The sequence below is a fragment of the Phoenix dactylifera genome, chromosome 2 (assembly GCF_009389715.1).
Source record: "Phoenix dactylifera cultivar Barhee BC4 chromosome 2, palm_55x_up_171113_PBpolish2nd_filt_p, whole genome shotgun sequence".
Classification (NCBI taxonomy): domain Eukaryota; kingdom Viridiplantae; phylum Streptophyta; class Magnoliopsida; order Arecales; family Arecaceae; genus Phoenix; species Phoenix dactylifera.
Window position 1 is genome coordinate 3,183,154 of NC_052393.1, and position 58,328 is coordinate 3,241,481.

Here is a 58,328-nt window from a genome sequence, read left to right on the forward strand (position 1 = left end):
AAGTTGCATGCAATAAAAAATGCAATCACAATTTTGGAAGGGATCCTTTTCCCCTAACCCAACAAAAAAAAAAAAAAGAATTATCTACTCCACATGACCCGTTCTCAAGCAACCCATAAAGAAAAAAGAACAAATTTTATTTCTTTATTCACTTTATTTACAAATTATTTAGGAGGATTTAGGCATGAAGATACATACCCATTAAGCATGTTGTACTATTAAATAACAAACCTTCTATCATCAATCTCAATTCTAGTTAATATGCGGACTTCAATAATTTTAGATATGCAAAAGTGCGAACCCACTTCTGCACCTGGACAGTCAGCACTAGAAACAGACTATACATTGAATCAGCCGATGTTTTGATGATCCCTACCTTAAAGTCCACAACTTCTACATTCATTATCATCTTCATGAATCAGTTTCGGGCTCCCTACCTTATGAAAAGTATATTATCCGTCGTGCCATTATTCATGGGACAGCTATCAATGGTTGGATTATAGAGAAAAGCGTATTCACCGAGATACCTTTTTCCATGAGAAATAAAAGAACCCCGTCGCATTTTCTGGCAACAAATTATAAGAACTTAACAAAACTACTCATGGCGATGCCATTGGATGAAGCCGAAAGCACCCAGCAACGTGGCTGGCAGGGATGCCTGAATGGATCCCTTATGCTTTCTTTTGCTGTCCATCTGAATGGATCCCTTATGCTTTCTTTTGCTGTCCATCTCACAACCTCCTTCCTGGTCTTGCAAACCTCCGGGCCACTCCAAAAATGACTGCCTTGGTCAACAGGCCATGGTCGAGACTGCATGCTAGGGCCACAGCACCACCAATTACAAGAAACTTGGGTATGCTATCTGCCCAATTTTTATGTTTCTCTGCTTCTACCACTTCTGAGGATGAACAGGTGCCAGCTTCCGATGTTATTAGATCATCAGAACTGAACTTGGTGTTGATTTGTGCCATGAAGGCGCACCGTGATGGTGGCTCGTGAGACCTCCTGGCGATCTGGTAGGCTCGGAAGCCAGGTTCAATCCTTTTGACACAACCCCACATCCCCTGCCGGACACCCAGTTTCGCTAGCTCCCATGGGATGCCCATATCCTCGTGATGGAACAGTAGCACCTCACAGGCAGTCAACTGGCCATCCCCTCTCCTCGACTCAACTGTTAAGAAGCAACAAAAGAATGAATACTGTTGTGGTTCGAAAGGCTCTAGAGAATTTTGAGAGGCATATGTCTGTTCATATGTTTATGGAACAAAGGGGAAAAATGGTACAAGAATGGACGTCAAACCTGCACGAATGCACCAGCTGGAGTAGTACAAGTCGACACGCCTGGGTTTGTCGCGTCTAGGTACAGAGAGGCATGGAACTCCCTGGAACACAGAGACCAGATGTCAGATATCGCTAAAGATAATAACAACAGAGAAGTTAAAAAGGTATGTAGGATATGTGAATATATAAGTGAGATGAGATCTGGTGTCGCTAGAAGCAAATTCAAATGCCAGACATGGGCGATTAATGTTTATATGTTGCATCATGTTGTTATTTTCATTTAAAACGAAAGAACCAATGAAGCACTATAACAAAATGATGGTAATAATCTCAAGCGGGACAATGGGAACAAGTTCCAGTGCAAATGAATATGCAATTTTTGGCACCACCTCCACACGGCCAAAAATTAGAGAGAAGAAAACAGGCATATGGTTGCACAAGCATCAAAAGGTATACCAGCCAGATAATACTAGAACATAAATAAAATGATTCTCTTATCTTTAATTATCAGACAAGAAGTGAGCCCGAGAAACATGTCTGACCTAAATTAGAAAGTTTTAAGCAGCAGAATAGGCAATACATGTATCGAATATATAATGTTCTCGATTAAGAGTTAAAAAACATGAGGCTAAATTAAAGCAGCTTAACTTGGGGAGAAGAAAGGAACTTCTATTTCATGTTAAATAAATAGATAATGAGAGGAGAGGAGGAGGAGGAGGAGGAGGAGGAGGAGGAGGAGGAGGGGGGGGGGGGTTCTAGACATGACCATGGAGGATCAAGAGAGAATTCTATAGTAATAGAGAAAAGAGGATGTATAGAAGGCTTGCAGATTTAAGTCTAATTAAGCAAGATTTGAAATTGTTAACACCAAAAAAAAAAAAAAAAAGAGAAAAAGATCATGATGATAAAAGAGATAAAAGAGACAGTAACACAGCTGATTGAGAAGGCTCAGTTGGACGTATACTTGAGCATAGAATAATTTTTTTAATCACAACTACAATGATCTAACACATGCTAAAAAGAACAATGATCTAACACATGCTAAAAAGAAAACTATCTAACAATGTTAATTCGCTCTATAGTCTATGCTAACGATACAGCCAGCACAGGGGAGCTGAACAGAATAGTGACAGAAATTCTTAGTGTTCAACATTTGATTCACCAACCCCTGGGCAACCGAATAAATTAAACCACCGAAGTTCACATTTTTGCAGTTTGTAGTAACTTGACTAGGACTTGCTAGAAGTAAAAACAGCTGTTTTAGTGCACTCAGCACCCTAAAGGAAAAGCCAGTCTCCATTGAACAAGTTTCAGGAAAGTAAGCAAATAATTCAATAGTTGAACTGTAGACAACATAAGATTTTTTAGGGAAAAAAAAAGAGGTGCTCTTCCTCTGGCATACCGTGAACATGCAGGAAATTTTCACAACACTTTCTCGTATTACCTTTTTTTAATATTAACCTAATTTCCCAGGTTCATGGATAAAGAATTCCTCCTATTATCTACAAAACTCATTTCGGTTATGATGATGTGGAATTATTGCTTAAACCGGACCTTTGGAGAAGTTAAACAATATTTCCATTTAAAATAACTCAGCTTTATCTACATGTTAAACAGTTGCACTAAATTAGGAACCCAACAGCTCCCAGATGTGCCTAAAGAAAATTTTGCATGTTATCCATCTACGAACAAGACACCATTTGGAACTATTAAATCACATAGCAGTAATTTTAGAATTGCCGAGTAGAGAATAAGCAATTTAGTGATTCTCTTCAGGGTTTAGATGATATTCACATTTTGCATAGCATTCTAAGCAACAAAAACAGTGCATACTCTAGTTAACCCAACTGCTGCTAATTTACTATATGTTTAAGCACCTTTACATCATTCTCATTAGATAACCAATTTTTCTTCATCTCAAACTACCACCTTGGCAGGAGATTGGAAATCTCATAATAGGACATATTCTACTGCAAGAAACACAGATATTTTTTTTTGCCTCGCCCTTAAAATCAAGAGTACTGTCCTATATACATCTGGTCAGTTTGATGTGCGAAAGTATGACTTCTTAAAGCTCAAAACTTGTACGAACAAATCTTTGACATTAATCAGGTGCTTAAAATGAAAATTAGAACCCTGATGGAAATTGGAACCTGTATTATTGGTTACACAATATAAGTTTCCATAACGATGTGCAACCTTCCAAAATCTTTCCAAAATTACAATAAGTTCATATGAGAGAGTAGCATGAGAGGTTTAATCCAGCAAACAGCAATCATCTTACAGGCAAAAAATATTAGGCAACAAGTCAGAATCCAACACAATCTTAATAATCAAAATATGTATTGCTGGTAAAATACAACCAACTGTCAATCAATGGCTACCTATAATCTTCATCTCGCTGGAAGAAACAGAGATGAACCTATAAATTAGAATTATGAACACAGAGCAGTGTAAAAAAAAATAGCTGCACATTGTAATAATCAAGTTAAAAGAAAGAAAAAGTACCACACACTGTAGAAACTTGTAAGAAATAGAAGATTTTTTTTTAACGGAAATTCTAAACATAAGCAATTGTCAAAGGAGGACAAAAAAGCAACATGATCCTATATGTTCCTCTACTCATGAGCCATAGAGTTCATCTCATCTTTCCAGAGATGAAATTTGAAGAAAAGACGAAGGCATCCGAATGTGATGAATTTATAGAAAACAACTAAAGCAGATATACTTTTACTGTCCATTTTCCTCCTTACCTTAGTCACACAGTAATATGTTCTTCCCGATTCCCATATCCGACGACCGATGATGTACTCTCTGTTGCTGCAGAACAATGGAAACTGCCAAGCAGGAGAGAGAGAACAAAAAACATTAGCAAACACAAAAACAGCCAGATTCATAACATTTAAAGAAATCCCAAGAAAGAGCTCTCACACCTTTCGAATCCAGTGAACTACCATCGTCCCCGTGGTTGGGCATTCCTTTAGTGTGTCGTGGTAGAGGAGCATGTCGTCCCACCCATTCTTGATCCGGAACTCATCATCCCAGAAGAAGTCCCTCACAATCTCTGGTATTGCATCCTCGAAGACAGTTCTACTGCGATATTGCGGAGGACCCGTCTAGCATGAACAAACGCTAAGCTGAGCCAACTGAACAAATGCTTACAAATACTCGAGACAACATACTAGACCAAAAAGTAGCACATCCCGAATCCAATTCATAACCCCTATGGGAACTCCTACCACAGAAAAATCTAAACAACTTAATTGCGCCGGCGCGAGATTCCACAAACTTAAAGCAGAAACAGACAATTAACACACTCCCAATTGAAGCTGCATACCTCAGGATCTCTCCGCCATGCCTGATAGCTCATGTTCGGCAAGGTCCGGTCCATCATCTTGTGCCACACGGGCCCCCCGTCGGTCACCTCGACAAGCTTGTACAGGTGCTCCAAATCCTCCTCCGTCACCGCCAAGTTCTCACTTTCCGCATCTGGAGGACTGGATAATCCACAAACATCAAACACCCTAGGCAAACCCATGGGTACGAAATTAGATCGAAACCCTAGACAAAACGACTTACCACACGGCGACCATCTTGGCCTCGCTTCCAGAACTCTTGCCGGAAACCGAGCAAGTGACGCTGCCTGGCAGCTGAGCCTTCAAAGAATCGACTCTCGACGTCACAGGGCGACCACCCAGAATGGCCTTCTCCCCGCCTAGGAGACCCGCCGCCCATCTCGGCCTCCACGCCCACCCCACAAAAAGCCCTACAAGAACCGCGATCCAGAGAGGGGCGGCGAACAAGGCGAGCTCGGTGACCACGTCGCCGACGGTGGGCTTCCTCAAGATCTCAATCAGCGCGTCCAGAATCAATGCCATCTATCTATCTATCAGGAATCGATAACCCAAGAAAACAAACAGCTGCAAGAACCCACCGAGATCGATCCTCGGTAGGGTCGGAATCGCACGGCAGAAGAGCTTCGGAGCGATTCGAGGCTTTCCACAGCTCAATCGGCCCGCTCTTTATCCGGAGAGAAAAATATCACCATCCAAAAAGATAAAATTATAAGGGAAAAGAAACGGTTGTGGAGGAAAGAGGCGGAGGAATAGAGAAAGCGAGAAGAGGATAGAAGACAAACGAGCCTGGCGGTATTTGGGGAGTTCGGATAAGGATTTCAAGAGAGAGGCGTGGAGGCGTCTAATTAGATTACCGTAGGGACACCCTTTCTCCCCTTCTTCCCCTCTCTAACTCGCTAAATTTGGCGGAGGAATAGAGAGGATAAGAGAAAAGAAGACAAACCCTAAAGAAGAGAAGAGACGAGATATAGAATAAGGTAAAAGAAGGGTATGTGCGTTTGGTTCTTGGCTTGGAGGAGGAATGGAAGGGAGTCTTTTATACGAGAGGGATCGAGGGGCTCTCACGTTTATTTGTACCGCGTTATTGTTTATCCCGTTCGCTGACACGGGTGCAGCGGGCGCCCCGGACCTTTTCGCACATCGATGCGGTAAGTAACGTGCATATCAAAATGGACGGCGGGGATTGGTTTGACGCGAGCGGGTTTGGGCCTTTGGGGTGCACCAGCTACACGCTTTGATTGACGGTGGAAAAGTATTTGGACGGAGAGAGCGACGAAGTCCAAGTTGGACCCCCGACGGAAGTTGAGTAACCGACGGACTTTTGTTGCAACCATGACATCCGGACGTGATTCTTCTCGTCAGACTGAAAATTCCAATATATTTAAATCAAATTACAAAAATCCCGATAAATCCATAGCCAATTTCTATAAACTAGACTGCAGTGTTCTTTAGTCTTTTAAACTATTTATCATAATATAGGACTTCATCAAAAAAAAAAATTAGCGGGAAGTATTTTTTAAATTTTTTAGTTCTACATAAGTACCCAAATTTTTCTCAATGAATAACTGATATTGGACTAATACATGCTCGCACGAATTCTCACAGAATTAGGCATGTATGTTGCCATAGAGTTGATGCATTGGAGAGCATGGTTTTAATAGGATTAATTAAATTCAATTGATTAGCAGTTTTAGATTTTTTTTGTTGTTGGTTCTTTTTCTGTTGGAGGTTCCCATGTCATCTTGGAAAGCATATCTATTGTCGGTATTGACTGATATTCCTTGCTTCTCTGTGGGAGATTTGGACGCAAGTTATCTTCGCAGAAAATCATTAGATATTTCATTAACAAAGGAAGCCTGATGCTGTAGAGTAGAGCAGTTGACAGGAAATAAATAAAATTTCTTGAAAATAAAGGAGAATGAGATCCATAATATGGACGCCTAAGGAAGTGTTCCTAAATGTTTGGCAAAGGAGCGAGCTATGTTTCTTTCTCAAACGCTGCGTCTTTTCCACTTGCATGAGGGAATGGTTGAATTCAAGTATTTAACTCCATTTATTGTTTGAGTCGTACCATTTCTTAGCACCACTTGGAGCAATTTTTTTTTCTTCTTATGAGCCCACTATCTTAACCAACTGGACTCCAATGCACCAATTGAAACTTTGCTCAGTCTTGCTCCTCTTTCGAGAAAGTCATTAAGTTCAACATGCATCATTCTGGGTTACTTGCTCCAGAGAGATACAATGATGAGCAGCGGTTGGTGGGAAGGATGCAATCTCGAATAAAAAAACACTGCTATGAGAAGGTGAGAATTAGGTGGGAGCTATTAGATGATATAATTATAAATGTATATTGGTTAAACTTGATTCGGATTCAGATTGTGTTTAAATATAATATATTCCTTGAAAATATTAATTAAGCCATTAATATTATATGCTAAATGTTCGAGAACCACAATGAGACATTTTATAGCAAAACTTAGTATGCTAAAATTTCTCATGATTTTTCAAATATTTTTAAGGAAAGAAATAATTTTTAGTTCATAGATAATCCACATACTTAAAAATATGATCAAAAGTGCAAACCTTCGGATGGAATCATTTGTTATTGCTTTTGCATCGTGTGCTCTATTGAGAATGTGAATGATTCACCTTTGAATGGATAACAGGCAAAACCTTGCAAACATAGTACAAAATAGCTTAAAATTTAGCGTGGAATTATCCTATCCAAAAAATTACATACATAAATATTGCTCATGAAGCATATCCCTTGCTCACTGGAGAACCCGGAGAAACACCAAATACTCCGAGTAGAGCTTTTTAGCTTTCCCAAAAACCTTGTATTCTTCTAAAAAAGGTCAGTGCACGCAGATCGCTCACGCTTTAGTCTCATACATCCGAACAAAAATCATATGCCGCGGAACTTATGTTTTGTCATATTTTCTCTAGCGCATATTTTAAAGGAAAAACTCATAAGTCAAATAAGAATAAAGCTCCTTGATGCGGGATGAATGCGAGGGATTTAAACATAAGGATTATCAGTAAGTTATGTTGATTAACTAGCCTAATAGCAGCAGAAAATTCAGTCACATATGGGATAAGAAAACATTAACATGAGCATAGTAATTTCAAGACTAGTTACCCGCATGTACTAATTCATTTAGGACTTAGAAGAATGGACCGTTGTGGTTGAGAAACCACTTGATTAGGACACTTCCTTCAATAAATCAGACCTAGAGTTGAGGTTTACCAAACATTGAACTTCTGAAATTTTTTTGGAGGAGGATCCTTGATCTCACTCTCGAAGGTTGATGATTGGATGACCAAGCTTCATCTTCCGTTGCAACAGGGCCCTTTTGCTATTGATTTGGAAGGATAATTGACCCAATGACATGGAGTACTTTAAGGACCTGCAAAGAAATAGGGATTAGAACTTTGGCGTGAGAGGGGAATGGAAATCACAAAAGAAAAAGGAGGCGAGAGGAGGTAGGGCAGCGGTGGATGTGGTAGTGGCTTTAGGGCCTCACGCCCAACTTGGAACAAGGGCCTCACGCCCAACCTTCTCTCAAGGTGACAAAGCAAGATTGCTAAGGAAGAAAGAAGCACTTTTTATTCATTCATCAATTGAAATTACAAGATATCATGAGGAGGTATTTATAGACTTTCCTCATGATTTAAAATTTAAACACATAATGAATGGCGCTCCACATTTGAAGGCTTGGTTGCTAGAGAAAAGGAAAGAAAGTTGGCCGGCTTTAAGGGGGAGGATTTGAAAAGTTGTTGGCTCCCATTTGAAATTTTCTTGCATTTAAATTGTGGCCGACCTCTTGGACTTTGAATTTGGGTGACGTGTCAACTTGTATGAGGTGGCATGGTGATTGGTTCTTCTGATGAGGTGGCATGACGTTGCATTGGTTTCTTTGATGAGATGATGTGGTCGGCTCCTTATGCTTGACTTCATCCTGGTTGGCGTGCTTCCATTGGTTGGAGTGGTGGTGAGGTGGCCAGCTGATGTTGATGTGGATGCCGAGGTGGTGCTCCAAGAGTGTGCAAAGGTGGTGGTAGAAACATGCAACATGTCCTGACTTGGCTTGCTTTCTGACTTATTGAGGCTTGCTTTCTGACTTATTGAATTTATTTACAGGACTCGATCAAAGCCACAGTGACCTTGAGTTAATTGATTGGAGTCTTTTCTGGATTCTGGTGCCCGCACCAATTCTCCCGGGGTGGGAAGAATTCGACTCTGTCGAACAGGGGTTGGTTTGGCTGTGGTACTTTTCTAGGAGATCTGGGTTAAGTCTCTGTAGGTCCTCTCGAGTAATCCATGAATCATCAGATTTTGGTCGACCCTCCTAGTGAACCAAATAGCGTTGGTACCCTTTGTTCCGGGTGGTGATAGCTTGATCATCCAAAACATGTTCAACCCTATCTCTCGATTCTGGAAATGTGGCTGGAGGGCACTCAGGTGTGGGTTCACTCTCAATCGGAGCATGATCAAAAGGCTCACTAGGTATCAATGTTGGTCCCTTATACTCTATAAGGTCTGAGATGTTGAAGGTCGAGCTAATACCAAAATCAAGGGGTAAGTCAACCACATAAGCGTTAGGTTCAATTTTCTTTAATATCCTAAATGGACCTGCACTGCGGGCATGCAATTTTTTCATAGTTCCCGGGGGAAACCTTTCAGGTTTTAGTCTAATCATTACATAGTCTCCTTCAATGAATTCCTTAGCCCGTTTGTGACGATTAGCTGCTTGCGCATAAGCTTTGTTACTCATGTCAATTTTCTTACTGATTTCATTATGTAAATCCCTGACATGTTGTGCATATGATTCTGCTGTCTCTGAGACTCGTGCATGTGAGGGTAATGGAATAAGATCTACAGGTTTCCTAGGTTTATATCCATGGACAATCTCAAAGGGACTCTTTCCTGTGGATCTATTGACTGAGCTGTTATAAGCGAATTCAGCGCGTGATAATAGGAGATCCCAGTTTCCTAGGTTGTCACCGACAAGGCATCTCAATAAGTTCCCTAGACTCCGATTAACGACTTCGGTCTGACCATCAGTTTGAGGGTGGTAGGCAGTGGAGAATTTGAGTTTGGTTCCTAGCATATGCCAAAGGGTCTTCCAGAAATAGCTAGTGAACTTAACGTCTCTATCTGATACGATGGTCTTGGGTAAACCATGTAGCCTAACCACTTCATTTAGAAAAAGTTTAGCTATTTTTGAGGCATCATAAGTCTGGGAACAAGGTATGAAATGTGCCATTTTGGAGAATCGGTCTACCACGACATATACTGAATCATGTTTTCTCAGGGTTTTGGGTAATCCTAACACAAAGTCCATGCTAATATCTTGCCAAGGGCATTCGGGGACTGGTAGGGGAGTGTATAGACCGGTGTTTTGTCGTTGTTGCTTTGCTGTGGTGCAGGTTCGACATCGGGCTACTATTTGGGCAACGTTTTTCTTTAGACCTGGCCAAAAGAACTGGTCTTCAACTTCTAAGATGGTTTTGTTCCTACCAAAATGACCAGCTAGGCCTCCTGCGTGGATTTCCCAAACTAGAAAGTCTCGGGTGGAGGTACGGGGAATGCACAACTTATTTCCTTTGAAGAGGAATCCGTCGTGAATGGTAAAATCGGAAAATTGGCTCGAGGGTCCTTGACGGATTGATTGGTAGGTTTCCTTAAAGTCGGGGCAATGTTCATACTCCTCCTTGAGCCTTTCAAAACCTATGACTTCGGTACTAACAGAAGTGAGGAGCATAGATCGTCTACTAAGGGCGTCGGCAACACGATTTTCTTTTCCAGCCTTATGTTTCAGGACGAAGGTATAGGCCTGGATGTACTCTACCCATTTCGCATGTCTAGGGTTCAACCTTTTCTGAGAGTTGAGGAAACGTAGGGCTTCATGATCGGAGTATAGGACAAACTCTAGTGGCAGAAGGTAGTGTCTCCAGTACCTTAGGGCTTGGACCACTGCATACAACTCTCTATCGTAGGTAGAATACCTTAGCTTGGCATCGTTTAATTTCTCACTAAAGAATGCTACTGGGTGGTTTTCCTGACTTAGAACGCCTCCAATCCCGACTCCTGATGCATCACAGGCAACCTCGAAAACTTTGGAAAAGTCGGGTAATCTCAATATAGGTGCTTGTGTCATCTTGTCCTTAATCTCTCTAAAGGCCTTTTCAGCTGCCTTGGTCCACTCAAAATTTCTTCTCTTAAGGCAATCAGTAATGGGGGCGACAATTGTGCTGAATCCTCTAATGAATCTCCTGTAGAATGTGGCTAGACCATGAAAGCTACGAACGTCATGAATGTTTTTGGGTACTGGCCACTCGATTATGGATTTGACTTTTTCGGGATCGGCAGATACTCCTTCAGTGGTCACGACAAATCCTAAAAAGATAGTCCTATGTGTCATGAATTCACATTTCTTTCGATTAGCATAGAGGCTATCTTGTCTAAGTGATTGACAAACTTGTCTAAGGTGATTTAAGTGGTCATCTTTTGTTTTGCTATATATAAGAATGTCATCGAAATAGACCACTACAAACTTTCCAATGAATGTCCTTAAAACTTGGGTCATGATCCTCATAAAGGTACTAGGTACGTTGGATAAACTGAAAGGCATCACTACCCATTCAAATAAGCCGTCCTTAGTCTTAAAGGCGGTTTTCCATTCATCCCCCGGCCTAATTCTTACTTGATGATAGCCACTCTTAAGATCGATTTTGGAGAATACCGTGGCTCCGGCCATCATATCTAACATGTCGTCTAGACGGGGAATAGGAAAACGGTATTTGACGGTAATCTTATTGATGGCACGACTATCTACACACATTCTCCAAGTGCCATCTTTCTTAGGGGTCAGAAGGGCAGGTACTGCACAAGGACTTAAACTCTCCCTAATGAACCCTTTCCTAAGTAACTCGCCAACTTGCTTTTGCAATTCTTGGTGCTCTGAAGGATTCATCCTATAATGGGATAGATTGGGCAAGGTGGCTCCTGGAACTAGGTCTATGGCATGCTGAATGTCCCTTAAAGGTGGTAGGTTGTCAGGAAGATCTTTAGGAAATACATCTTTGAACTCCTCTAAGATTTCAACCACTTCTTGAGGGTGTGCTACTGGGGTTTGGTCCAGGGTCTCCTTAACAGCCAACATCCAAATGGGTGAACCTTCATTGATCTCTTGCTCTAATTCCTTAGCATTGATTAGGTTCAATCCAGGTTTCTTTTCCTTCAGACTACTACTAGCTCCCCTCTTAATGTTGTCCTTAGGTGGGGTAGGGTGAACTACAATTTTCTTTCCATTATGATTGAAGGAACATGAATTTGATCGTCCAAACAGGGTAGCATCATGATCGTATAGCCATGGTCTGCCTAGGATAATGCTACTTACTCCCATAGGAAGGACATCACACCATACCTTCTCCTGATAGGATTGGAATTGTATCTGGACTTGGCATCTAAGTTTAATGGGTATTGAGGTCGAATTTATCCAAGATACCTTATAGGGATTGGGATGGGGTACGGTAGGCAACCCTAAACTCTTGATGGTGTTGGTTGATATGGCATTGACACAGCTTCCACTATCTAAGATGATTTTGCAGGCTTTTTCTCCTATTTTGATAAAGGTTTGTAGGATGTTGGTCCTACGCCAATCTTCTTGTTCTTTAGCCTGGGTCAATATACATCTCACAACTTCTAGAAATTCAGACGTCTCAATGATTTCTTCCTCTTCTTCATATTCATCTACCAAATTGGTCTCTGCTTCGTAGACTTCTTCTCCATAATTCTCTAGGGTCTCAGGATCTTCTTCTTCTACTTCTCCTATGTGTAACGCTCTAGTGGGGCATTGGCTTGCATAATGTCCTATTTTATGACACCTAAAACAAGGGACATTGTTTTCCTTTCTACCTTCAGGGGCTTTTCCTTTGTCGTCCCTACGAGCCTGTGGAGTGATAGGATTGGGTCTGTGTGATGGGTTTGAACTTGGGTTTGGCCTGCTTCCAGGGTTGCTAATCCTATTGGGTTCAGGTCGTCGAAAAATGGGTCCCCTCTGGAATCGTTCGCAGTCTCTGGCAATCTGGTAGGCTTGGTCTAAATCATGAATTTCCCTTAAGAACAATTCCCTTTGAATGTCCTCCTTAAGACCAGCTCTAAACCTAGATAGGGTTACGGCTTCTGACTCGACTATGTTGCACCTCATAGCGAACTCATCAAATTTGGCAATGTATTCAGATACAGTTTTCCCTCCTTGATTTAATCTTTGCCATTGATCTAGTAACCTCTGTTCGTAGGATAATGGGACGTATTTCTCTCTTAGCTTAATTTTCATCTGTCTCCATGTATTGATAGGTAGTTCTTCTCTTTGCCTAGTGATCCTCTCAATATTTCCCCAGTATAACCTTGCATGTCGTGTCAACCTAAGCTTGGCAAATTTGAATTTTCTTTCTTCCGACATTTCATACCACTCAAAATATTGATCCATGTCATTTTCCCAATCAATGTATACCTTAGGGTCTAGACTTCCTTCGAAGGAGGGTGCATCAAGTCTGATACTCCTAAGGGCTCGTTCATCCTGGTCTACATGATCCTGTTGTGGTCGTCGCTGATTATGTTCAGGAGTGAAAAGGTGGCGATGGGGTTGGGGTGTCAATTCAGGTTCCACGCGGGTCTGTTGATTTTCCTCTAGGGTTCCTAGCCTCTCCTCAACTTGATCAAACCTATTGTTCAATTGTTTGAACTGCTCAGTCATAGTCCTTAGGATGGTCTCAAGATTGGGGTCCATGGCTTCAATGGGTTGTGTATGTGATGGGTTGTAGGGTGATCCTGATCTAGTTGTCATACAAGGCTCAAGACAAAACAAAATGACTAGCCTATGCTAGGGTTTGCTAAATCTAAATCAAAGACTTATCTAATCAAAATTGGTTCACCACTTGCCCAGGCCAGTTGGACCAAGAGTTCGTGTAACCGCCATTAACCATACTTAGCTGACACCAACCGCTTAACGGGGCTGGGCAGATAAGATGGTAGCCACGACCCTGATCGGAACTTTTCTAGACAGCAAGGAATTAGCCAAATTCAATTAGCCTAAAGACTCGTTGTGGTTTCTAAGTTAAGTTGGCTAGTTGAGTTTTAAATTAGGCTTAGGTTCTAGATTTATGAGGGTGGTTGTTTTGGGCTAAGGAAAGGTGATGAAATCCTTCCCTTATGTTGCAATTAGAGTGCCCTTAATATGATTTATGATGGATGCAACTATTTTAAATGTCCACACAAGTTGAGATTTAAAATTTCAAATTTCAAATTTCGAATTTAAACTTTTGAATTTTGAATTTCAGATTTGAATTTTAGTTTTCAGCTTTTGAATTTCAAATTTCAAATTTCAAGTTTAAATTTCAAATTTAAATTTTGAATCTCAAATTTTTTTTTTGTTTCAATTTAAGTTCCCATTTTTAATTTCGAATTTTGAATTTCAAATTTGGATTTCAGATCTAATATTTCAAAATTTCAAGTTTTGAAATTCGAATGCAAAAGTCATATTGGAAATTTCAGATTTGGAAATTTTAGATTTGGAAATTTCAGATTTGGAGCCCAAACCTAGAATTTCAAATTTAACTTTGAAATTGTTAACTTCAAATCCTAAATTTGTGGAGATCAGATCTCAACTTTAATAACTAAAATTCGGAATTAAAATTTGAAATATTCAGATTTAATTCATAAACTTAATAAGGCATGCAAACTAGGATTTTGGCATCAATGGATTTCAGGAAAGTGCAGAAATTTCAGCAAGTGCAGAATTTCAGCATAATCAATGTGCGTGTCCTAATTAACCTTGCTCTGATACCAAAAATGATGCGGGATGAATGCGAGGGATTTAAACATAAGGATTATCAGTAAGTTATGTTGATTAACTAGCCTAATAGCAGCAGAAAATTCAGTCACATATGGGATAAGAAAACATTAACATGAGCATAGTAATTTCAAGACTAGTTACCCGCATGTACTAATTCATTTAGGACTTAGAAGAATGGACCGTTGTGGTTGAGAAACCACTTGATTAGGACACTTCCTTCAATAAATCAGACCTAGAGTTGAGGTTTACCAAACATTGAACTTCTGAAATTTTTTTGGAGGAGGATCCTTGATCTCACTCTCGAAGGTTGATGATTGGATGACCAAGCTTCATCTTCCGTTGCAACAGGGCCCTTTTGCTATTGGTTTGGAAGAATAATTGACCCAATGACATGGAGTACTTTAAGGACCTGCAAAGAAATAGGGATTAGAACTTTGGCGTGAGAGGGGAATGGAAATCACAAAAGAAAAAGGAGGCGAGAGGAGGTAGGGCAGCGGTGGATGTGGTAGTGGCTTTAGGGCCTCACGCCCAACTTGGAACAAGGGCCTCACGCCCAACCTTCTCTCAAGGTGACAAAGCAAGATTGCTAAGGAAGAAAGAAGCACTTTTTATTCATTCATCAATTGAAATTACAAGATATCATGAGGAGGTATTTATAGACTTTCCTCATGATTTGAAATTTAAACACATAATGAATGGCGCTCCACATTTGAAGGCTTGGTTGCTAGAGAAAAGGAAAGAAAGTTGGCCGGCTTTAAGGGGGAGGATTTGAAAAGTTGTTGGCTCCCATTTGAAATTTTCTTGCATTTAAATTGTGGCCGACCTCTTGGACTTTGAATTTGGGTGACGTGTCAACTTGTATGAGGTGGCATGGTGATTGGTTCTTCTGATGAGGTGGCATGACGTTGCATTGGTTTCTTTGATGAGATGATGTGGTCGGCTCCTTATGCTTGACTTCATCCTGGTTGGCGTGCTTCCATTGGTTGGAGTGGTGGTGAGGTGGCCAGCTGATGTTGATGTGGATGCCGAGGTGGTGCTCCAAGGGTGTGCAAAGGTGGTGGTAGAAACATGCAACATGTCCTGACTTGGCTTGCTTTCTGACTTATTGAGACTTGCTTTCTGACTTATTGAATTTATTTACAGGACTCGATCAAAGCCACAGTGACCTTGAGTTAATTGATTGGAGTCTTTTCTGGATTCTGGTGCCCGCACCACTCCTCCTACTAACGAAATTCGTCAATCTTGTAATTTTTTAAAAAAATAAATATAAAATGATTAATTGCTTGATGTGTATCATACTATCATATGGCCATATAGTATATATTAATAAAAAGCATATTCTAAAAACTGTATATCGTTTTACCTAAAAGTGTATATTGTATCACTACTAGATGTGCATCAGATAAACTTGCAGTATATATCAGAAAGTCAACGAGTGTGTATCACCAGTTATATAGCGTGTATTGATGAATATGATATTTTAAAAACTGTACATTAATTTGCTTCAAAGTGTGTATTGGGTTGCTAAATGACTAATATGCTAAGTGTGTATCATCTAATCGCATACTATGTACTGGTAAACACCATATTTTAGAATTTGTGAATTGATTTATCTATGTATTGACTTGCTAAATAACTAATTTGCTTAATTGTATTGCTCGACTATATAGTACGTGCTGTAATTTTTTTAAAAAAAATTATGGAACTAACAACTCCATTAGTAGAAGAAATAAGAAATCCATGACTTTTGGATTTCTTCTTTAAGATGCTCACTAAAGAAAACATGGCAAAATAGGAAGCCTGCCCTATATATATATCTTTTTGGTGACCGCCCTTTATGATTTTTGTTCCATATATTCTCACATATCTAAATCATTGACACAGATATTACATGTGATCAACACCAAACAGACCGAGTTCATTGTGCACTATCTCTCAATGCGCCAATTTTTTTTTCTTCTTGTTTTTTTCTTGCTAAGACGGGTGAGTCAAACTATACGAGTACGAACATACCCAATAAAATCAGAAAATAGATATCACGGAATGCCCTAGGCAAATCCTCTTTTCGGATCCAGAGAGTGCCACCGCGTGATTGGCCGCATAAGCGGTCATCCAGTCTGCAGCACTGTTGGCCTTCCTAAAGACGTGCTTGGCCTAAAATGCCACTTCGTCACTGCCCATCGACCAAATATCTTGAAGCAGGGGGTGGTCCCTGCCCAGTCCACTCGGGCCCCCTGGATCCAACCTATCACCGTGACCGAGTCACCCTCCATGATAATAGAGTCGACCTGCAGCACCCGTCGAGCATGGCGAATGCCCGCCCAAGCCGCTCACAGCTCAGCTCCGAGAACAGTAGTGTCCGAAAACTGACAGCCATCAGCCGCCACCACCCTCGAGCGTGAGTCTTTGATAACGAAACTCGCGCCCCCTCTGTGCCCTCCATCTAGTATTGACCCATCGAAGTTGACTTTGAGGAAACTCGGAGATGGAGGCTCCCAGATGAAGAACACCATCCGTGGCGCTACCTGAGCATAAGAAGAGTCCCAGATATCTCGAGCTATCAAAGACCCACCTACGGGGGTATCCCGAAAAAGCTCCACTGCTTGTGCTCGATCCCGCTCCATCGCGAATTGCGAAGACAGGCTGCATTCGTCGAAGATCCAAGCATTTTTCGCTAACCAGATCTGATGGGCAATGCAGGTTTCTCCAAAAGTCATATGACGCAGCTAGGGGCTGCCAGACCATCACCGGATAGTCTGCACAAACTGGTCCCTCTGGCCCCAAGCCCCAAGCCCCCTATGGAAATCCGGAGAGCTGCCAGATTTTCGTCGCCCAGCCACACCGGAAGAGCACATGGTCGACGGTCTCATCGTCCCCACACCATGCACAGTGTGGGGGTATGCTCTCTCCCCCCTCCCCCATGTCTGCTCAGAACAGATCTCGTTAGAAGTCTATTTTAGACCCCTCCTCCCCTGTCTCTTCAAGACAGATCCCGTCAGGAGTCTATTCTAGACCACCTTCCAAAGTAGTAGTGCCAGTTTCGGGTGCAGACCAAACCGCTAGACCTAAGCACAATCCGGGCTGCCAAATTTCTATTCACCCTTCATGTCTATTCACCTCAGCCATTCTTTGCTGAATTGCCTCCAACACGTCACATACACGTGGAGATGTCTTACCCATTCAATCACGCAGATTCCATGTCAAACGTTTTGAATTGAAATGATCCACATGCTGGGTCACCATGGCTTGACCAACTAAAGCAGGGCTATGACAATGGCGAGTTTGAACTCATCCAAGAGCATTGACATGCTGCAACACAGAAACTCATCCCATCCCCTCTCATGCTGTAAGGACCACGGGACTCGGCCTTCGCACCCGAAAAGCCAGCAGAAATTTTGGAAGAAGGGTTGCAACTTTTTGAAATGCGATCCCGGGTGGGAGCGGTCCAGCGACCGGCAGGCAAAGCAGCGGGCGGCTTCACGGAAGGAAACGGCGCCGGCGTTGGGTCGAGGACGCGGACGGACGCCCGAAACACGTGGCGCGCGCGGCGCTTCGTCCGTCACGAGATTTGACCTCAATCTTGGTCGATTTGACGGGAAGAGGGTGGCATGGGTCGCCAAAGTGGTTCAGACACGAGAAGTCGCATGGCCGGTTGCTGACTTATTTCGTTTGGCCAATGGAAGACGTTATGTACTCGCAGAATGGTATGGAAATGGTCCAAATGGAGAATGAAGTCTTCGAGGACAACATGCTCAAAATAGGCATTTTAACACCATAAGAATGCTCTTTTTCCACATCGACCATGACAATGTGAAAGAGCTCATATGAATCAAAGACCTTGACGAGGAAATACAATGTGAAAGAGTTCATATGATCCACCACAATGTGTTCTTCACCTATAACCTCCCACCTCTGAATTTTCTCAAGATCATTTTTGACGGATGTGTACTTGATGGTGATAGGCATAGAGATGCTGGCTTCATTATTAGAGGTCCAGACTCCAAAGTGGTTGCAGCCGGTGGATGCCAGATCTTTGATATCTTGGTTTCGAAGGCTGAGCTGAAGGCGGCAAGAGCAAGGTTGGGCCATGCTCGGCTTATGTTGCAGGCCAGAGCAGACGTCTTGAGGGTGATTCATCTACGATGATCAGTTGCATTCTGGTAGGGTTCGGTGCTGCGGGTGGGTTCCAACCCCTGAACCAGGGCATTCAGGCTATAGTAGGCGATGGGGTGGCATTCCTAACCAAGCATATTTTTAAAGAGGCAAATGGGGCTGTGAATTGAGTGGCCTCCTTTATGGCTGACCACTCAGGAGAGACCCTATGGGTTGGAAAGAGGAAGTTGCCCGAGCTTTCTGTGATGTATTATCTTTTAATTTTTTTTTTGATATATCCGTACTAGTTCTATATGAATCGTCCGTCTTAGGAGAAAAAAAAAAAGTTCATTAGCTTAGAAACCTCAAATCTTGTAACAAAATTTTCAACTGAAGAAGTTCACACCCCCCATGAATTGTAGCTCTATAGCTTCTGTACTTGATCTAGCCACCATTGATTGTTTCTTACTTCTGCATGTCACCAAATTATCCCCAACAAATATACACTAGCCTGATGTTGGCCTCCTTTCAATAACACATCCTACCAAATCTGCATTACTATATGTTTCAACTTTTAAATGCCCATGATTAGCAAAGAGTAAGCCTCTATTAGGTAAAGGCATGAGATAACTTAATTGTGTAGGCAATCAGGACCGGTAAGAGACAAATCGATCAACTTCCCAACCACTCTTGAAACATACCAACACCTTGTGAAGGCTTCCATCCATGATCATCCAACTTATGGTTCGGATCCATGGGTGTTTCAGCAGTTTGACAAGGTAAATTTCATATTTGCTCAAGTAGGTCAATCATATTTCGATTTTCGACCGAGCAACTTCTATACCAAAGAAATATTTTAAGGAGCTAGATCTTTAATCTCAAAACTCTCTAAGAAGTGCTTTTAATTTGTAAGCCTCATTTGAATAATTTATAGTAATAATAATATCCCCAACATAGACAAGGAGGATAGTAATGTTTGATCCATCCCTTCTCAGAAATATGGTGTGATCAGCTGATTATATTCAACCCTTCTCACTGCACCACTAAACTTCTCAAGCCAAACTATTGGTGACTTCTTTAACCTACAATTCTATATTATATATATTTAATATGGACCCGACCCGGCCCGAAATAATTATATATATATATATATATTTTATATAATAATTATATTAACTAATTATATATTATAATAATAAAAATCTTGTACTATATGTCGTAAATATATCGATATTGTCTCTTGGGCGAGTGTGGTATTGATCTTTCTGGATTGGGCCAAGCCTGAACAAAAGATAGAGGCCCGACATCCGAGCTGGGTTGGACCTGGATATAAACATGGGAATTAATTTCAACCATCGAGTCCGGTCCAAATCGGACCTGGCCAACGTTTGATCAGCTCTAGGCTGAAGCTATTTTGACCCCCTCACGATTCGTGGCCGCCAGAGAGAAGTTTGAAGTCAGCATGCGATCAACGCGACGGTCGAAGGGTTGATTTGACCCCACGAAACGATTAGAACTTAGTCTCGTTCCAAGTTCCAACGCTAGGAATTAAGAAAAGACGCCCTCAATCTGAACCCCAAAACACGTTTTCATCCATCTTTCTCTCCAAAAGCATCCATGTCGCCCGCTAATCAAGTCATCAATTTTCTCTGCTTAAACTACTCCTTTGTTCGAAACCGAATCCCACCACCACTTAGGGCTCGTTTGGTTCGCGAAAAAAGAAGGGAGAAAAATATGGTCAAAAAAAAGTAATGAGATGTCTCTTGTTTGGTTGGAGTTTTCAAATGAGAGAGATGAAAAAATTATATTTCAATGGAAATATGGTACCCACATTTTATGAAAAAGTCTTTTCCATGAGAAACATGACAAAGTTACTTTTTCATAAGGCAGAAATCATTCCATTTTTATTTTTTTCTTCAAAAAGATCCTTCAGCATTAAAGAGATATTAAAAATCTAATTTTTATTAAGAATATAATAGGAATTACACATAACTTTTTCAAGAAAGTGAACGGTCAACCAAACATAAGCATTCTGAAAATCTGTCACTTTTCTATGTTTAACCAAACATACCAAAAGTACATTTTCAGGTATTCCCTTAATAAAAATCTTCTTTCCAAAAATCATATTTATAGGAGGAAAATGCTTTTCACGAACCAAACGAGCCCTCAAGACCACTTTGTTAGGGAGAAGCTACTGGCGATGTCTATAGTCAGTTCAATTCCTACGTCCTTTAATCCTTGACTCCTTGCAAGGTCGACAAGGAGAGATCCGTGGAGCAATTCTAATAGAAACGCTATATATGAAAGTTGAAAATATTTTTCAATTCTAGAGTTCTTTTCATCATCGAGGCAATAGAATTATTCATAGTAGCTTTTCGCTTTAAAAACCAGTAGAGATGATGGATAGCCAGACGAAGAACTCACAGAGCTAGTCCTGTTACTGCTCTATTTTCTTTTCTTTCTTTTCTTCGTTTTCGGAGCAAAATTGCTATAGTTTCTGGAGAGGCAAAATAGTTCAATAAATAATCTCCAGAACCTAGCTATAATTGCATAAAGAAATGAACGAAAACTTTAAGTGGGAGGCGATGGTCTCGAAATAACGGAACCCATCAAATTCACTCCGGCGCGAAACAGAGCCTCCCCTGCCCTCGCGAGCTGACATGTTCAGCGGCTTCTCGACCGCGAAACCGAGGATTTTGTTGAACAGGAAGAGAAGTCCCGATGGAGCCGGCTTCCTTCTATGTCTACTGATAGAGAGGAAGGATTTGTGCGCCTCCTCTCTTCTTTTTTTTTTTTTATTATTTTGTATTTTTTCTTTAATTATTCTTTAGTGCTTTTTCTTCTTTACTTTTGTCCTACTGGATGGTATGGAATCCAATTCCCTTTCTCGCAAGAAATTACTTTCCTTCTCAGCCCTGTATTTAGATTCTACAACGCTAATTCATGAGGGAGATTGGCACCTTCATCACGGGGGAAAGGTATCAAGAAAAGGCAAGCAAAGCAACCCTGTTGTATGAACTTCCAAACAAACCGTAGAAAGAAGTTCTCCGACCGGTAAAAATAACACGCTAGCCACGTTAATTTGTATATAATTCGAATTGCGGGTCATTCAGGGTAGAGTAATTTCTTTAGAACCCATCTAAGTCTTTGAATGAATCGTAACCAAATATATGATCGAACAAAATTATGAGAAAAGAAACAAGGATTGCAGTATTGAATTCTAAAGAAATATTTTTGTCATCACAAGCAAGGTATTCACAGGTTGCTAGCATTAATTACTGTGTAATTCGATCAATTAAAACAATCTCAAAGACATCGAGGAAAACAAGAAAGAATCAAGAAAAAGAATGATCATCGAGGAACAATCGTCTCAAAGCAGTGAAGCCCGTCCAACTCCACCGCGAACCGAGCCGCCGACTTGCTCTTCTGCTGCTGCCCCAGCTTCTTTGCCAGCACCGGCGGCGTGCGGGATTTGTCGCTCCCGCCTTTGCTCTCCTCCTGTTTGTTCTTCTTCCCTCCCATCCAACCGTGGTTGAACCATCCGTCGGACTTCCCGTCGCCGGAGAAATTCGGCCCTGAGCTCAGGATAGACATAGCCAGAAGCTTCTCCATAGCGAAGGAGAGGGGCTTCAATAAAGAGAATTGAAAACTAGAGAGAGAGAGAAGGAGAAGACTTGGGTGTGAACTTTGGAGTTTGGACCGTGGAGGGGTGGCTTTTATGGGCGGAGAAGAGGATTCTGGAAAGAGAGAGAAGCACGCAGAGACCGAGTCCTACCGTGTCTCGCCTTCCCAGAAGCAGACGGAATTCCAAGTCTAAAAGCAATTGCGTCCGCGCGTGGTGTCTGACCGACCGGTATCTTTCAGGAAGGAAGTTTGGATATTCTTCGATCTTGCACGAAGCGTACAGCTGTTGCCAAGTGGATAGGTACATGGAGGCTATAACTTGTTGACACGTGGTGTTTGCCACCTGTAATTGTGTGGTATCCTGCTTTCCACGCAGATGGGCTCTCGAAGGCTATTAGCACTTTTAATTTGTGCGGACAGGCTGCGACCGTGACGGACAGAGCTATCCTTTCTGGTGCGTGCGGATTGGGATGAATTATTTTGTCCAATTTGTTCTAGATCGAAGTTTCCAAAGCTACTACTCTTGTATTATTTAAAATCATCTTCTAGCGAATCATATAACTCTTGCAATGTATGGAATATATATTTTTCAGTTATTTTTGAAATACAATAAAATAAATTTAATAAAATAGATAATAAAAATAAAATAAAATATAATAGATATAAAAATTTAATTATTTTCTAAAATATAACTTTGATATACTATTACTATACACAATTCTAATAGTATATATATCTATGTATGTATATGTATATCGATGCACAATCCTAATAATATAAATACATCTCTCGATTAGTAAAATAATGTATTATTATAAAATAGGAAGACTATCCAATGCATGTATGATAAGAAATAGAAATATATTGCACCTAGAAGATATTTAAATATAATATAGCAAGAACATTAATGAATGTATTTTCACTTTTAAATAAGATTATGATCATAAAAATGTAATAGAAATTTATTAAAATATCATAAAAATGTACGAATCCGCTGCTAGCGAGGATGAAGATGAATACGAGCTGGATCTCGATCCCTCAACGACCGCCATTGTCGGGCACTGCTCGCTTGGATGCTTCGATTCTTGCCCTAACTGGAGGAGAGGGGTTAGGGATTAGGAAAGGTTACGCATTTATTGGGGGTGGGGGGATGGGGAGGGATTGGGAGAAGTATTTGGAAGGGGTGTCTGAGCGTCGTCGCACTTCGGGTCTTAGCTTAACATGGGTAGAAGGGTCTCCGATAAGTCGATAACGTTTTCTAAAGCGTCGTCTTAGCTTAGCATAGGTGAAAGGGCCTCCGACGACGTTTTCTAAAGCGTCATCTTAGTTTGAGGGCCTCCGACGATGCTTTTAGAAAGCGTCGTATTAGTTAAACTAGCTTTGGCCTCGGATGACGCTTATAAGCATCGTTGGAGGCCAAAGTTTTATGCAGGATTCCAATAACACTTATAAGCGTCGTCTAATCCGGATTGCTCCCAACGCTACTAAAAAACGTCGGCAAATTTTAGCGCAGTGACCAAGTTGCCGGCACTTTCCTCTTACGTCAACAGCTAAGAGTTAGAAATACCTATTTTTGCTTTATATATAGAGAGAGTACTGCCTTTCATTAATATCAGCATATATCAAGATTAATAAAAATATCATTAAATTCTACATTAATTTAATAATACCAATTAAAAGTTTTTTTACTTAATGCGGTTCAATAAACTAATAAGCATCCCGTTTTGTACTTGACAACTCGGGATATTTGGGGTTTCCATTTTGCTTCGGCAGCATCCCATTCAATGTTTTTTCCCGGAAGCTTCTACCTCTAAGTTTTCTCAAGGTTAACTTCGATGGGTCCGTCTTGGACGGAGGTATGCGGGGTAGTGCGGATTTTGTTATTCGGATCCGTCTGCCAGGATCGTGGCTGCAGGGGGCAGTCAACTCTTCGACATTTCGGTTCCAGGTGCGGAGTTGAGGGCTGCTTGGGCGGGCCTGCGTCACGCCCAGTGTGTTTTACGAGCCAATGCCATTGTCTTGGAGGAAGATTCGGCCACGTTTATTAGTTGGATCCGGGGGGGGTCCGAGGGGTAATGGTTATGTCCATCCTTTACTTCAAGATATATGGGCAATGGTGAGGGACGAAGGGGCCTTCCATGCCAAGCATATTTTCCGTAAAGCTAATGGAGCTGCGGACTGGGTGGCTCGTTATGTAGCTAGCCACTTCGGTAGTACCTTGTAGGCTGGTGATGGGGAGTTGCTCCTGGCACTCCGAAGTATTTTGTTTTTTGATCTTATTGGGTGTATCTGTACTCGTTAGGTATGATCCACTCGCCTTAGCAAAATAATAATAATAAGCATCTTATTAATAATTTTATTATTATATCGTAGTTATTATTCAAAACAAGGACCTATGATGTTTTTAATATAGTTATACAAACTCTGCCAAACTAAGAACTTCCATTTTACTATATGTATGTATGTATATATATATTGTATATATTCTAAGATTTTGAAATCCGGACTTGAAAATTATAGAAAAACTACTAATCCTATATAAGTTTGAAGCCTAAGCCCTTTCATTAGTAAATAGGTTGCGCAACCCAATACTTCAACTATTTAAAAAATAGATAAAGCGACGTCAAATTTGCAATCACCGGCTAATCTACCTGACATGAATAAAAGCAGGCCGCAATTGAACCAATCCGATTTAACTAAATTATTCAATGAGTTGTACACTGACCAATTCGAACTTAACGAACTTATTAAACGAGTTAAATGGATAAAAACTATTAATCTAATTCCTGTTTATTAATAAACCAATTTGGACGTCCGGCTATGACCCAGACCACCTTATATCGAACCCAGATTTGTCATCACGAGTCCGGTTCGTACTTGATCGGCGAAGCCAGCATAGCATTTGCCTTCCCATACCGCGGCGTTGAGAAGCCCTAGCAGTCGTCCGAGAAGCCGGTAGCCCCTCGTGATCGGCCTTAACCCTGGAGTCGGTTCCCAGCCTCCACGCCGGCGAGCAGCCAGGCCGAGTGCCATGGCGCCGGCCGCACTGCCTGCTTCCTTTCCCCCGACCCCAATCCGAATCTCACCCACCCTATCCTCTCCCCATTCTGCCGTAAACAACCTTCTCCCCTTTCCGACCGCCTCTCTTTTTCTCCACGGCTACATCGCTGGGCTGGAACACGCGCCCCTCCTCCCACTCCGGCGAAGTCCCTCCTGCTTCACTCGCTGCACCACAAGTACCTCTCCGTCGATCTCCAAGGCCACCTCCGGTAGGTATATTCTCATCCCATCCGTCACCATCTCCTCTCCTCTCTTCTTTCTAATACTCTTATTAAACCCAACAGTACTTTTCTCGCAAGAACTCGGTCTTGATGAACGGGAGGTCGAATGTCTCCTCCAGAAGCATCCAGAGCTGGAATTGGCCTCTCCAGAATCCCTCCACCGCCGCTTACTTTCCCTCCAATCCGTTGGAATCACCGGGCTCGGCCTCCACCGGACCGTGGCCCGACGCCCCAAGACCCTAACCTCACCGGAGGTTGGACGCTTCATCGATTTCGTCCACAAGGAGCTCGAGGGACTCGAACCCGCGAAGCTCGAGCGCCTGCTGGTCTCCTCCCATCCCCAATTCTTTCCGGCATTCAGCGCGAAGGTCAGGCTGCTTGTGGATCACGGAATGCCCGGTAACAAGCTGGGGCAAGTCCTCAACGATGTGAACATCTCGAAGGTCTTCGGCGCGAGACCCATCGAAGGGCTGGAGCGGATGATTGTTTTCCTGAAAGGCTACGGCTGGCCGGAGTTAATCGTCCGCCGCCCTTCGCTTCTGAATCTGGATCTCGAAAACCAGCTGATCCCGAGGGTCGACTACCTCGCTGAGGTCGGCGCGGGAGACAGGGAGGCCACTGGGCTCATAATCAACAAATGGCCTGCTATCTTATCCTGCACCGTAGAGCACTTCCGATCCCACATAGAGTTCTGGAGATCCATTGGCCTCGCCGACAAAGAGGTCTTCAAGATTGCAATGGTGTATCCCCAGATCTTCAGCGTAAGTAAGGAGAGGAAGTTGAAGCCCAGAATAGAGTTCCTCCACCAATGCAAGATGAATGCAGAGGACATCTCCAAGTTCTTGATCAAGGCCCCTCTCTTCGTTAGTCTTTCCTTTGAATACAACCTCTCGAAGAAGCTGGCCTTCCTTGTGAAGATCGGCTACAGACACCGCACCAGAGAGCTGGCCTTGGCAGTGGGCGCGGTAACGAGGACGAGCTGCGAGAACTTGCAGATGGTGATCGATCTCTTCTTCAGCTATGGCTTCTCCCGTGAGAATGTGTTGACAATGAGCATGAAACATCCTCAGGTGCTGCAGTATAACCACGAGTCAATGGAGAAGAAAATTGAATTCCTCGTCGAGGGGATGGGAAGAGAGATCGGAGAGCTCTTGATTTTCCCTGCTTTTCTTGGCTACAAGCTGGATGATCGAATCAGGCATCGATATGAAATGAACAAAGAGATTAGGGGGAAAGGGATCTCAATCAACAAGCTCTTGAGTTCTCGATCAAGAAGCTCTTGAATGTGTCCGCCAAGACATTTTACTCGCACACAAACTCTTCACCGTCTTGGTACCGAATATCAATACAGTACCGTATGCAATTTTTTGAGTATACCGAATGTCATTAGCCATCGGTATCGGTTCCGAATCGGTATGGTATGTCTGGTACTGTTCAGTTCGGTATGGTCGGTATACCATGGCTGAAGCATGATAAAAATCTGCGCCGCATCTTTTTCATTTTGTAGTTGGATTATTCATGAAATCATAAACATGATGAGCCGGAAATAGATTCTTCATATCAAGCAAATAGTTTGAAAGAATATTCTGAGTTTCTGCTATACTACTTCTGTTTCAATGAGTAAAACAAATGAATATAAAATGAAAAGTAAAACATTAAAAGGAAATGCAGATGAAACTATGAATTTACAACCGCTTTCAGGTTTGAAGTTGATTCTATGTCACTCTCCCCGGAGGTCCAAAATCTCAGACATCCTTTCGAAGTTTAGAATGGTTGTCATCTGAGAGAGCCGGGCAAATTTGTCTCGCACTGGTCTCTGTGACATCTCAGAGAAATAATTGACCAATGTCCTCACCTCGCTATTGAGTTGAAGGCCACCCAGCTGGCTAAACCTTTTCTACATCATGATGACTTCGAGCCTCTTCACTATGAAAGTCTATCATCAGGTGGACAAAGGAGTCATAGTTGCTGGACAAAGTCTCGACAGCATGAAGAAGCTTTTGCACCCATGTTTTATTGACCTCATTTTCTTCATAGTCAGCATCATTAAGCTCATAGCTGATGGTTGCCACAGTATTCAACACTGGACAGATTCAGGGTGACGCAGTTGCAAATTTCATAACCGTTCTTCTCAAATTTCAAAATTCTCTTACATTTTCACCATGTCTTGGGCCATATAAAACAAAATTTAAAAATAAAGAACTTGAAGCTCCAAATTTCTGCAAGCACAAGCAAATGCCACTTAATAGCCGGATAAAGCTTGAAGGAAAATGATTTATGCTTATTCACCTCCATGACTAAATGATTTCTTTTGAGCTTACACTTACCCACACATTGCGAACAATATTAAAAGAAGCCATCATGCCTCGATTCTGGAGATCCCTCTGGAATCCTCATCAAATGAGGTCATGGAGACCGGAAATCATATCCAAATGATACTTTAATCAAATAATGTGTCAAGAGATTCAGTTGATACAGTCACTAGGTGTTATATATTAGTAACTTGAATTTCCATTATGCCGGTTTTCCTTATATCCTGCATATTTTCTATATATATATATATATATATATATATATATATAAATCAAATATTGCATGAGTTTCAGTCATTAGCACAAACTCCACTATTGTTTGATCCAGATCATCACAGGGGTCGTCATAAATTACATACTTAGTCTTACGTATTGGTATTCTTATATACCTAATAAATGTTTTTTTTTTAAAAAAATTCTCTATATCATCTGCTCTCATCATTCCCTAAAGCATGCCTGAATTGCCAAACCTATACATTCTAGTTTGCAAGAAGAGGAAGATAAACAACGTTTTCTTATTCTTGACCAGGAGAAAAACAACACATCCATGTTCATCAATGTTTTACCTTCCCCATGAACATTCAAAATTTAATTAATATCATCGAGAAACTAGCACCAAGCGTAATGCTATACCCTTTCACAATTCTATTTCATCCTCCAGGTGCTATTATGATGAATGATCCGACTGGGTTTCTTTTGCTAAGGCATACTTTGTTTATTTAGCAATGCTAAGGTAACAAAAATCTCACACAAAATGTTATACCTATAATATATAGAAGGTTGTTCGCCAACAGAAATTACAAACACAACTAGTCTATCGCTCCATTGGCTAACAACACATATTTATAAGTTCATTCATGTTATTAGTAAACGTTGCACATCAATTATGTATCTCTTTTACATGAGATTTTTATGTCAATTAATTTATCGATGATATTAAAATTATAATTATAAATTTAACTAAGATTGGTTGATGAAAAAAAAGAACTTATTTTTTCTATAAAAAAATAATAAAAAAGGCATACCAGGCGCTGCACAGCCGCCATATAAACTGATAGGTTAACTAGAAGTGCGGTGCTTAAAATCGCTCGCAGCCGCAGTTTTTACCCTGGCTTAAGGCTTAACATTGTTTCGACCGGTACTTAAAGATCCAGGCGGCGCTTACCCCGCTTACCGGAGGAGAGAGGTGCCGGCCCCAGTTCGAACGAGCGACCGGAGAGGTATGGGGGCGGAGTGCCGTTACGAAGTAGCGCAGCCTGCGTACATAAAGCTGGTCCTCCATGCCCTCAAGCACCGCTGCTATCCCGTCGGCGGCCTCCTCGTCGGCCGCCTTTCCGACGCCGATGCCTCCACCGTCCAGATCGCCGATGCCATTCCCCTTACCCATTCCCAGATCGGCCTCCTCCCCTCCCTCGAGCTTGCCCTCATCCAGGTTCCCACTCTCTCTCTCTCTCTCTCTCTCTCTCTCTCTCTCTCGTTTTCGTCTACGAATTGTAACTTATTAGGTTAGGGTTTTCTTTCTTATGTATAGGTAGAAGAACACTTCGGGGCTGAGGGTTTGAGTGTGGTGGGCTACTACCACGCGAACGAGAGGTACGATGACGCCGAGCTTGGGAACGCTGCCAAGAAGATCGGCGATCATATTTTCAGATACTTTCCCCGTGCCGCCTTGCTTTTGGTGGGGCTTTCGCTTTTTTTTTCATTCTCTCAATTCTTTATGCGTTTCAGGAATTGTTTGGTTTTGTTTATTTCATCTTCTTTATTGGTGTTTTGCTGCACCAGTTGGAGAATAAGAGGCTGGAAGAGTTGCTGAAAGGGAAAGGGCGGGGTCTTGCAGTGCAGGTAATGGTAGTCCTCTTTCTTTTTTTTTTTCTTCTATATCTTTTATTTTTCTTTGTGATCTTTCTTGGAGGAAGAAACATCGAAAGATCAAAGATTCTGTGTAGAAACTGGATACGGGACTGGATCGATTTTATTTTTTTCTCTCTAAATAATATTCTCGGAAGTTTCTTGTGCATAGGATAGGAGAATAAGTTCTTGTGCTTGCCGTCGGTTGTATGGTTAGTCATGGAGGAACTCAAGGTTGGCTCCTATATGGATGCTCCTTGCCTCGGCAAAGCAAGAACTTCTTTCAAGCCGTCAATAAAATTTCATTTGATCAAATTTTCAGATTTTAAGGCAAAATAGATAAACCTGAACAACAAGAATAGGGGAAAGGCAAATAATTGAAGAAGGTTTTCATAAAATTTCTGTAGAAAGCAGCTTCAGCTGTTGACATTGTAGGTTCACAAAGTTTATATTGAAGTAAAAACAATTTGATCTTCTGATAGCCCATAGGATACCTCAAACAAGTAACTCAACCCAGAGATTATTGGGACCATTACTTATTTTCTGTTCTTATATTTTAATTGTTACCAACCTTCATCTGTTTATTGTTTTAGATCTTTTTTTTTTTCCCAAAGAGATATGTATCTGTTCATGTACTGATTTCTTCTCCCTTGAGGTGTCTTAATTTGTTTTAGTCTTTATCTCAAAAGACATATCCTTTGTTCTGGTATTTTACGCTTGCATCCAAGCATCACTCATATTAATGATGGGATGCATCTAAACCTAAGCTTCAAGTACATTTGATGGAGGATGCAACTCTTACCCTTTAACATCCACTCACACCTCTAGTGTTTATAAATAGGTCGTGGTTTGTTTACTCCTATACATCCTAATAATAGCAGGAGAGTAAGAGTTCTTGAATTTGAGGGAGGATGCGCTCTGAGTTATTTATCATATCTAACTTTTTCACAAGGAAGAGATTTCTCGAATTTCTTGTACTTTCATCTCCATCTTTCAAAGTTTTTGGTCCTTTTCCTTTGCATTTGGGCTAAGGGATTGATTCAGATTCACCCTTCAGCTAACTTAACAGGATGTATCTTAAGGTGGGCATAATTTTGTTGACTCTTGGATGTGTCCTATATTGATTGGGTCTGCCATTTGATGCAACTAACAAATTGAAGGACATGTCTTTCTGGAAAAATACCCTAATCAACTGAGACATTCCTCTTTGGAGGAACCCAAGGGAGGAATCCACTATGTCAACAGACATGTTCATCCCAAAGAGAAAAAAGGGATTTCAAACATAAAAAACAAAATTTGAGTCGTAGTGTTAACATGGAATCAGAAAAAGAGTAATAATCTCTATCGATTCCCGCATGATTCAAAGTATATACCAATAACATTTTGAAAAAATAAATCGATGCATCGACTGAGGTTATTGGTTTTAACTATCATTTTCTCCTAATAGGATTCATCTATAAGAAATTGTGGTGAAGACTTTAGTGCAGAATTCACGAACTATGTGCATATTACAAGCTAATGCAAATTTATTCGATTTAGCACGCTACAACTTGCTATAGAACCTTGTTTCCTAAATGCACCAGAGGTCCAAGCCTAATATGTTGGAGCCTCACTAGGGCTGTCAGTGGGTCAGGTCTTGGGAAACCTGACTCAATTAACCTGGTTTACCTTGATCTTTTAACTCAATTACCGAATTGTGACCTAAGGCAAACCTAGTTACCTGACTTGAAACTTGGGTCAGCTTCAGGTTTAGGTCGATCTGACCTGATTATGTTTGACAAGACCCTTATATACATAAACAGATACATGCATGAGAAAGTATTTTTAGACCATCGGATTGTGTGGTCTGATCAAACAATTGAGGGGTTGTTTTGGTATGTAATAGTAGAGAGTGGAGATGGTATGGTGACCTAGTTTGTGTTTCTTGCCCGCTCTATTTGGGTACAATGGAGAGAAGAGAAGAAAAGAGACAAGAGAACAATTCTCTCCTCTTGTTTGGATGTATAGGAGAGAAAAGGAAAAAATATTTGGACTTTCTGCTTTGGGGACAAAAAAGGAATAAAGAACTTATTTTGAGCATTTGGCTTCTTTTGTACGAAATCTTTCCACTTTCGGAGAAAACAAATTATGGTTTTGATGAGAAATGATTTCTCCCTATGTCTCTTACTTTCTCTGTACTTGTCCATTATTTTCCTAATTAAACGAGAGAAATTCGATCTCTCTTTACTTTCTCTTCTCTCCATTTCTCTGAATCCAAATAGGTTTTGATTCTCACTAGGTAGAATCCTAGCCCCATCCATGTGCCTTATTGATGTCCGCTAGCACTTGGTCATCTAGCATCAACAACCACAAGCCATCTTGTTGGTCCTCTCCCCCAGTCCCTTTCTCCCTAGTCCTCTCTTTGGTCCTCTCTCCTATCCTTCTCCTTGCTTTTGCTACTCCCCCACCTTATATCTTGCTCTTGCCATCATTGTTCCATACTTACCCCGCATTGCCTCTTGCTGCTGGTAGCTGAACCTTAACTCTAGCATCCTGATCCAAGACTCACTGAAATCCTCTAACCCTCTGCTGCCGGCACTCGACTTCTTTGCCCCTTGCTAGTTGCCCCTTACTTTCTCCCATCCTGGCTAGCCATTACCACTAGAGAAGTGCCAACCCCAATGCCTTTTCCTCCTAAAACAAAACCTGTTTGCTATTTAGTTAAGTCAAGTTGGGTGCTTGATACAGGTTGGGTTGTCTTGTCAAAGGTCTAGGTTGGCTCAAACCTTGACTAGACTTTAACGGGCTTGTTTGCAATCCTGTGCCTCACATCCATGAGGCTATTAGAGGTATTTTGTGATGACATGGATACCTACTTATGTAGACCTATTTAGGGTAAATGCCGTTTCTCATGCTGTTGCAGCAGAAGCGCTGCTGCCATAAGAGGGATTAAAGAGATAATTCTTTTCTAGTGATTTATGAATTTCTTCAGTAAACCAAATAATAGTTTAGTAGCCATTGAAACTGTCTTATGATCTCTAACAAGTTTTGGCAGCCATAATGGGTGATTATGAATGGGCTTTGATCTCTTCTGCTTGATACTTTTTACATTTTTTGCATCTCGCAGGCCTTCTCACAGGATCTAATATATGTAAAAGTAAAACCAACATATAAAATAAAGATATGAGAATTTTTAAAGTTTTGAGGTAGCATTTTTTGGGAACTATACACTTTGTTCCTCTCTACTTTGCCCCAGTTAGACTTGGCCCCTGTTGATTTTAAAAAATCTCAGACTGGCCAACGAAATGAACTTTCTGTCCTGAACCTATGCTTCTGTCCATTTCCCTATTGACACTGTCAACAACCATGTTCGAGTAAGGCCATAATGCCTTTATTACTTCTGAGAAAGACTTCAATTGTGTTCCCTTGTCATTTTCACTTTCTTTAAACATCTAAGAGCAAACCAATGTTCACCACATCCTCTGCTCCCTCCGTCACCCCTCCGCCTTCCTCGTTGGCAATTCACCACCACCCAGCAATTCGGCTTCTCTTTAGCCAAGGAGGCTGCTTGCATGTGCTAGATTGAGCAGATCAATCCAAAGGGTTGTGGTCAATTGGATGATATGGGTTTAGCACCTTGGCAACAAAGACTTAAAATTTCTGGTGGAAGCAAAAAGGAAAAAAGAAGAAAAAAAGGAAATAAAAGCAAATTAAACAGATATGAACTGAGAAACTTGATTTGATTAATTGGATTGCAAGTCTCTGTTTGAACTAGAGGATGGATTGAGTACACCATTGATCTACAAAAGCTCCAGGGCAGGTTAGACATTATTGAGGAAGACAAGATTCCTAATTCTAACGTACACAGACTACGTCCTAGTGATGCTTCGTGTCGCTAGTTCTGCTTTAATTTTGTGAATGCGAACGAGAGAACAATTTATTCCTTTTCCTTTATAATGATTGACATTATACGGAACTGCCTGAAAGCACCTTGGGTAGATAATTCTAGGGGTTCTTGTAACTGTCTTGATCTACAACTGCTACCCTTGATCAAACTGCCTTCATCATGTGCTCCTTACGTGCACCAGATCTTGCATGAAATAAACACTGTCGTAGGACACATGGCCTTCTGTGAAATTTTAGGGTAAACAATATCCACACATACACACTTAATTTGGGTTCTTCAAGCCCCTCTCTGGTTCCCTCTGAAAAAATCCGTATATACACATGTAGATCTGTAAAGTTTCATATTAGCTTTCCTGAGAAATGATATTTCATATTCTTGTGTAGAATTTGCTTCCAACATCATGTTGTTATAACATCCTGTTTGGAGCCTATTCTGCCTCCTAAGGGAGCATCAGATTGGAACAACTCAAAAGTTTTTTTTCCATAGAAAGCATAGGCAAAAACCGGTCATTATTGCTCGAGGAATAGTTCATAGAGTGAAGACTTGGATGGTTTTACTTTAGTTGCTGGATGACCTTGTAATGATTTGCAAATGGTTTGTATACTCTTTATGCAGAGTCTCAATATTGTTGCTTGAAGTTCTCTCCACATTCACGTCTTCCTAGTTTGAATTTGGTATCATGCTTCTTTGATAGTCTTGTTTTCTTTTTTGCGGCTGTGGATGTTCAATTTTGTGCCCATTTTCTACTTGTACCACCTTAGTTTCTGCCAGTATATAATTAATATTCTCAGTGGTTTTATCTCTCTCAAAAAAAGAAAATCAAAGGATGATGATTACTTGGTCAAGACAAGAATTCTTGGAAGTGAAATTGAAACATATGCCTCTAATTTGAGATGGTGCAGAGGCTAAGGTTTCTGATTTTATGCCATTCATGGAGCTTGTTATCTACAGTTAGTCTATAGTTAGCCAGTGTTTTTTGTTGACTGTCTACTTCATTTAAATGAGTGGTTTATGATACATTGTTTGTTTGCAGTAAGTGCCTTTGTGCTTTCTTATCTTGCTCATCTACTGTGCAGCTGTACACAAGGGATTCATCAAAAAGCTGGCGGCAAGCTGGATCAGATGATAGCAGTCAGCTGCTGACTATAAAAGAGCCCTCAGCCAACATAGTATTGTTGGATTATATTACTTCTGAGAAATGGCAAGACGTAGTCGATTTTGATGATCATCTTGATGACATTAGCAAGTAAGCTCATGTTGATTATGATGTAATATCTTTCACTATTTTCATGAATCATTCTGTACATATTGCTACAGGTGCAATATTCGAGACTCGAGTTCTTTCTTTAATCTTTTCTTTTTTTGAGTGCAGAGATTGGCTGAATCCTGATCTCTTCAAGTAATTTGTTCGCTACTTGCTGGTAACGTCATTACTGGGCTTATTTAGTCAATATCTGTCATTTTTCTGGTTGAATTTTTCTTGCACTGCAATTGAAAGCATTCAAAATGTTGGGCTATTGTACCAGCCACGTAAAGTGGATTGGAGTGCTTTGATTGGAACAAGTAAGCTTTTGATTGCTTCAAAACATCAAGCAGAAGAGAATTTCTATCCTGTCGTTTAAAAGAACAGATAGTTTGCAGGTCCTCTCTCCTTTCTTGGTTTTAACTTGCTTCAAGTAATACAATTTTAGATATGTTCGCAGTCTTGTATATGTAATCTCTCTAGTTCCAGTTGTTTCCAGTTTAATATATAGAAGCCTGGGGATTTTATTGGCCTTATGCCATCGTCAGAATTTTGTATCATATTTATGGTTCTAATTATTTAAATTCTTGTTTTCCCAATGTGGCTTGCAGTCAGTTGAAGGTTATTAGGTAGCTTTTATTTGCTGTAGGATCAATGTAAAAGCATCTCCATGTCGGTCTCTGTGTCGCTGGAAAGAAGCCCACATGGTTCACAAATTTTGGGATCGGTAATTTTGCCTGGTCCGATGTACAATGCTGGCTTTTTTCTAGCACAGCGGCCCTGCATAGATCTTGGTTTGTACGCATCTATGCATTTGCATGAATCTGCTGACTCCAGTCCAATCAAGATTTATCAAGCTTCAGGTTGTGATCAAGCTTGTCTTGATCAGGCTCTAGGCTCAAATTCGTGCAAGTCCTTTTCCCCGAAAAAAAAAAAGAAGATTTTTTGAGACAAGTTGGTTTCTTCATCATATGTTTGAGCGTGGTATGCCCAATTTTCTATCAAGCCAATAAATGTAGTGCCTACTTTAACATATTTAATAACCATAAATCGAGCTGAAATGAATCGAGATTGTGCGAAGATCATAGAGCATCAAATTCTAGCTTGCCATTTATTTCGTTTGTCATGCAAAAGACACGATCATGGTAAGTTCTGGCATGACATTTATTGCAGATAACATACTTAAAAAGGCAAGTGGGGCCTGCAATACGGAAGCTTCGGAAATGATTTTATGCAGTATCTGCATAGAAGTCGTCAATTATGATTCGAACTGCTATGGGAATCCTCACGGAGTGGCTTCCTCCATCACTCCAAGTTAAGCTTCCAAATGTATAGTCCCCTTGTATCTTGCGAGTTGATGTGAAAATTACCTTGAAAGTTTGCATCTTTGTAGTTGCATGGAAAATAAGGGAAGAAGGTTCCACAACCATCTTTACACCTGGAGGAGATTCAATGACTGCCGTATAGCGTGCATTAACTTGACCAACATTTGTAACTGTTCTCCATGTCATTGCAGATGTCTTGAGATCAGGAATGGCAATTGAGGGCAGATTCAAATGATACAAAGGTCCTCCTGTCGCATTGCAACCTTCAGATCGACTAAGACTGCAATCGAAGAATCGAAGATAATCTTTTGGATTGATGTCATAGATAAGCCCAGGATCAGCGGCTCTGTTTGGGTTAATGTGTCCTCCGCCAAAGTCGAAAGGGTCAGCAACTTTTCTCACCGATCCCTCCGAAGAATCGAAGATAATCTTTTGGATTGATGTCATAGATAAGCCCAGGATCAGCGGCTCTGTTTGGGTTAATGTGTTCTCCGCCAAAGTCGAAAGGGTCAGCAACTTTTCTCACCGATCCCTCCGAAGAATCGAAGATAATCTTTTGGATTGATGTCATAGATAAGCCCAGGATCAGCGGCTCTGTTTGGGTTAATGTGTCCTCCGCCAAAGTCGAAAGGGTCAGCAACTTTTCTCACCGATCCCTCCGCCGTTATCGGCATTCCATATTCATTAGTCACCGATGCTTCGAGCAGAGTCAGGTGCAAGTTAATACATTATCCGAGAAAAGATCAAACAAAGAATAAGTTGGGGATGCAATTCTGTACCAGTTGTGACAAGAGCTGATTTAATAGCTGCAGGAGACCAATTCGGATGCAGAGATTTGAGCAATGCTACCACTCCAGACACATGTGGGCATGCCATCGAGGTACCTGACTCGAATTCGTAATTGTTCTTCACTGCTGCTAGAATGGTGACTCCTGGGGCAGCAATATCAGGCTGTCCAAATTTCCAAGGGTGCTTTTTTTTTTTCAGAAGAATGTCCAATTGGAAATTTTAGATATGCTTTGATGGCTTTTCTATAAGAAAATCTTAAACTATGGAATCAAAGCTTTGTCTAGACTCTAGAGTAGCTCCATCCCCGAACATTATTGTCGGACATCTACCTATTTTCAGGGTTCCATTCTGAATCATTAGCTCTAAATGCTGCCTAAATATACTTGCTTTCGAAAACTTCAAGCAAATCACCGTCAGTGTTGTCAGTTGACATAGGTCATTATGCATGATAGGGAATGGTTAGGTTTCATGAACTCAAATACCTTGAGCACTTCAGGAAATGTTGGACTGGGCCCTCTCGATGAGAAAGCTGCGACCTTCGGCGCAACAACATTTCCTGTGGTGGAGCGAGTTGGAGAAATCTTCACCAATGGGGGCATATTTTTGCTATCCAGCAAATCAGTTGTTGAAGCAGAAGATCAGTTTCCCGTTTTGATGTTGGGATAGCTTCTCATGAAAGGCTAAGAGGAAGAAATACCCACCTCTCAGCTTTATCGCAATATTCGATCATCCGGAATGCAATTTCATAGTCCACAGCAGCGCCCGGGAATCCTTCCAATTGCGCGAAAAAATCTAGCAGATTGGTAGTGTACATGCCGAGAATGATACCCTTGCCCCCACCTTCCCTCACGCTCAAAACTGCAGCGATTATACTCGACGGCGACAGGAAATTGGACGCCGATCCAAGAACGTAGCACAGCACAATCTTCCCCTTGACATCAGTAGCATTTATAGCGGCAGCATCGCAGCTGCAAATTATCAAACGCCCCCTACTCAGTCTCGAGAAAAATAAATAATATGTCAGTACGGAGGACCAGATAGGTCATTCTCTTACCTTCTGGAGGGCACCACTAATTCCGTAAACTTGTCGTCATCTTTCTTGGTCTCATGATGCATGGATTGACCCTGCCAAGATACACAGATACATGATTCTTCTTATTCTTTTCTTCTTCTTTTTTAAAGAAATGTTATGCTTAGGGCGGTGCGACTGCAGCTATCGTGTTACCACAAATTTCTGATTATTTCCAAGGGTGACGACCGTAGGGAAAGAGCGGTCGATCGTGCTTGCAGCGACCGTTATAACCCATGGAGATGAGTTCTCGACGGTCTGGAACGCGGGGCCGTCGTTTCCGCCGGAGAAGACAACGGTTATCCCCCTGGCGACGGCGTGTAAAGTTCCGGGCCACTCTGAAGGCTTACCAAGGGACAAAGATAGGACGTCAACGCCATCATGGATGGCATCATCTATCGCCGCAAGGACATCCGCGTCGCTGCACTAGCCACGCCAGCACGCCTTGTAGATTGCCACCCAAGCACGAGGACTAGCTCCTCCTCGCGCTGCCCCAGCTGCCAGGCCCTGGAAGCTCACGTTCTCTACAAGTACACCAGCGGCAGTGGAGGCGGTGTGTGTTCCATGGCCGTCATGGTCTCGTGGAGACATGTATTCTCCATCGAGGTCCTCCCCATCGACCCCGCAGATATACCATCGGGCTCCGATTAACTTCTTGTTGCAGTGCTTCTTGGGATCAAACAGTTGTCCCGCCTGACATCTTCCTTTCCACCGGGATGGCAAGGGACCAAAACCGTGGTCGTTGAAGCTTTTGGATTCTGGCCATATACCTGAAGGAAAGAAATTACGTCATTTGCCATCATCAGCTGATATATTGTGGACTTATCATGGGAGAATAGGTAAAAATCTTGAAGAAGCCGGACTGACCGGTATCGATGACTCCAATAATGACACCTTGGCTGCCTTTTGAAGCAATCCTGTGGCTGCAGGTTGGTAGTAATTTACGCCGAGAAAATCCCAGCTTCTAGTTGTGTGAACACGATGCTTCCGGTTTGGCGTCACACTGAGCACCTCGGAAAAGTCTGCATGAATCAAAATTTATTAATAGCTTGCCTATCATTTTGACTTGAAAAGTTTTTCACATTGACGCCTGGATTTCTACTCGAGGATCGGTATTGAGCATACAGAACCTGAAATTTTCTTTGCTTGAGGCTTCGTGAGCCTAGCTGCGAAGCCTGAAAATCCATGCTTATAGCTGTAGACGATTGAATCTAGAGCTTCCTCCTTGCTGAAGCACCAATAATGCATTAAGTCAGTAATGTTTTAATTGAAAGGTTTCGATGAAAGAAAGAAAAATATCACCGAAATTGGGATAGCACGAATATATAGGTGATGGAAATGAGAAGAGCAAGCTAGGCCAGACTCAAGCTCGGTCGGTATATATATATTACAATCAACCAAAGGCTGGAACCAGCTCGTTTCATTTTGAGCTCAACTGATCAGGCCGCCCAAGGAACGGCTAGTCCAAGGAATTTGAAGAGAGCGCCCCAAGTCCTCCAAGGTGTTCTTATGTATATTCTGGCTTGATTGGAAAGAGCAGTCTTAATACAATTAAATAAAAATAGAAAATAAGTTTCATGTATTTATTTTATTCATGTTTTTATTTTATTTTATTATTGTTATTTTTTGAGTTGATAAACTGGACAGGAATGAGCTGGGCAAAACCCATTCTCGGCTCGCTTACTAATGAATGAGCCTTTTTCTACCAAAATTACTTGACCTGCTGATGAACCACTTAGGCCATTCGGCAGCACCAAGAAAAGGGAGTAACTTGCCTTCCAAGGAGTGAAGTGAGCATTTCGTGGTGTGATGCAGTGACCAAGTTTGGATCTTCGTGTTGCTTCTCCCCCATGTACACTATGTACAACTGAAATCCCAAAGAAGGGAATGTTAGAGAATAAACTCCCTAGTCCCTTCGTGTTTAGCAACAAGAATGCAAGAATTAACCTTTGTTGATTCCTCTGCTCCAGACGCCACCATTTGGAAGCAAGGCAGAATAAAGAATACAACAAGGAGCAGCGAGGGATGTGGAAGTTGGGATCCCATCTTTGGTTATGCAGTAGATTGGGTCACCCTGAAGCCCTATTTATACTCAAATGTCAGCTGGCAGCTGAAAGATAAACAGTTAATTTTTTGTGCATTCACACTGATAAGAAATTGTACGATGAAGATGATCTAGTCTCTTCAACTCTCGTCCACCACGTGAATTTTTTATCTCCACGCAGCGGGACTACTGGACCTGTTCCTTGTTCTCGACAGCACGGTCCAAGGACACAACTTTCTTCGGAGGTTGGTAAAAGGCTTCTATCAGGGAGAAGATATGACCGCTTTTGCCAATCTCGTCGCTTCGCTAGATATTAGCGAGAACGCGGTCTCTTAGCTTTTGTTATGCAAACAGTCCTTATCGGCTGCCCTCCGGATGAGGGTATTGTTGAAATCAGCAAAAGTTGATTTTTTTTTGAATAGTCTAGATACATAATCAATCTAGATTCATGTAAGAATTATTAATATATTTATGTACTTATCCATCTTTATATCTTTTTATAATATCTGTTTATTTTTCTATGCAGTTATAATTACATATAATTAATATGATTGTATGTACTAGAAGCTTCCATAAAATCTATAAAATACCTCCCATCTGTTGTATTTAGGAAATAGTTGTACTTGGGAAATAGAACCACAAGTTGATTGCTCTCCATCTTTGTATTGAGTTCTTCAATTAATTGTTCACTCTTATTCATCTTTGGAGGTCTCTATTTGCAGCTTGCTTTTTTTTTCACGTTGTGGCCGGCGGTCTTGGGCTAGTGTGACTTCGGTTACACTATCATTTTGTATATGGTATCAAAACTATAAGGGCGCTAGCTGGTATGTGACAAGACCCCTTAGTGAAGAAAATTAGTTGGTGCTCTAAGATGGATTTGAGTGGTCATATTAGTAGACTTGGTGTAGAATTGCTAAACCAGTCCAATTATAGAGTATGGAGAATATGTATGGAGTCTTATTTTGTGGGTGAAAACTTGTGAGAGGTTGTGGGTGGAGTTGATACAGTAGCTCCAGAAATAATGCACAAAATGTTGAAGCTCTCAGGCGATGGAAGCAGATAAAAGCAAAGGATGAATTTGTCTAGAAACGATCTATTTCTCATGATTTGTTTGATCATATTATATGGTGCAATTCGGCAAGTGAAATATGGCAGACCCTTGAGCTCAACAAAAAGGATGTGGCTCGGCTGCAAATATTAGAGAACGAGCTGGCAAATATAACACAAGGTGATCTCTCAATTGCTCAAATCTTTCTGAAATTTAAAAATTTGTGTTCAGAAATTTCTCTTTTAGATCCGAAAGAACCAATTTCTGAAGTACGATTAAAGCATCATATTGATCATGGCTTGAAACCAGAATATATTTCTTATATTATCTCAATCTAAGAATGGGCTTAACAACCATCTTTGGAAGCTTTTGAGAGATGCGAGTTGTGCAGGTTGAAAAAAAAGAAAATTTCTTTTCGATCAGATCAAAAACACCACATGACTCTTCTCCTCAATCATCATTAGGAGAGCAAAGAGAAATGGGGAGCTCAAGTTCTCACCAAAGTAATGGACAACAAGGAAGAAGTGATGAATTGGTGGCTAGTAATCGACAATTAAGGAGAATAATTGTCAAACCTACCTGTTATCGAGATAAAAATTTTGTAAGTACTTATTCTTGTTTCTTTGCCAATCCAATTGATGATGAGAGGAACCCTCTTATTATGATGAAGCTAAAGATATCAAGGAGTGGAAGCGTGCCATGGATGAAGAGATGAATGCTCCTATGAAAAATGAAACTAGGGACCTCATGCCTAAACCCAAGGATGTGCAACCTGTTTCATGTAAATGGGTGTACAGATAAAAAGAAAAGTTGAAGAAAGTGCCAACATATTCCAAGCAACGCTGGTTACTCATGGATTTTCTCAAACAAATGGAGAAGATTATGAAAGACTTTTAGTCCCGTGGCTAAGATGATCTCAGTCTGTGTTGTGTTAGCTTTAGCAACTTGCTATGGTTGGAAATTATGGCAAGTTGATGTGAAAAATACTTTCCTATATGGAGAGCTTAATAAGGATATTTATATAAACCAGCCATTTGGTTATGTTTCTAGCACTCATCCAAATTTTGTGTGTACGCTCAAGAAAGCTCTTTGTGGGCTAAAACAAGCTCCAAGAGCTTGGTACGGTAAAATTGTTCGATATTTACAATTTTGTGGATATGTTGCTTCTAATTCATATCTAAGTTTGTTTATCAAGAAGCATGAAGGATTACATCTAATAATTGACAGCTCCAATAACAAGAATCTCATCTGCAGGATTATGCCAGCCTTTTTGCCATCATTATAGAAGGAAGGCCTAGATGGTAAGGGATCATATATACCGGAGAAAAGACATTCTAACCACCCTTCATCAACTGAAGCTAAAGCAGACTCCCAATTCTTGAAAATATATTGTATACTATCTTGCGTCGCTAACCGCCGACGCTTATAATTCTTGAAAGGTCCCATATCACGTCACAATGCTGCAAGATCTCCATCAGTGTCTCCACAAAATAAACCCAAGACCAGAAAACAAAAAGGCCGAAAAACCAAATGACGCAGAACTTCCAACCAAACTAGAGAGCCAACAAAACCGAACCCACAAGCAGCAAGCAGGATGCCTTGATCATGCGGATCTGAAGGGATATAATTACTCTAAAAATTGCTTCTATCCATCCCCTCTATTTGATGTCTAATCTTCCAGTTCCCCCTAGACTCATCAGCATGGTTGAGACAGAATGTAGATCATTCTTATGGAGGCATGCTGCTGATCAAAGGAAAAAATTCATTTGCTCAACTGGAAAACAATGTGCCGATCTAAATCCTCAGGTGGGCTGGGCATGTTCAGGAATTAAAGAATATAATGTAATCACTCGGACAGATTTGTCATCATGAGATGTTTGCATGGATTTGGTCTGCAAATTAAGGTGGCACCACGGGTTAAATTTCTCTGGTGGAAGGCTTGCTGGAAACGGTTACCATGCAAGGTAGGACTGAGAGAAACCTTTTTAATGCCCATGCCATGTATTTCGATGTGTGCATTGGTACGTTGGACTGAGGACTTTGACGATTTACTTACCACTTGCACCATCGCCAACCAGACTTGTTTGATGTGCTATACAGTACATCCTTTGCCATACGTATACTATTCTATAAATCAAAAGAGTTGAATTTCAGACCGATATTTTCTTCCCATAGATATGATGATCTTAAACTAATGAAGCCCATTAATAATTCCCTTATACTGTCTAAACTAAAACTATTATTGTTTTAGAATCTTTAGACATATTTGTATGTCTTGACCCCAACATTTTCTTTCTTCATTTCTAACATTCATAGGTTTGATGTCCTATGCATCATATTGATCACTCTATCCGCCTTCACGTATGTTATCCTATATGCTTCTAGTTAATCAATTATTCTCTCACATCCAGCACTAAAAATAACAAACATAATATGACCACCCCCAAAGATTACTTTTGATGAAACACTAACACAGAACAAACCTCACAAGAACAGTAGTAGAAATTTAAATCTGAAGGTTTTCTCAATTTATCTACTATAAAGATGGCGGAGAAGAGAGATGATCCTTACCGTGATCCAACATTAAATAGAGTATCAGAGGCATGAAGATGGTCTGCAAACATTCCATTCTAAACCGTCTCATATATTGTGCACTCATAGCCTTCTACCGTACTGGGGAGTTCCAGATTTGACTGAAATTGCAGTATGTTGTTCCAGGCATTGAGAGCTATAAATTGAACAGTTTGGATCTTTGCAAAGGCTTCTCTATTGATTATTTCAAATATCAAAACTTAGTTAGATCTATTCTCTATTTTGTTGTTTATTATTAAAATTCGTATTATTGGTGATGAATATTTCTTTTGTGGAAGCCAAGATTAAATCTTGTTGATGTTTGTGCAGCCTCTAGTTGAACTAAAGAGAATCTATTGTAATTCAATTATTCTAAATAATGGAAGTTTTTGGCTAAACTAGGTCCTGTGGTTTGTCCCTTCACTTCGAAAGATTTTCCACATTAAAAAATTGTGTTGCCTCTTGTTTGTGGATTGTTTGATTATTTGCTTGGTAATTGCTTATGCAGAAATTATTGTTGCTTGGTGAGTGACATCTCATTTAATTATACAAAGAGGGAAAAGAAGTTTGTGGTATCATTATTTTTTTATTACATTTTCCCAATAGAAACATTCATCAAAACTAGGGTTTTAGATTCTATTTATAATCAAAACCATCACATTGATGCCTAGCATAGAAAATTAGAAATATGCAAGTAGTTTACTGGTTCTTGCTAGTTAACCATGTTGGAAGTCCATTGCTTGTGCTGCTTGTACTAGAATTCTATTTCTAGCCTATCTTTATTTTCTATTCCAATACAAGTTAGAATATTTTATCTTTTAGTACTAGTTCATTTTTGTTAGGTTGAGCCTTAGGCTTAATATATTTAAATTTATTTTTTAGTTGGAATGTGATATTGATGTTTTTATCTTATAGTTGGAGAGAAGTTGTGTGTTTTTATAAATAGGGAAAGAGAGTTACATGAAGAGCACGTATGAGAGAAGTCTCTATATATAGAGAGAGCCTCTTTTGTGAGGCATATTTGTGAGAGAAACTTTTGGATTGATTTATTTTCTCTACTGATTTTTTTTTTACTATTATTTACTTCTCACAATTTTCTGCTAATATCTTTTGTATTTAGTATTTATTCTAGAACTTGAGCTAGTACGGTTAATCTATTTCAGATAGTATGCCCTTGGACAAATCTCTCTTACTGGAATAAGGTTGAGACCAGCACATCGTCACACTTTCTTTGCGACATGTATACAATAAATACCGTAGGATTGGCCATACTCAATTGATGTATACTGTCATCTATAATCGAGTCTACCAGACTCAAGTCAGTAGAGATGGGCACTGGGCCGGGCCGCCCACGGCCCGGCACGGCACGGCACGAAGCGGGCCGTGCCTTCGGGTGGCGGGCCGTGCCAGGCACGGCCCCTTTGAGAGGGCCGTGCTGGGCTAGAGGGTCCTGGCCAGCGGGCCGTGCCTGGCACGGCCCGCTTCGGGCCTGGGCCGGCACGGCCCGGTCTAGGCCCGCAGGCCAAGCACGGCACGGCCCGCGGGCCAGCACGGCACGGCCCATAAGGGCCTGGGCCGGGCTGGCACGCGGGCCTGGCACGGTCCGGGCCTGGGCCCGGCTCGGCCCGATAAAAATTAATGCTTCATAAATTTTTTTAATAAATTAATAAATATTGAACACTAAGAATTTATGATTTATGAATATAAAGCCACCTTAATGGTGGGGGGTTTGGCATAGACCCCTACCAGTTTATTAATTTAAATCAAAATGGTACATGAAGGGAGGTTTGGACCTTGGTCTGACCTCTAGAATACAATAAGAAACTAAGAAAGGGCCGAGGTTTGGACCTTGGTCTGACCTCCAGAATACAATAAAAATGTACAATTATAAAAAATTAAGAAATCTTACTAATCATCAGTGATTCAGTGAATCAGTATTCACTCTTCAGTCTTCAGTCTTCAGTCTTCAGTAGTGTTTGTATCATCATCATCAGAGGATGTTGTATTATGTCCACCTTTATCTTGAAGTCTTGCCTCAGCATCTAGCCAATCCTTGAAGCAGAGAAGCATCTCCACCGTTTCGCCCGTCATCCTACTTCTCTTTTCGTCAAGAACACGCCGACCTGCACTAAAAGCGGATTCCGATGCTACCGTGGACATCGGCACAGCTAAAATATCGCGTGCAATTGCAGACATAACATATTGATTTCTAACATTCTTCCACCAAGATAATACATCTAGATTCTCTATTTGATTTTCATCATATGCAGAATGAAGATCATTTCGTAAATAAAATTCTAGTTCACTACTTAAAGATGAAGAAGATGAAGAGGAACTTGAAGCATGTGTGTGTCTTCTCTGTGCAATGAATGAAAAAATAGATGACGAACGAGAAACTACTAGAAGGAGAAATAGAGGTTTGTATTTGTGTTCTAGATCCACGAATTTTTTCATCATATATAGCATAAATATCATAAAGAAGTTTTTTTACCTCATCTTTAGCAGATTCAGCATCTTGATTCATATTTTCAGAGTATGCATCAAGTAAAATTAGCACGCCATTTAATTTAACTCTAGGATCAAATACAGCAGCTAAGTTATGCATAGGACATATCCTGTCCCAATACTCATTCCCATTTAGATTCCATTAGGTCAATAATAGGCATTAAAACATCATCATATTTATGTTCTGCAAATTTTTGACTAATTATATATGCTTGTTGTAAAAATGAACATGAAGTAGGGTAATAATACCAGAAAGAACATTGGTAGCATTATAAAAACTAAGCAAAAAATCTTCCAAAATTTTTTCCTTTATTCCAATCAGTTTCAGTCAATGTAAATCCTAATCCACGATCATTAATATATGCACTTAATAAATTTTTATATGGGTATGCATCATGTATCATGCTATATGTGGAGTTCCAACGAGTAATTACATCAAGTTTAAATTTTTTAAAACGTTTACCATGATTTATGCATAATTCCTTAAATTCTTGAAGTCTTGATCTAGAAGCATGAATAAAAGAAACTGCATTTCTAATTTTTGAAATCACATCTTGAATCATGCCCATGCCAGCTTGAACAGAAAGATTTAAGATATGACATGCACATCTAATATGCAGTAAATTTCCATCTAATATGGGATGCAATGAGTCTTTTAATAATACAACAGCAGAATTATTATTAGATGCATTATCAAAAGTAATAGACATAATTTTATCATTAATATTATATGAACATGCAGTTTGATAAATTATATTTGAAATTTGTTGCCCAGAATGTGGAAAATCAAAAGCACGAAAAGCAAGAATACGTTTATTTAATTGCCAATCATTATCAATATAATGAGCAGTAATGGCAATAAAACAATTACTACCTACAGATGCTGACCAAATATCAGAAGTTAATGAAATTTTTACATTTAAAGTAGAAAATGTTTCAATTAAATTTTGTTTCATTGCTAAAAAATTGGTCATAGCTACTCTTCTAAATGTACGCCTACTAGTTCTTTTGTAAGCAGGTTGTAGGTTTAATTGAACATATTCTTCAAAATTAAAAGATTCACATAAACTAAAAGGTAATTCATCCTTAACTATCCATTTTACAAGTGCTTTTCTTTGATTTTCATGATTATATGCAAAATTACCTACAAGTAATCCCCCTTGTATATTAAGGGTACTTTGAGTTTGAGCATGAGAATCATGCATCCTATGACTCTCTTGATGTCTTTTTAAATGCCCTGTTCCCCCACTACTACTACAACTATAAAGTTTGGCACATTTTTTACATTTAGCTTTCCAGACTCCCTCAACCATAACTCTATCAAATTCATTCCATACAGTACTAGTCCTCTTACGAGAAGAGGTTTGACCTTCACTCGGTTCACCAATTCTAGAGGAACTAGGAACAGGGGGTTGGAGATTAGTTTCTTCTCCCTCAGAAACAGGAATGCCAAACTGACTTTCCTCAAAAGATGACATATCTATGATTAATTCAAAAATAAAAACTAACCGCAAGGAGGAATTGAGTAGAGAGTCGGAGGGCAGAGGCAGAGCCGAGATTCCGAGCTTCCTCTTGTGCTCTCAACAGAAGCGACCTTCTCTTCTCAACAGGAACCTCCTCTTGTGTAGCACTTGAACAAATTAAAAATTAAATTGCTAGAAGAGCACTTTAGAAGAGAGAAATAATAGCAGTAGAGAAGGAGAGAATGAGAGGTTTGGTGTGGTGAGAATGAGGGAGGAATGGGCTATTTATAGAAGCTCAAAAAAATTTTTTTCCAAAATACCCCTCAATTCAGCCGTTATTGGACTGTTGGGAGGGGTAAAAGGGTCATTTTCACGAAAATAGCCGTTGGAAACGGCTATTTTCCTCCCCCCTCTCCAGACGGGCCGTGCCTGGCACGGCCCGTCTGGAGCCGTTACGGCCGTGCCAGGCACGGCCCGTTTGGAGACGTTGCGGGCCGTGCCTGGCACGGCCCGTTTGCGCCCGTTACGGGCCGTGCCTGGCACGGCCCGTGGCGTGCCGTGCCCGGCCCGGCCCACCAATAGAGGGGCCTGGGGCCGGGCCGGGCTGGCCTTCCGTGCTGGACGGGCCGTGCCAGGCACGGCCCGTTTAGTTTTTGGGCCCGGGGGGCCTGGGCCGGGCCGGCCCGGCACGGCCCGTTGCCCACCTCTACAAGTCAGCATCCAAAACGGACCACCCCACCAAGGTGGCTCCACGCCGGAGAAAAGCGTCTGAAAAAAAAAAAAAAAAAAAAAAAAAGGCTTGGGCTGGCTGAAGAGTCGACGTCCGTACTGCCGGCTTACGTCTAAGAGGATCAGCATTTGGTAGCGACAAGTTTGCTCGCAAGAATTTTTATTTTTTTTGGTAGAAAGTTTCCTTGTGAGATTTGATCCACTGAAAATGGTTCACGAGGGAAGAATATATCAAAAGCTGCCGAGCAGGGACTCTAGTATTCGGTAGCAGTCACTATCAATTCTAAAGTCACTTGGCCCTTAATAAGCGGTTTTCTAAACTGGGCAAGATACTAATTGCATTCAAAACAAGATTTAACATAACAGCTTTCATAATATTATAACAACAACAACAAATGTTTTGAAGGCCTTGTTAAGTTACATGTTTACAAACATGACAATCACCATTCGGTCATTATTTTCTTCTAACAAATATTATATACCAGTTGTTATTGATCAATTTATACACTTTATCTAAATATCATAATGTTTTCAACTGCAAAATATCTATCCTAGCTCGTAATTTGGGGAACATTTACTTCAACAAATAATATTGCGATTGTCCTTTTTTTTCTAATATAGAGATAGAGAAAATTTATTATCCAATTATCAAGAATACAAAAAAAAAATTATCCTTTATTTTTATTATAATGATATCATTATAAAGCTAGCAATTTTTTTTAAATAAATATCTTTTCAACTAGATTTGGATTAGAACTGATCATGAGTCGAACAAGGGCACAAAAAGTTAAAATTTAAATAGATGTGGTCTGAAGTCCATTCAAAAATGAATAAAATTTAGCCCCGAAAATCCAACCGTCTCCTATCTGAATAAATAATAATAATTATTTTTTTAATAAAAAATTAACAGAAGGTATGCTCAACCTATTCTGGGATATCAGCATTATTGGAATTTGATTCCAACGAAACATGGCTTGGCCGACCGTCACTAGAGAAACTGATGTGGCCTTTTTGGTCTAGCCAATGAGAATGAGAAACTAAGATAAGCTTTATTTGTGCTCCGTGTCCATCCATCCAACTCGAACAGCGCCGGCACTATTATCACGAGCTCGCAAGCGGGTCGTGAATAGACCTCTCTGTTTCTTTCCGAAGGTCTGTATCAATCATTGGTCATCAGCCATTAGAACTTCAAGCAATTGGAAACCAAGACCGCACCTACTTGTTTCCTTCACGCAAAATGGGCGTGGAATCCCACTTTCTCCTTTCCTTATCCCAGAGTCGGAGGCTTACGCTATGGCTATCCCAATCAAGTAATGGGAATCCGCTCTTCACCATTTCTTGCCTATAGATGCTGCAATCCATGAAGAGTGGGTGATGGGTCTCCGTCTCGGCTGTGCTAAAAATATGACCAGGTAGCGACCATTGGCGTCCGAGATTCTGCTTGCAAGACAATATAATAAGAGAAAAGGCCAAGGGGATCATATTGTCATCTAGGTTTACAAATATTACGTTGGGACGAAGATCTCCTGTCCAGATTAACCTAGTTTGAAAACCAGATCTAGCATTGAATTATTTAGGCAAAAAAAAATAGATATAGGAAAAGAAAAATATTAAAGGTCGCCCATTTTGATCAGGCTCACGCCTATATTGAGCTCATTTCATCACTCCTATGTTGAACTTGGTGATTGGTGAATGGTATGGGGGGCCTCTTCTACTGTACTAATGCCCAACTGCCATATGGAACCTGTGAGCGAAATGGGTGATTTATAGCAATACTCTTGCACGGTATTTGGATCCCTATGAGTTATTCTAAAATGAAAAGTCATAAAATATGCACTTTTTTTTGTGTAAAATATGATTTATAAAAACAAGATGAATCTGGTTTTCACAACTTATCAATTTTTAACAAGTTAGTTTTATGAAAAACAGTCAAATAACAATTTTGCAAAACTCTTTCATTCTATTACTATTAAATCTATTTCACTGAAATATGAATCAAATCCCAATCCTGCGAGTCAATTCTTATATTAAATTCATGGGAATCTTTGGGAGCAGTGGGATAAAACTGTCATGTCCAGAGACAGTGGATAGCAGGTAGGGTGGATTGTCAGTGACAGTAAGTCAGTCCTAAAATATTATAGTAGTTAATGTTAAATCATAAATAAGATTATATGGAGAGGTATTAACTACTAAAGTAAAATTTTTAATCTTGTATACAACATGCCATACTTTTGTTATGGCACAGAAGTAAATATGAATCAATATATGTCTAGCCTTAGAGGCATCTGATAAGTTGCAATCACCTTCTATTGTCCATTTCAATGAGAAACTGATTGGAGAGGAAGATCCCTCCCAACTGAATTTGGTATCCGCATGGAATATCTTCAAATCCTATAAAAGTGCAATTGATGGCTAACATGATATGAATGACTTAAAAGCAACATAAAAACATCTAATTGCATTGCAGCATCAATAAAAGAAAGCCGATTGAAGCATATGACATGAATACGTTCCATAAAGTTGCGAAGGCACTTTGTCTTCTTTCGAACGTCTCACGTATCTTGAGCATTTTTTGTTACCAATTAGGTTGAATTTAGAAATCAAGAAAGTAATTTTTTTTTATTTTCAGCTGCATTACTTATAATAGAACAAAAATTTTCGGCGGTCCGCATCAAAATTTTGTATAGAGCACTAGATCTCATATATGGGATTGGCCCTGCCAATCAAGATACTAATTGCCTCCAATATTGCATCACAAATTCAACATGAGTGACAAATCTGACTCTTCTATTATAATTTCCATACAGATCATCAGGCACTAAATATATGCATCTCCTAGCTGTTGCCACCTAAGGTCTCTTTTTCCCTTCCCTTCCGTGAAGCCCATGCCAACGCCCATGGCTCCCATGGCACTCACAACTTCTCCTTCCAGTACTTTTAACATGAAGTATGTTGGCTAATCAGACCCAAGTTCAATCTAGCAGGATAATGCCATAATCTTGTTATTTAATACCCCAATGGCTACCTCTCTGTTGCTTCTTTCATTCGCAAGGCAGTACACATAACCAGAGCTTTCTTTCCTTCGATTCATCATATACAAATGTTGGAACCCATTTCTGCCCCACATAAGACGCAGGGATCGGATTGGCGCTCGCAGCGCTTTCAGGCCGCCGCAGCCGCGGTGCAAACCGGGAGGTCCTTCTCCATGTTGGGCGGCACCCGAAGGATGGGATTCTCTCGAAGAAGTTGACAGGCTTGAGATCGAAGCTCGAGAAGACCCGTGGGCATGATTGGGAAGTCCTCTTGGCATGGTACGTGGTGAAATCCCATCGTGTACCACACCACAATGTCCTTGTTCTCTATCGGCCGGTCCCTGGGAGTTAGAACAAAGGAAAACACTCAGCGTTATGAAGGAAGAACCAAGTGTTGACCCTCGTCCAATTCCTGTTAGTGTTGGCTCCATACCTCTCGGACCAGACAGCGAGCGTGTCGTCCCCTTTGCTCTGGTACACAAATAGCCCTCCCGCCCATTCCTCGCTCTTGTTGTATGGCGTCACCCAAATCTAAAAGCCCCACAGAAGGAATATAATTTAGAAAACGATACTCGATACTACTTGTTTATCACTTTTTCAATTTACATGTTTAAATGCTAGTATGACAAGGCAAGTTAGCTCCTTAGGAGTTTGGACAAAGATGTCTCTCACCTGATTGTTTGTAAAAGCACCTCTGAGCTGTGGGGGATCGTTAGGATCCAACAAGCTGGCGGCGGTGCCGGCCGGGAACCACCTTGTACCCAACCGGGTTTCCGACTTTGGTGGTCTTGGATGGGTTGATGATGTGGTACTCCTTCGGCGCATAGAGCTTAAGCCTGATCTGTGCGTCCTTCTCCGTCTTGGCGACGTGCCGTGTGGCTTGAGGTAGCTCGTCCGAGGGGACTCTCCGGGGTCGGTGTCCTGCCTCGCTATATCAACCTTAACAAAGGAGTTTTCGACGCCGTCGACGTCCATGTCGAGGTGGAAGGTGATGTAGTGGTCGTGGATGACGCCGATCACGTTCTCCGACAAGAGGGTGCCATGCATGTCCTCCGGTGCTGAAACTTGGTTCAAGTGCGAGTAGGGCGTTCCTTTCACCATTAGAATCCCGCTGAGCCCAACCTGTTAGATTTGAATGCAGCAGGCCGCATGAACATCCTAAAATATACCAGTGGCTGGGGTTCCAATAGTAACTATAAAAAGGGAATAGTAAAGAAGATATTTTTTCACAAAATAAAAAGAAGATAGATGACGGTGGCTATGTGCAGGAATAGTAAAGGAAAATGCATCCTAGGCCCCAGCGTCTTGTCCTCTGTGCGATGTGGTGTCCCAAGGCCTAACAAGGTCCTAAATGTCAAGCTGAGACTAGCCCAATTCAACAAAAGATGTAACGAGCTAGTCCACACTGATGTCAAGGTGAGACAATGGGGCAGCACTGGTGATGATTGGATTTGGATGGAATTGGATCTGTCATGTGGTGAACACTTCAATATGTCTATGAGTCCAGTGCCATGCATCCATCTTTTAGATTTGCATGCAGCCCTATGATCAATTTTATAATCTGGATGCCTTTCTCACCATCATTCACTCTCGATACTCTTTTATATGATTGAGTGAGACGGACAATCTTCATTATTGCAAACTAGGATGAGGGAGGTGCCTACTGCTGCGGCATTGACCAATTCGCATCTTTGTTTATTTCAAAATATGCATTCTTGATTAATGAGGGACGTGCATTCTTGAAGTTTGCGACATAAAAATTTATTTATGGAAAACGTGAAGGACCCATTTGATGAGGACATCACAAGTCTTGATCTATGGAAACAAATTGGCAACTAATGACGGCACCTATCAACCGGATATTTTAAGAGGTAAAATATCAACGCCATGGACAACTTTCTATATCCACAACCAATTGCAAGGATGCCCAGCCACACAAGAGAATCTCTTGTGTGGCTAGCCATTCATCAATATCAAGCGCCTTGATATTCATGCACAACAATCAACCATGCGCCACTAATCTCGTGAATGAATTGTAGAGCGCCAAGTTAACTTCAAACAAGTCCACCGGGCACCCAAAAAAATATCTGGCTGAGAAATATCACGCACCAGAGACCCTGGCTAAGAATCGCAGAGAAAGAAAGGATACAAGGAGATCGAGACCAACCAAATCGCTTTCTCGTTAGCGGCACCTCATATCTCTAGACGCCATCTACAGCTAGATTATATGCTTAAGAACCGGCTTATAGTTAGCTAGCTTTCTGACATGATGCAGCCATGTAGTTAAAGCCTAAACCGTTTACGGCACCGCAGAATGCTGTGCATAGATGGCTATTAAATAAAATATTTTATAAGTATATGTATTATTTAATAACCATCTAACTCATGGCGAGTATCTAGAGATGCACAATATTCTGCAGCGAACGGAGGATCCCGGCTGCTTTTCCCTCTGGTCCCATCCAAGACCATGACCAGATCGCAAGTTGTATTTTGAAGTTGAAAGCAACAAATAGAGAAGACAAAAGATATTATTTCTAGGAGCAGGCAGACCTTGACACGGATGAGCCCATCCGTCTGGAACTCCCAGTCCACTATGTAGTCGTAGTTCGCCACCGAGGCTGCCATCCTCGCCACCAACGTCACCTTCGGCCTTACCTCCCGTATCTACTCACCTCCCCAACACCGAAACATTAAAAAAATTAATACAATAAATGTCACCAAGTATAAACCATATATATCGTCTAACCTGCATGCCGGTGATGGGACTCTCCGAGTGCCGCCACCCGATATCCCCGGCGTACCTTTCGAAGAGGCACACCATGTTCGGCCGGACGTACGGCCTTCCGTCCGCCGCCGGGAACACTCCGTCCATGTAGTAGGCGTTCCGGGGACAGTCGTTAAGCGGCACCAGCGGCATCGCCTGGAGGCCGAACCCGTACTCCCCGGCGTCCATATACGTCTTGAAGTACCAGGCGTCGGTGGGGTCCATGTATGGAACGAACAGCTCCGACGCGAAGCCCTTGTACATGACCGTCCTCTTCTTCCCGGTCTCCGGGTCCATCGCCGAGACCGCCGATACCACCAGCCCGGCCCTCGCGTCCGCCTTCAAATGGAACTCCCACCCCGCCCACTTCACCACGTGTCCCCCCTCCACCACGAAGCTGGGACCGGCCGGCTGCTCTATCGATATCGGTTTCAGCGGCTGGATTTTGGGGGCCCCGCTCTGGGCCGCGACGACGTCGTAGCGGTAATCGGTGTCGGCTGACTTGGGGATGGGGATGTCACGGCCAACGTCGGAGATGTCAACGACTGCTTTTCGTGTCCATGTCGAGGAGGACGGTGAGGCCCTCGATGGGGCGCATGTAGAAGTTGGCGGTGCCCTCGGCGGAGTAGCACTGGACCTTTATTAGGCGACGGCCCTCCTCCTTGCCGCCGAACCATCCGAGGGAAATGGGGAGGCAGGCGAGGTCGGAGAGGCGGACGCCTCGGGCGAGGACGGAGCGGTTGAAGGCAGGGTCTGCTAGGGGGGCCCAGACGGAGGAGGTCATGTCGTCGACGGTCATGGTGGGAAAGCCGGATGCGGGGGCGGGGTGCCGGATGACGTTGCGGGAGGAGAGGTCGACGGAGAGGACATAAGAGTCGCCGCGGAAGCGGGCGGTGACGGCGGCGCGGCGCGGGGGAGGGTGTCACCGGGGCGCCAGTTGAGGACGGCGGGCTTAGGGGGCTCGTCGAGGGAGAGGGAGTGGATGGTGAGGGAGGAGGGCGAGGAGGAGAAAGGAGGGTAGGAGTGGAGGATTGAGCGGGCGGCGTTGATCTCCTGAACGGTGAGGGGGTCGAGGGGGTGGCGGGGGACGTCGGACTCGCGGTCTTGGGTGGTGGTGGTGGTGGTGGCGGAGTGGGAGGAGGACTCCGTCAAGTGAGGTTGGGATTTGGATTGGATGCGGTTCTTGGAGTTGCACCAAGGCGAATAGCGTGTGCAGTCAAGGAAGTCAGCCTTGTCGGAGGGGGCGTTGGCGAGGTGGAGCCAGGAGCGCGAGAAGAGGAGGAGGAGGAGGGCGCCGAGGATGAGGAAGAGGAAGCGGAGGAGAGAGGTGGACTCCATCTCTCTGCTCTCGTGTTGTGGTGATGGGTGCGATGGTGGGAGGGTTTTAATAAGGGATTAGTTGAGGACGATGACGAGCGAGGAAGCAAATGTACAAGGGGGAAGGGGACGAATTGGTGTCGCTTCACCTCCGGTGTGGTTTATCTCCTCAGATTCGGACCGAGATGAGTCACAGCGATTGGACCAGCTTATGGGCGTTAGACCTTGGTCACTCGGATCTTAGCTTAGATCAGGACACAAAATGGCCATTGTCCATAGCAATCTCCGAACTCGTTAGATAAGATCTAAATCCTATATAATCCTGGTGTCTAAGCTAGAGAAGGTTGACCGAAACGCCGGAATGTTTACGAACCAGAGAAACGGGTCAGGTCTCAATAAAAACTCCGGATGACCGTCAGCTCTCCTCGCCTCCGTCGAGGCCCCTCTCGATCCCAATCCCCCACCTCCAAAGCCATCTAGCGGATTCACTGCTTTTTGGTCTTCTAGTAACTTTTTTTCTTTTCCTTGGGTGAAGATTTGTACTATCGCATTGGTGGATTTATGGTTTGGCTTTATATCCATATATATTGTTTGATGGAATAGATATTGGGAGATTCTTTTGTCCTATTTCCTCTTTGATGTGGCTTAAGATTTGTTGTTGTGTGCGCTATTCAATCAGTTCCAACCAAAATTTCTTTTTTAGTATAACTTTTTTCTTCTTTTTTTCGGTAGAACGGTTGAATTAATTACTTAAAATGAGTGCAAACGACATCAGCACCGAGCAAGCCAGACCTCGATCCCGTTGAGTATCATTCCGACCCTGGATCTTACAAAAAGCCGAGCCGACCTCGGCCAGACCTCTTCGCTTAGGGCGTTTTGCAGGATCGACCAAGAACCGAAGAGGCCCCGTCGACCGCAGGTATCTACAATGACGCCCCTCGAACCGAGCTCGAGCCGGGCTCGGAGCGCTCTGCAGGATCAACCAAGAGCCGAAGAGGCCCCGTCAACCACAGGTATCCACAATGACGCCTGGCCCGAGCTCGGGGCCCCCTACCGACCTGACTTCACAAATGATGAGGCTGAGCCGGCTTTAAAGTCCGTCGAGCCGACCTCACCGAACGTATGTCGCGGCCCCCAAAGTTGGCCCGACCTCAGTGCTCATCGAGCTAACTTCACCAACTAAAGGTTGCGGCCTCCAAGCGAGCCCAATCTCGCCTACGGTCGCATACACGTGCACGCCTATGTGCGCTTCTATGCCCGTATAGGTGGTCGTACATTACAGCCTCACCATGCTATGCTTTGCTTGCTGGCCACTCTACGACATGACGACCAAGTTCATACCTTGCTGCCAAGGGTCATACCCTGTTAACGCTTGCAACGTCATACCGTGCGCAGAAATAGTTCGAAACCTATGCCCCAAGCAAGTTGTGGCCACACGCTACCTGGGTACCTCCGCGAAGACTATAAATAGCCCCATCAAGTAATGCCTAAGGACTTTTTGGCTGGACCACGTAAGATTCACTCTAACTTAATCATCGGATGGCTCTCACCGGAATCCCACCGGTAATACTTTGTGCAGGTCCGCCGGCGTGCAGGAAGCGACGTCCTTCTTCCATCCCGACCGGTAGCTCCTCCGACCCCTCTGGCGTGGGCCGAATTTGAACCACAACAGCATTTATAAAATTAGAAAATAAAATATTAAAAACTTACTGCAGAAGATGAGTAGAAGAACCCCATAATTTAGATCGAGTATGGCTGGCCACAAAGTGAGCTATCTAGTCTGCAGCATTATTAACCTTTTTTGTAGATGTAGAAAATTTTAATAAAGGGCAAAGCACTCATCGTCCATCCCCAATTATGTAAAAGCGGGTAAACAACGGCATCAGCAAGTGGTGGATCAAAAGGTCATCAAACAATTGTTAATAAATCTCTCTCTAGATAAATGAAAAGGCATTTAACTACCGTGTAGCATAAAGTAGTCCTTCCCATGAAGCTCATAATTCCACTCATAGTACAGTAATATCAATAACTTTGATACAGCCGGCGGCTAAAAGAATTCTATTAGCAGCTCTTGTTACAAAACCTACTCCCTCAAAAGAACGTCTCTCTTGTACACTACCATCAAAATATCTTGGGATGGTCGAGGGATGGTGGCTTCCAAAAAAAATAGCATGTATGAGGGACGTAGAAAATGCATTAAAAGAGCTACAGATTTTCTCCCCTCTCAAAGGCCCTCTCGACACTGGGCAAACTCGTAGGCTAATATAATAACTTTTAGTAAAATCACATTTGGAAGATAAAACCATTTCTAGACAGCCAAATTTAATAAGCAATATAATACATCAAATTTGCTTTAATTTTTTTATCTTTGCTGGATGACTTCTCTCTTACGTGTTGAAGAAAGAGATCAAGAGAAGTACTCGGAAGAATAGAAAAATCCTGAAATGGGGCTAATCTCTAATTTCTAAATCTAGGATGGCAGTCTACACTTACATAGAGCATGAGGTACTCGGCACACGAAAACCTCTCTGATGTAGGAATTCGCGACATGGTAATCAATGCCAAGCCACTTCCTTCTTTCATGTGGTTTTAATAAGGGAAAGTTTTTTAAGAAATGTTATGTTTAACATCATTTGTCAAAAAACTTAACAACATGAAATTTGAATTTTTAACAGCATGAAATTTGATCATTAATGTAACAGTAGGTGCTCTTTAGCAACATGAAATTTGATCATTAATGTTACATGTTTGCATGTACGAGCCAGGTGATCCCATTTAACCCTATTTAGCAAAAGCTCATTTAGCTCAACTCATTCAATAAAAATAAATTTACCCCAACTCGATAAACCAAACTGATTTTCTCAGACCGGTTTGAATCGTTTTTTAAAG

At 41.7% G+C, this 58,328-nt stretch overlaps 4 protein-coding genes and 1 pseudogene across 10 annotated transcripts; 2 read left to right on the forward strand and 3 right to left on the reverse strand.

The window, feature by feature from the left end:
- Positions 1–253: 253 nt before the first annotated feature.
- On the reverse strand, positions 254–5,618 carry LOC103698325. Of its 3 annotated transcripts, none has more exons than XM_026801543.2 (7): positions 4,861–5,618; positions 4,619–4,778; positions 4,215–4,397; positions 4,035–4,118; positions 1,301–1,382; positions 695–1,171; positions 254–658 (listed from the first exon to the last, which is right to left on the reverse strand). In XM_026801543.2, the coding sequence occupies exons 1-6, from the start codon at positions 5,157–5,159 to the stop codon at positions 732–734; spliced, it is 1,248 nt and encodes a 415-aa protein (XP_026657344.2). In that variant the 5' UTR covers positions 5,160–5,618; the 3' UTR covers positions 254–658; positions 695–731. The 3 variants fall into 3 exon arrangements, with proteins under 3 accessions (XP_026657344.2, XP_008778543.2, XP_008778542.2); XM_008780321.4 differs by having other exon boundaries at positions 254–694; positions 731–1,171; positions 4,861–5,617; XM_008780320.4 differs by having other exon boundaries at positions 254–1,171.
- A 19,436-nt stretch (positions 5,619–25,054) lies between these two features.
- On the forward strand, positions 25,055–27,135 carry LOC103698323 (transcription termination factor MTERF8, chloroplastic-like). 3 transcript variants are annotated; one of them, XM_039117486.1, is made up of 2 exons: positions 25,055–25,482; positions 25,573–27,135. In XM_039117486.1, exons 1-2 carry the CDS (start codon positions 25,245–25,247, stop codon positions 26,775–26,777), a joined length of 1,443 nt encoding a protein of 480 aa, XP_038973414.1. In that variant the 5' UTR covers positions 25,055–25,244; the 3' UTR covers positions 26,778–27,135. The 3 variants fall into 3 exon arrangements, with proteins under 3 accessions (XP_038973414.1, XP_038973411.1, XP_038973424.1); XM_039117483.1 differs by having other exon boundaries at positions 25,057–25,482; positions 25,558–27,135; XM_039117496.1 differs by having other exon boundaries at positions 25,058–25,486.
- A 1,716-nt stretch (positions 27,136–28,851) lies between these two features.
- On the forward strand, positions 28,852–35,382 carry LOC120105225 (ER membrane protein complex subunit 8/9 homolog). 3 transcript variants are annotated; one of them, XM_039117511.1, is made up of 6 exons: positions 28,852–29,238; positions 29,338–29,484; positions 29,589–29,648; positions 34,617–34,786; positions 34,913–34,961; positions 35,054–35,382. In XM_039117511.1, the coding sequence occupies exons 1-5, from the start codon at positions 29,029–29,031 to the stop codon at positions 34,941–34,943; spliced, it is 618 nt and encodes a 205-aa protein (XP_038973439.1). In that variant the 5' UTR covers positions 28,852–29,028; the 3' UTR covers positions 34,944–34,961; positions 35,054–35,382. The 3 variants fall into 3 exon arrangements, with proteins under 3 accessions (XP_038973439.1, XP_038973440.1, XP_038973432.1); XM_039117512.1 differs by having other exon boundaries at positions 35,067–35,382; XM_039117504.1 differs by having other exon boundaries at positions 34,913–35,382.
- LOC103706199 lies at positions 35,063–40,121 on the reverse strand (annotated as a pseudogene).
- Positions 40,122–51,027: 10,906 nt separating this feature from the next.
- Positions 51,028–56,014, reverse strand: LOC103706132 (primary amine oxidase-like). The gene is given in 11 exon segments (XM_008790138.4): positions 51,028–51,562; positions 51,565–51,604; positions 51,606–51,699; positions 51,792–51,889; positions 52,031–52,099; positions 52,101–52,237; positions 52,240–52,480; positions 53,909–54,022; positions 54,105–54,677; positions 54,679–55,037; positions 55,040–56,014. Coding segments are annotated over 11 exon segments (2,220 nt in total). The 5' UTR covers positions 55,461–56,014; the 3' UTR covers positions 51,028–51,488.
- Between the last annotated feature and the right edge of the window lie 2,314 nt (positions 56,015–58,328).

Excerpts from the sequence above, each read along its gene's own strand:
- LOC103698323 (XM_039117483.1), top strand. The coding sequence starts at position 25,245 with ATGGCGCCGGCCGCACTGCCTGCTTCCTTTCCCCCGACCCCAATCCGA. Across the intron at positions 25,483-25,557 it reads GATCTCCAAGGCCACCTCCG|TACTTTTCTCGCAAGAACTC; the intron begins GTAGGTATATTC and ends TAAACCCAACAG.
- LOC120105225 (XM_039117504.1), top strand. The coding sequence starts at position 29,029 with ATGGGGGCGGAGTGCCGTTACGAAGTAGCGCAGCCTGCGTACATAAAG. Across the intron at positions 29,649-34,616 it reads GGCGGGGTCTTGCAGTGCAG|CTGTACACAAGGGATTCATC; the intron begins GTAATGGTAGTC and ends TCTACTGTGCAG. Across the intron at positions 34,787-34,912 it reads CATCTTGATGACATTAGCAA|AGATTGGCTGAATCCTGATC; the intron begins GTAAGCTCATGT and ends TTTTGAGTGCAG.
- LOC103698325 (XM_026801543.2), bottom strand. The coding sequence starts at position 5,159 with ATGGCATTGATTCTGGACGCGCTGATTGAGATCTTGAGGAAGCCCACC. Across the intron at positions 4,779-4,860 it reads GCCAAGATGGTCGCCGTGTG|TCCTCCAGATGCGGAAAGTG; the intron begins GTAAGTCGTTTT and ends TGGATTATCCAG. Across the intron at positions 4,119-4,214 it reads TAGTTCACTGGATTCGAAAG|TTTCCATTGTTCTGCAGCAA; the intron begins GTGTGAGAGCTC and ends CCTGCTTGGCAG.